The sequence below is a fragment of the Cervus canadensis genome, chromosome 2, assembly GCF_019320065.1.
Source record: "Cervus canadensis isolate Bull #8, Minnesota chromosome 2, ASM1932006v1, whole genome shotgun sequence".
In the NCBI taxonomy this organism is placed as follows: Eukaryota; Metazoa; Chordata; class Mammalia; order Artiodactyla; family Cervidae; genus Cervus; species Cervus canadensis.
The window spans coordinates 9335777-9397716 of NC_057387.1; the positions used below are offsets into that span (position 1 = coordinate 9335777).

The following is a 61940-nucleotide window of genomic DNA, read 5'->3' on the forward strand; positions in this document are numbered from 1 at the left end:
CTTCCCCACGGTGTCCACAAGTCTGTTCTTTACATCTGTGTTTCTTTTGCTGCCCTGCAAGTGGGATCATCAGCATTATCTTTCTAGATTCCATATACATGTGTTAATATATGTTTGTTAATATGTGTTAACATATACAGAGTGAAGACTTACTTCACTCTGTATAATAGGCTCTAGACTCATCTCCCTCATTAGAACTGACTCAAATGCATCCTTTCTATAGCTGAGTAATATTCCATTGTGTATATGCACTATAACTTCTTTAGCCATCCATCTGTTGGTGGACATACAGGTTGCTTCCATGTCTTAGCTATTGTAAACACTACTGCAATGAACATTGGGGTACATGTGTCTTTTTCAATTATGGAGTCTGTAGGCTATCCGTCCATTAGTGGGAGTTTTGGGTCATATGGTAGTTTTATTCCTAATGTTTTAAAGGAATCTCCATAGTGTTCTCTATAGTGGCTGTATCAATTTACATTCCCACTAACAGCACAATAGGGTTCCTTTTACTCCGCATCCTCTCCAGCATTTATTGTTTGTAGACTTTGTGATGATGGACATGCTGACCAGTGTGAGATGACACCTCATTGCAGCTTTGATTTGCATTTCACTAATAATGAGTGATGTTGAACATCTTTTCATGTTATATTAGCCATCTATCTGTCTTCTTTGGATAAATGTCTGTTTAGGTCATCTTCCCACTTTTTGACAGGGTTGTTTGTTTTTCTGGTATTGAGCTCCATGAGCTGCTTGTATATTTTGAAGGTTAATCCTTTGTCAGTTGTTTCCTTTGCTATTATTTTCTCCCATCCTCAAAATTGTCTTTTCACTTTTCTTATAGTTTCCTTCATCATGCAAGTTTTGGGGTTCAGTTAGGTCCCATTTGTTTATTTCTGTTTTCATTTCCATTACTCTAGGAGGTGGGTAATAGAAGATCTTGCTGTGACTTATGTCAAAGAGTGTTCTGTCTATGTTTTCCTCTAATAGTTTTATAGTTTCTGGCATTACATTTAAGTCTTTAATCCATTTTGAGATTATTTTTTTGTGTATAGAGGTAAGCAGTGCTCTAATTTCATTATTTTATACATAGCTGACTAGTTTTCCCAGCACCACTTATTGAAGAGACTGTCTTTTCTCCATTGTATATTTTTGCCTTCTTTGTCAAAGATAAGGTGCCCATAGGTGCATGAATTTGTCTCTGGACTTTCTATCTTGTTCCATTGATCTATATTTCTATTTTTGTGCCGCTACCACACTGTCTTGATGGCTGTAACTTTGTAGTATAGTCTGAAGCCAGGGAGGTTGATACCTCCAACTCCATTGTTCTTTCTCAAGATTGCTTTGGCTATTCAGATGACCATCAGTTTTAAGGAATTAAGATTTACTCTCTGGAGTCAATAAAGTCCCTTGGGAAAGTGAGACTTAGAAGGTTTACTTACAAGGTATCAACAGAGCAGTCTTCAAAAGAGCTTGCATGGTCAATCACTATCCTTGCTGCATTTATGTAAATAATCAGGAAAGACTGAGGACAGGAGGAGAAGCAGGGGAGAGAGGATGTGATGGTTAGATGGCATCACTGACTCAATGGACATGTGTTTGAGCAAACTCCAGGAGATAGTGACGGATAGGGAAGCCTGGTGTGCTGCAATCCAAGGGGTCTCAGAAAGTTGGACGTGGCTTAGTGGCTGAACAACAACAACAACAACAACAAAGGCCAAATTTAGTGCAAATAAATTAATTGCACTGTGGTTATCTTTGATTTTTAAAAATGTGGGTGATTATAAAATGATTATAAAATAAAAATGGAAATGATTATAGAGAAAAAAGTTATGTGTGCACATTTGTAGATATTAAGTTCTAATCCTGTTGATTATCTTTGAGATTTTGTTATATATCTACAAGTTGGACTGGGTCCTGAATTCTCCTATTTTCCTAATGAACTTGGCTATAAATCTCCAAAGAAACGTTTCCATTTTCTCCCATTCTGATTTGGAATCACTGAGAAAAAAGATTGCCCTTGAATCTCTTTGGAAGGGACTCATGATCCTTCTCCCTACCCAAATGTCAGCCAAAATCCAGGGACTTGAACTTTAGATACACATCTCATAGTCATAGAAGGCTCCATTTGACTTTTGGTCCTGCATACCAGCTGGAGACATCTCAGGCTGATCAAAAGAGAGGAACTGTTAAGAAAAAAAGAGAGAGAGAGACAACTGTTTGGAAATGGAGTCACTTGTGTTAAGCTCCATGTTAGCAAGTCAAAGTGCAATAGCTATTCTAATTGTAATTTCAGCCTCTCCCAGGAATGTGACATTTACCTTGTCAGTCTGGAATTACCTGGCCTCTCTAATGAGGTAATCTACCCAATACGACACCATTTTTTTTTCCCATAAGAAGGTGACCTTGTCATAGGTCTTTGCGAAATAGCCCACTGAAATAACCTGATCTTTGCTAAAAAGTTCTCTTCTGTCTATAAAAGTCTTTAATTTTGTACAGCTCTTTGAAATTCCTTTCTATCTGCTAGATGGGATGTTGCCCAGTTCATGAATCACTGAATAATGACAATTATATCTTTAGATTTACTCAGTTGAATTTTGATTTTTAACAAAGCTCCACTGTTGACGTTTCCCTTCTCTGTCTTTTTACCCTACAGAGAGGCACACAAAGGACTTCATGTTCCCCAAAGAGTCGGATAATTCCTACATGACCCTGACTGCACACTTAACTAAACCACTCCAGGCCTTCACGTGTGCATGAACATCTATACTGACCTGACCTTCAACCAAAGCCTCTTCTCTTACACCACAAGAAAACAGTGTAATGAGATTCTCCTCTTCAACATAATGAGGGACCGGCAGGTACAGTGTATCCTGGGTGGAGCTGACATCTCTTTCAAGTCTCCTGAGGGCTCTCCTGCACCAAAGCACTTCCGTATGATCTGGGAGTTTGCCTCCGAGATCACAGGTCTCTGGGTGGGTGGGAAGCACATGGTGAGGAGGAGTCTGGAGGAGGGAACCTCTTTGGGGGCAAAGGCCAGCATCATCCTGGGGAAGGAGCAGTATGTGTTCACTGGGGGCTTTGATAAAAACCAGTGTTTGGTGGGAGACACTGGAGATATGAACACGTAAGACTTGGTGCTGTTGCCAGAAGAGATTAGCAGTGTCTATGCTGGTGGGACCTTCGTTCATAACATCCTTAACTGGCAGGTGCTCAAGTTAAAAAAAACCAAAAAACAAAACATGGTGACATGTTAGTCAAATTCCAGCTATGGCCCTGAGGCCCTTTGGCTAATCCTGAAGATGCCTTCTGAGGATTACACCTTACATTTCCCTTGTTTCTGGCTCTGACGTTTTGCTGACCGGTACACTGGCCCCTTGTGCCCTGTGTTTCCTTCTCCTTTCGCCACTCTTTTTCTATCAACACATGGGATAGTGCTGAGAAGAGGGTCTTAAACATGGTTCCACATTAGAATTACCAAGCCATAACCCAAGCTAATTAAACCTGAATTGGGAGGCGGGTGTGGGACCCAAACATCAGTGTTTATTAAAGCTCTTCAAGTAATTCCTGCTTTCAGGGAAGGTTGAGAGCCACTGAATTTTAATCATTGTTTAAGAGCAAGTGGGCTGACTTTTCTCCTAAAAGACTGAGTGTGTTTAACTGTAGTCCTGCCAATATTTTCATTTCCTTTTTATAGGAACACCAACCCCATCTATTGTGTTTTATTAAATTATCTGAAGAATACAGGAATATAATTTTTCCAGCATTCTGCTCCCACAATCAGGATGTGGCCATTAAATATTAGAATTACCTTTAATTCTTTAATCCTTTCAATTTGAATATTCAAAAACTGAAAAAGACGTTTTTGCTGTTGTTTCTGTTTCATTTGTTCCATTTTTCTTCAGGATCACCAGTTTTTATTGTGTGAAATTTCCATTATTTTTCCTTCTTGTTTATTATCACCAGCTTATTTTTTTTTTAATTTTTTTATTAGTTGGAGGCTAATTACTTCACAACATTTCAGTGGGTTTTGTCATACATTGATATGAATCAGCCATAGATTTACACTTATTCCCCATCCCGATCCCCCCTCCCATCTCCCTCTCCACCCGATTCCTCTGGGTCTTCCCAGTGTACCAGGCCCGAGCACTTGTCTCATGCATCCCACCTGGGCTGGTGATCTGTTTCACCATAGATAGTATACATGCTGTTCTTTTGAAACATCCCACCCTCACCTTCTCCCACAGAGTTCAAAAGTCTGTTCTGTATTTCTGTGTCTCTTTTTCTGTTTTGCATATAGGGTTATCGTTACCATCTTTCTAAATTCCATATATATGTGTTAGTATGCTGTAATGTTCTTTATCTTTCTGGCTTACTTCACTCTGTATAAGGGGCTCCAGTTTCATCCATCTCATTAGGACTGGTTCAAATGAATTCTTTTTGACGGCTGAGTAAAATTCCATGGTGTATATGTACCACAGCTTCCTTATCCATTCATCTGCTGATGGGCATCTAGGTTGCTTCCATGTCCTGGCTATTATAAACAGTGCTGCGATGAACACTGGGGTGCACGTGTCTCTTTCAGATCTGGTTTCCTCAGTGTGTATGCCCAGAAGTGGTATTGCTGGGTCATATGGCAGTTCTATTTCCAGTTTTTTAAGGAATCTCCACACTGTTTTCCATAGTGGCTGTACTAGTTTGCATTCCCACCAACAGTGTAAGAGGGTTCCCTTTTCTCCACAGCCCTCTCCAGCATTTATTGCTTGTAGACTTTTGGATAGCAGCCATCCTGACTGGTGTGTAATGGTACCTCATTGTGGTTTTGATTTGCATTTCTCTAATAATGAGTGATGTTGAGCATCTTTTCATGTGTTTGTTAGCCATCTGTATGTCTTCTTTGGAGAAATGTCTGTTTAGTTCTTTGGCCCATTTTTTGATTGGGTCATTTATTTTTCTGGAATTGAGCTTCAGGAGTTGCTTGTATATTTTTGAGATTAATCCTTTGTCTGTTGCTTCATTTGCTATTATTTTCTCCCAATCTGAGGGCTGTCTTTTCACCTTACTTATAGTTTCCTTTGTAGTGCAAAAGCTTTTAAGTTTCATTAGGTCCCATTTGTTTAGTTTTGCTTTTATTTCCAATATTCTGGGAGGTGGGTCATAGAGGATCTGCTGTGATTTATGTCGGAGAGTGTTTTGCCTATGTTCTCCTCTAGGAGTTTTATAGTTTCTGGTCTTACATTTAGATCTTTAATCCATTTTGAGTTTATTTTTGTGTATGGTGTTAGAAAGTGTTCTAGTTTCATTCTTTTACAAGTGGTTGACCAGTTTTCCCAGCACCACTTGTTAAAGAGGTTGTCTTTTTTCCATTGTATATCCTTGCCTCCTTTGTCAAAGATAAGGTGTCCATAGGTTCGTGGATTTATCTCTGGGCTTTCTATTCTGTTCCATTGGTCTATATTTCTGTCTTTGTGCCAGTACCACACTGTCTTGATGACTGTGGCTTTGTAGTAGAGTCTGAAGTCAGGCAGGTTGATTCCTCCAGTTCCATTCTTCTTTCTCAAGATTACTTTGGCTATTCGAGGTTTTTTGTATTTCCATACAAATTGTGAAATTCTTTGTTCTAGTTCTGTGAAAAATACCGTTGGTAGCTTGATAGGGATTGCATTGAATCTATAGATTGCTTTGGGTAGTATAGCCATTTTGACAATATTGATTCTTCCAATCCATGAACACGGTATGTTTCGCCATCTGTTTGTGTCCTCTTTGATTTCTTTCATCAGTGTTTTATAGTTTTCTATGTATAGGTCTTTTGTTTCTTTAGGTAGATATACTCCTAAGTATTTTATTCTTTTTGTTGCAATTCACCAGCTTATTTTATGTGTGTCCTTCGTCCTTACATTTTGAGCTTTTACTTCTTCAAACCTATCCTTCATATTTGTGTTAAGGAGGAAGAATTTTCCCTTCATGCCTCTAGGCTCTTCCTGTTGGCCTAAGAATTAAATTGACATTAGACAAATTAACAGGAGAAAATAAAACAAAAATTTAATTTATACATAGGAAAAACTTGAAGAATTTAGTAACTTGCCAAAATGGCCAAAATCATCATCTTAGATTGGGACTTGAACCCATGGTCTTTTTTTTTTTTTTTAAATTATCTTTTAGATTTATTCTCTCACACATACAATATATCATGGACATCCTTAAATTGCCACTACATATAAAACTCCTTGTCCTTTATAGTGGTTTCAAAGCATAATGTAGATTGTATCAATAATTATATCAATTTATTTTACTAGTTCCTTATTGTTGGATTTTTAGGTTATCTCCAGTTTTTTTTTTTTTTTGCTAGTTTTTACAGAATATACTGAAGCATTTTTGTAATTGTGAGAATTTTATAAGTAGAATTGCTGGAATTGAAGGTTGTGCACTTTATAAATGTTGATAGAAAGTGAAAGTGAAGTCGCTCAGTGGTGTTCGACTCTTGGCGACCCCGTGGACACCAGGCTCCTCCATCCATAGGATTTTCTAGGCAAGAGTACTAGAGTGGGTTGCCATTTCCTTCTCATTTTAATCAGAATCACTCACCTGGTGTCTGGACTTACTGAAGTTCGGGTTCTTTTGTGCCTCAGAACAGAAAGAATTCAGTGAGAAACAAAGTGATAGGTAAGAAATGGATTTATTTAGAGAGAAACAAACTCCACAGAGTGTGGGCCATCTCAGGAGGCAAAAGGGCCTGAAATATGGTGTGATTTGTTTTCGTGGGCTTGGTTATCTCCTAGGCTTATGAGTGAGAGGATTATTTCAGCTATTTCAGGGAAGGGGCAGAGGTTTCTAGGAATTGAGCCCCTGCCTACTATTTGATCTTTGATGGTGAGCCTCAGAACCATCATGATGCCAGTGAATGTGTCCCTTAGCTTGTTGATGTGTTACAATGACTGTATGCTGAGGCTCAAGGTCTGCTGGGAGTTGACTCATCCACCATCTTGGACCTACTTGGTTCTAATTGGTTTATGTCATGTCCTCAACGTATGTTATTCTTTTAATTGTGCGCTGCCCCCTTCTCTTCTGTTTCAGTAGGGAGAACTTGGTAGGGCTTGGAGACCAAAGCCCTCATTGTGTCCCATTGTCTCTGTATGGCATAGCAAACATTTGTTTTTCTATTTCTATGTGAAATATCTTTTTCTCCCTTGAAGGCTCAAATTCCTACCCCATTCTCCATCTTTCAGTGGCTTATAGGCCACAATTCCCTAACTAATCCTTGTGCCTCATTTTTCTTATGGGACCTTCATTCATACACAGTTAAATCTGGTTTTCTCCTGTTAATTTGTCTATGCCAATTTAATTTTTAGACCAGCCAGAAGAACTTAAAAGGCTGGAGGGAACATTTTCCCTTCCCTAACACCAGCCACAGGGCTGATGTGATCCCTCCTGAGTCCTGTGTTTATTGCTCAATTCCTTTAGTGCACACAGGAAAGAGATGAGATTGTCCTTTCAGAGCTCTAACAGGAGCATGAAGAAAGACAGAAGCTTCTCTATTGATAGCTCTATATTTTGTGGTTCCACACCTATAATCAGATCTATAGGAGATCAAACAAGTCAGTCCTAAAGGAAATCAACCCTGAATATTCATTGGAAGGACTGATGCTGAAGCTGAAGCTCCAATACTTTGGCCACCTGATGCAGAGAGCTGACTCATTGGAAAAGACCCTGAAAAGGGAAAGATTGAGGGCAGGAGGAGAAGGGGGTTACAGAGGATGAGGTGGTTGGATGGCATCACTGACTCAATGGCATGAGTTTGAGCACACTCAGGGAGGTAGTGAAGGACAGGGAGGCCTGGAGTGATGCAGTCCATGGGATCTCAGAGAGTCGGACACGACAGGGAATGAACAATATACAAACAGTAGGAAGTGGGGCTGAGCAGACCTCAGGCTTGAGCAGAATAATGGACAACCTCTCACAAGACAGCAGAGAGGGTCTGCAAACTTTAGGGACAGGGTTGTAGTCAAATCTGGCCTCTGTAGTCCAACACTGAATTAAGTTTCAGAGACAGAGTTTTGGGTGAAGTAGAAAAGAATAGCTTTATTGCTTTTCCAGGCAAAAAGGAACATGGTGGGCTTGTGCTCATTAAAACTGTGTGTCCTAACTGGTGCAGACTTGGTGAGGAGTTTTATAGCATTAGTTCAAATGCAGAGTTGCTGATAAGGATTAGGGTGTATAAGATTTGCACTTTTAAAATCTGGCTTCAGGTGGTCTCTTGATGAACTTCTCGAAGTTTTCAAACTCTGACTTTTTCTAGAATGAATAATGCTAACATCTTCCATTTGTTGGTGGTTTTAGTTCTATAGACAGCTCAAGTGAAGTGAAGTGAAGTGAAAGTCAGTCGTGTCCCACTCTTTGCAACCCCATGGACTATACAGTCTACGGAATTCTCCAGGCCAGAATACTGGAGTGGGTAGCCTTTCCCTTCTCCAGGGTATCTTCCCAACCCAGGGATCCAACCCAGGTCTCCTGCATTGCAGGCGGATTCTTTACCAGCTGAGCCACCTGGGAAGCCCACAGAGAGCTCAAAGATACTGTTATATGTATCCCTCAAGGCAGAACTAGGACCCTGACCCAAGACAGCATGGCTGTTTCTTGGCTGCCCCTTGCTGTCTCTGCCTTCCCCTTCCCGGTTAGCAACTGTTTTAAAGGTCAGGAGCTTCATTGGGTCCTGCTCAGTTTATAATCGGATTTCAAAGACTCAGGGTCTGGATTAGAGATCCAGTAGGTTGAAGGGATTCATCATTGAATAAAAACAGAAGAAGGAAGACTCTGACTCTGTGAACAGTTTGTCAGCTTGTGGTGGAGAAAAAAAAGAGGAAATTATCACAAACTTAAGGGGAAGGGGAACCTTTGAAAGATTTGCGCCTCGATGCTTGTGGCTGTAGGGAATAGGTTTGCCCTGCAGTGGAATTGTTAGGGAAAACACACTGACTGAAACCGCCCACCCTGGCCAGTCACCATAGTAACCATTTGTGTGAGTTATTTTACCACAGGAGGTCCCAGTAAGGAATACAGAACTAACAAGCCACAACCAACTGGGAGAGTCCAGCAAAGGTCAAAAGGAGACTCCATGTGCCCTCCCACCTCCCAGCATCCTTCTTGTTGTAATCTATCCTGGCAGAGTGATGCATGAACCGCCAGGAAGAACCCTGAGTTAGAACGACCGTCCAGAAAAAACACAGAAATGAATCCCATCACCATAAACCCGAGACTGTGAGCCATATGGCAGAGCAGTCCTCCTAGGTTCCCTTACCCTGCTGCACTCTGCCCAGGTACCCCTTCCCAATAAAATCTCTTGCACTGTGAGCATGAGTGTCTTCTGGGACAATTCGTTTCTGAGTGTTAGACAAGCGCCCACTCTTGGGCCCTGGAAAGAGTCCCCCTTCCTGCAACAGAATGTGGTGACAGTGAAGGGTGAGGGGGCTTCAGAATTTCACGTGCTGTCAGAAATGTTGGATTTTTTAGGAGATCAGAAACTCAGGGAAAATGAAACCAACTTAAAGGAAAGACTTTATTTTATAGTCAAAACAAAAAAGTAAGTAGGAAAGGAAAGGGAGGTACTGTGATATGCTGTGTTGGTTCTACAGGGAGTAAAAGGAGCAGGGTTAGTGTGGGCACTTGCTTCACCTTTCACAGCTCAGCAGTCAGCTTGCTTCAAAAGATCAGAGAGAAAGGAAGTGGGATGTTAGAGGAAGCAGCATCAGATCAAACTTCTGAGGAAAAGAAGGTGGAAAGAAAGGTTTTTGTATCATTGAATAGCCCAAGTCAATTCAGGCCTGGAAACTCTAACTCTTCAGAAGGTGGTGGCTGGGGCGGAGCTGGACTGGAGGACAAGGGGGTCACAGCTGACCTTCTGTGAGAGCAAGGCTTTGCAAGCACTAACTACACCGCACAAATTCAGAGTCCTCTGACCTCTTGCTGGGAGGTCAGGCTCAAAGAGGAACCTTGCCACACAGGCTGGTGTTGAGAGAATGATCTTTTCAAATGTAAATAAGACCAAGTCCTCTCCAGAGGAAAAACCTGCAAAGGCTTCCTATTACACTTAGAATAATTTACAACCCTTTTCCTGGTGCTCAAAGCTCTGTGATTTCAGACTTCTGTTTCCTTCAGTCAGGGCCTCATTCGTCTCTTACTTGTTCCAGGTTCCCAGCCTTTCTGCCTTGTTTCCTTTTCATTTCTTCCACAAACATCTTAGGGGAAACCTCTGACTGAAACCATCCACCCTGGGCAGGCACCAGAGCAGCCATGTGCATGAGTTATTTTACAACAGGAGGTCCTGGTAAGGAACATGGAACTAACAAGCCACCATCAATGGGAAGAATCCGGGAAAGGTCAAAAGGAGACAGGAGACCACCAGCCCATTTATCCTCTCGGGTTCCTTCTGGTTGGCTGAGCCATGTGCCTACCACCAGGAAGGACCCTAAGTCAGAATGATTGGCCAGAGACAACCTGGAAACTAGTCCCATCACCATAAACCCGAGACTGTGATCCACGTGGCGGATCAGTCCTCCTGGGCTCCCCTAACCTGTGGCTCTCCGCCCAGGTGCTCCTTCCCAGTAAAGTCTCTTGCTTTCTCAGTATATGTGTCTCCCTGGAAAATTCATCTCCAAGTGTTAGATAAGAGCACACTCTAGGGCACTGGAAGGGGTTCATTTTCCTACAACAACTATACCTTCAACCCCTGTGATATGCCAAACTTAGTCTTGGGATAAGCAGTAAAATCACAGAAGTGACAACAATCACACACACAATAGATGAAATCATGGTTACCTGGAACTTACATTATAGTGAGTTTAAATATGCTTGATTTCTTTTACAAGACTTCTGCATCTGCCTTTTTTCCAGATCCTCACGTGGCTAGTTCCACATCATTTTGTCTCTGATGAGATGTCCTCTCCTTAGAAAGGACCTCCCCCAGACATTCTTATCATCTGTTGCCATTTTCTTTCTTAAAATGTTTACATTTTAATGCAATTAATTAACTAATTCTTGGCTGAGCTGGGTCTTCATTGCTGCACCCAGGCTTTCTCTAGTTCTGGTGAGTGGGGGCTTCCCTCCCCATGGTGCCCAGGCTTCTCATTGCAGTGGCTTCTCTTGTCCTGGGACACAGGCTCTAGACACACAGGCTTCAGTAGTGGTGGCCCTTGGGCTTAGTTGCCGCACAGCATGTGGAATATTCCCGGAGCAGGGATTGAACTCAGGTTCCCTGCCTTAGCAGGCAGGCTCTCAACCGCTGGACCACCAGGGAAGTCCTGTTATTGTTCTCTAAGCAGATATCATTGTCTGAAAAACAAAAAAATGGGAAGTGGGAGGAGTTGTCCCTTTAGTTTTTGCTTCACTAGTAGACTGTAAATTCCATGAGAGCAGAGACGTAATTTCCTATTGTATTCCCAGGTTCTAGAACGGTATGGCAGATAGTATTTTCTCAATAAATATTTGATGAATGAACTAATTTTGGAGGAGGCAGCAGCAATGAAGAAATGGTTTGGATGCTTCTGAGAATGAAGAAATACTTGAAAGAATGAGAAATTGTAAAACTGTATTTTTGCTCACAGAATGGTCTGTTATAAATGTGTGATAGCTTGCTTCTTAGAGAAGGGAGGGAGTGGCCGTGGAGTCTGCATTTGATTCAGCAGTATGCTTCTGAGAATAAAGCAGGAAGGAGATGGAAATTTAAAAATTACTAAGAATGAATGGAATAGACAGTAGAGTGATCAGGTAACTTTAGGAGAAATCTGTCAATTGCAGACCACCTCAAATCTCCAAAATTTTCAACTGACTTTAAAAAAATATACAACGTGAGACTTGCAAGTTACATTTTATTTGGGGCAAAATCAAGACTGCAGCCTGAGAGACAGAATCTCAGAAAGCTCTGAGAAACTGCTCCAAAGAGGTGGGAGATTAGGTGGCAATGCTAGTGATGGGGAGTGACTGTAAATACAAATTTTGGTCACTTGCCCGCTTCTCAATTCTTGCTGTGTGACCTGGTTGCTAATAGGCTATGGACCTGGTCTGTGGCCTGGGAGTTGGGGACACTTTCTTTAGAGTGTGAAAGTGAAAAGTGAAAATGTTAGTCACTTAGTTGTGTCTGGCTCTCTGAGACCTTGTGAACTGTAGCCAGGCTCCTCTGTCCATGGGATTTTCCAGGCAAGAATACCGGAGTGGCTAGCCATTCCCTTCACCAGGGGATCTTTCAGACCCAGGGGTTAAATCCAGGTCTCCTACATTGCAGGCAGATTCTTTATGATCTGAGCCACTAGGGAGCCCTTAGAGTGTAATTCACGCAAACAAGGACCTCTTGCATAATCACAATACAACCATGAAAATTAGGAAATACCAATGCATTACCATTATCTAATTTACAGATCCCATTCAAGTTTCACCAGTTTTCCCAATCATGTCCTGTATAGTTTTTACTGAAGGAAAAACACACAACATAGAGGTTATGAGTTAAGTTTTATTCAGGGACCTTACAGGGGACTACAGTCTGGGAGACAGCCTCTCAGTAGCTCTGAGAAACTGCACTGAAGCGGTAGAGAAGGAGCCAGCCTGTGTGCTTTTTTTGTTTTTAGCTAGGAAATACAGGTAGTCAAGGATACATCTTGGTAAAAGATTACTGCTAATCACAAAGAACAGACATCTCAAGTTCATATTTTTAGTACTTTTCTATTTATGGAAAGATGTAAGCATCTGTAGTCATTGAAATTTTTTTCTGAGATGTTCATCTAAATATATAAGGGCCTGTTTATCCAAAGCACAGAGTTCTTCATCTTGTTTTTTTCCATCCTAAATTCTTCTCAGGGGGTACTGTCAGTGGGCATCTGCACTAAGTTGCAATTTAACTTTTTGTATAATTGGATAATGAGTAACACTCTTTTTCTGCTGTTAACAATAGATAATTGGGTACAATCCAGGAACAGTGTTGCATGTGTTGTTTTGTCTCTTTCAATATCTGGAGCATTTCCTATTCTTTTCATAATCTTAACACTCAAAGGTTATAGGCCAGAATATTCCTTAGTTTGGATTTATGTGATCTTTTCTAATGATTAGATTCAGGTTATAAATTTTTGACAGAAATATCTCAGAACCGAGGCTGTTATACTTCTCACTGCATTCCAACAAGAGGAACACAAAATTTCCCCCCAAACTTATTTATAATTGAAGGAAAATTGTTTCACGATGTTGTATTGACCTCTGCTGTACATCAACATGAGTCAGCCATAGGTGTACATGTGTCCCCTCCCTCTTTAAACTCCCTCCCACCTCCCACCCCTTATCCATCTAGGTTGTCACTGAGCCCCAGTTTGCGTTTCCTGAGTCATTCAGCAAATGCCCATTGGTTATCTATTTTACACATTGTGTTGTGCATGCTTCCATGTTACTTTCTCCATTCACTGCACCCTCTCCTCCTCCCCTCACCCCGATTCCGGGGTCCATAAGTCTGTCCTCCATGTCCGCTTCACCTCTGTTGCCCTGTAAAAATGTTCATCAGTACCATCTTTCTAGATTCCATATATATGCATTAATATACTATATCTGTCTTTCTCTTTCTGAATTACTTCACTCTGTATAACGGGCTCTAGGTTCATCCACCTCATTAGAACTGACTCAAATACATTCTTTTTTATGGCTGAGTAGTAGTCCATTGTATGTGTGTATATATGTCTTTATCCATTCATCTGATGATGGATGTCTAGGTTGCTTCCATGTCCTAGCTACACCTGGCCTGCCTCTTGAGAAACCTGTATGCAGATCAGGAAGCAACAGTTAGAACTGGACATGGAACAACAGACTGGTTCCAAGTAGGAAAAGGAGTACGTCAAGGTTGTATATTGTCACCTTGCTTATTTAACTTATATGCAGAGTACATCATGAGAAACACTGGGCTGGAAGAAGCACAAGCTGGAATCAAGATTGCCAGGAGAAATATCAATAACCTCAGACATGCAGATGACACCACCCTTATGGCAGAGAGTGAAGAGGAACTAAAAAACCTCTTGATGAAAGCGAAAGAGGAGAGTGAAAAAGTTGACTTAAAGCTCAACATTCAGAAAACTAAGATCATGGCATCCAGTCCCATCACTTCATGGCAAATAGATGGGGAAACAATGGAAACAGTGGCTGACTTTCTTTTTCTGAGCTCCAGCGTCACTGCAGATGGTGACTGCAGCCATGAAATTAAAAGATGCTTACTCCTTGGAAGGGAAGTTATGACCAACCTAGACAGCATATTAAAAAGCAGAGACATTACTTTGCCAACAAAGCTCCATCTAGTCAAGGCTATGGTTTTTCCAGTAGTCATGTATGGATGTGAGAGCTGGACTACAAAGAAAGCTGAGCGCAAAAGAATTGATGCTTTTGAACTGCGATGTTGGAGAAGACTGTTGAGAGTCCCTTGGACTGCAAGGAGATCCAACCAGTTCATCCTAAAGGAGATCAGTCTTGGGTGTTCATTGGAAGGGCTGATGTTGAAGCTGAAACTCCAGTACTTTGGCCACCTCATGCGAAGAGCTGACTCATTTGAAAAGGCCCTGATGTTGGGAAAGATTGAAGGCAAGACGAGAAGGAGAGGACAGGAGATGAGATGGTTAGATGGCATCACTGACTCAATGGGCATGAGTTTGGGTAAACTCCAGGAGTTGGTGATGGACAGGGAGGCCTGGTGTACTGCGGTTCATGGGGTCACAAGGAGTCGGACACAACTGAGCGACTGAACTGAACTGAATGAACCCTGGGGTACATGTGTGTTTTTCAATTTTGGTTGAGGAACACATTTTCATTTGTCTCATTACTTCATCATTTAATTAAAGTGGCTTCACTTGGCTTTCTCCATTTTAAATTACTCTTTTAAAAAAGTTTATTTATTTGACTGCACATACGGGATTTAGTTCCCTGACCAGAGATTGAACCCAGACACCCTGCATTGGGAGCATGGAGTCTTACCCTCTGGGCCACCAGTGAAGTCCCTAAAGTTACTCTTTTTCTCTTTGCAATTAATAGCTATGTTGTGAGGAAATGCATCAAGCCTGTGTAAATACACCTTTCCTCATCAAACTTTCACTCATTACTTTCAGCAGCTATCAGTGTTTCTTAGCTGAATTAATTATTACTGTGATAGTTTATCAAATGGTGATTTTCTAATTCCATCATTCCTTCTAGCTTATTAATGACATTCTACTCTAAAGGAAAAACTCTCCATTCTCTTCATTAATTCATTCCTTTATTTATATCAGTATAGACTCATATATTATTTTTGGTTTCATTCTACAGTGTACACTTATACTTGAATAGAAATGATAATTGTCACCATCCATTTTCTTGTTCCTAATCTCAAGGGGAATGTTTTAAATAATTTATGATTAAGTATTATGTTTGCTCTGTGTGTATGTGTTTTTTTTTTTTAAATACCTTTACATCTTCTTATGGTGAAAGAGAAAGTTCAGCCTTGCAAACAGGCCTTTCTCAGTATAACAGTCTCAGGCCTTTTTTGCTAACATTTTTTCTGTGCAAGCTCATATTCTTTGGGAGCTATCAACTACCTTAATAGGTAACATGTACTTTAATGAAGGGATAAGATCCTCTGCCCTGCCTTGTTCTCCTATTGGTGAGGTTGAGAGTGGAAATGGGGTATGTTCCAGAGTAGAGAGCTTCTAGTATTGTAATGTGATCTCAACCATTTCCTGTTTACTTCATTCCACCCACAAGGGGACCCTGTCCTTCAGCATCCCCTATCTGTTTAATATCTCTGCCCTAAGTACTTCTGTTGTCCAGAGGCTCTCTTCCTCTATTGTGACCGATGCTTCCATAGGGTGAGATAGAGGGAAGGATGTGGAAAGGAATGCTCAGTTATTGACCAGACTCTGTGCACTTCTTGTTATCAACTCTTCACTCAGTTAGAGTCATCCTACTGTGAGTCTGCCACTTAGCACTGGAATTAGCACTGGGTTAGTGATGCTGCTTTTTCAGCAAGTTATTGTGAAGAAATGGGCAACAGTCCTCCTGAAACAGGAGGGAAGGGGCCAGGGCACAACCTTTGGAAAGAATGACATAGTCCAAGGATGTGACATAAACTTATTAGAACCAAATGGGTCCAGGATGGTAGACGAGTCAACTTCCACTAGACCTTAAGCTTCAGTATATGCTCATTGTAACACAATAGCAAGCTAAATGACACACTCACAAGCAACAAGTTCTGAGGTCAGACATCAAAGGCCAAAAAGTGGGTGGTAGCCCAATTCCTGGAAATCTATGCCCCTCCCCCCAATAGTTGGCATAATCCTCCCTCTCATTGCTATGAAATTACCCAGCCCATAAAAATTGCTGCTGCTGCTGCTAAGTCGCTTCAGTCGTGTCCGACTCTGTGCGACCCCATAGATGGCAGCCCACTAGGCTCCCCCATCCCTGGGATTCTCCAGGCAACAACACTGGAGTGGGTTGCCATTTCCTTCTCCAATGCATGAAAGTGAAAGGTGAAACTGAAGTCGCTCAGTCGTGTCTGACTCTTAGCGACCCCATGGACTGCAGCCTACCAGGCTCCTCTGTCCATGGGATTTTCCAGGCAAGAGTACTGGATTGGGGTGCCATTGCCTTCTCTGCCATAAAAACTATCCATGCCGTATTTCACAGTTGCTCTTGCCTTCTGAGATGGCCCATGCTCTGCACGTGGAGTGTGCTTCTCTCTAAAGAAACCCACTTCTTAACTATCACTTTGACTCTCGCTGATTTTTTTCTGCAATGAGACATCAAGAACCTGAGCTTCATCAAGTCCTGAAACCACACGTGCGATCTCAGTTGGAAGACCACGGGTTTTGGTCAAGTTCAAGTTCCAATATGAGTTACATGCTTTCACTCCCAGGGCAATGTGGGCAAGAGAATACAAGGCCCTTTTAGACAACTGCTTCCCATCATTCCCCAAGTCGTCGGGCATGGCTTCCTTTGGCCCAAACCTTCTTCAGTTTCATGCTTGGGCTCAGTCATGTCATCTTCCCAACCATTTCTCCCATCATATTTTTGTACCGAGATCCAGTTACCTCCCTGTCACTTTGGTGGTTTCTCCAAGGTTTGGGTCAAGGGAAAGAGCCATGAGTCCATGCTAGTTTGTCGTATTCTGTAGAACTGTCAATCTCTTTAGAAAGAACCTTGGTAGAAGTCACAAGATCTATATGAAGGAAGAGGAGTGTTATTGAAGGACAAGACATGAATAAATGGAAGGAAAAGACATGTCATGTTCCTGGATGGTGAGACTTTATATCATAAAATCTCAATCATTCCAAGAATGTCAATCATTTCTAAATTAATATATAAATTTAACTTAACTTGAGTAAATGTTCCAGCTTATTTTAATAAAAGAAAATAAACCTGAAATTGATCTTGAAGAATAAACATGCTATGAATGGCAAGAAATATTTCAAAAAGAAAAAAATGCTTAGTAAAGGGAAACTTCTTTTTTTAATAGATGCCAGAGCTTACTACCTATAAAAAGTATGATCAAATCAATATGGCATTTGAATAGGAACTGGACAATAGTCCAGTGAAACACAAATAAAAACTTGGAGATGGATCCAGGTATAAGCAGAGTTAATTGAGGAAAGGATGGCTTACACAGTAATTGTTGCTGAAACTGTTATCTATCCATCTGAACTAAAATAAAGTTAAATCTTGATTTTATATAATACAATTAAAAGTTTGGTGGGTTAAACTTTTAATTATAAACAACAAAAGACAAAAAAGTAAAAATATTTGTAAAATATCAAAGTCATAGAGACTTCTCTGAGCAATGCAATAAACCCATGGCTACATAAAAAAACTTGCTATAGCAAAAGTCAACAACAAATAGCAAATAACAAATGGGGAGAATAGTCTCTTTCCTCTCTTCCTCTGTGTGTGTGTGTGTGTGTGTGTGTGTGTGTGTGTGTGAGAGAGAGAGAGAGAGAGAGAGACATAAAGGGACAATATCTTTCTTTTTTTTTTGATAATATCTTTAATATACTAAAAGTGCTTACAAATAGATGAGAACATTAATTCACTGGGCAAAGGGTACATGTGAAAGGACAATCATAGCACATAAACTGCAAATGGCCAGTAAAAATGTGAAATGACACTCAATCTTACTTGTAATCTGAGAAAGGAAATTTAGAGATGATACCTTTAAAATGTTACTTTATAAACATTAAAAGTATATTACCTTTTAAACGTTATTAGATTGGCAAAAAAGTCATTAATATCCAGTTATAACTAGGTTATGTAAATATAAGGAGTTTCACATATTTGTGCATGGAGTGTACATTTGTAGAAGTTTATTGGAATTTAATGTGACATTATCTGTTAAAATTTTGAAATACTCATACTGTTTGAGTTAATTCTGCTTATAGAAATCTATCCTACCTCAATAAAATCAAAGCTCCCAAGGAAATATGTAAAAAAATATTCATTACAGCATTCTCCCAGCAAACATTTGGAAAAACACATGTGTTCATCAATGGGGGAATTTTTGGATTGGTTGAATAATTATGCTACAAATATCCTACAGAACATTGTGTAGCTATGAAAAAATAATAAGATATATTCACATATGAATGTGAATGAGATACATTCACATTCAGGAAAAGGGTTTAGGAGGAAAAATGTCATAGACCAGCATGTGCAGCATAATTCCATTTCACAATACAAAAATGTTCTCATGTATATGGGTATACAGATGATAAGCATATAAGCAGATAGATAGATCAAAGACAGGCAGGTATTTTGGGAAACGTTATGTTCACGTTGCAATAAACAGGCAAAGGTGGGGATTCTCTGTTATTATTTTATTATAAAAATTTTAGGGTGTTGGGATTATGTCAGTGTTCCATTTTGTAAAGAGAAACCATTCTAAATATTTTAAGTGGGGAAGGATTTAAAACAGGTAATTAAGTGTTTGCAAAATCATTGGAATACCTGAAAAAGTAGGTTCTTGGATGGTTTTTGGGAATGGAATGACTCCTAGACCAATCAAAAAGTGACACCCCAGGGTCTCCTTTGAGGCTATTGCTGGAACTCCAAGAACACAGTCCCACCTGACATTTGTTAGAATGTCTATTACCAAAGAAGTAAGAGATAACAAATGTTGGCAAGGACATGCTTAAGATTGCTTGTATGCTGTTGGTGGGAATGTAAATTGGCGAAGACATTTGGAAAACAATATGGAAGTTCCCCAGAAAACTGAAACTAGAATTACCATATGATCCAGCAATTCCACTTCTGCATATGTATCCAAAGGAAATAAGCCATAAATAAAAATATATAAATAGTGACATATTATGCAGCCACAAAAGAGGGAATCCTGCCATTTCCAACAACATACGTGTCTGCTCAGTTGCTTCAGTCATGTCCAGCTCTTTGTGACCCCACGGACAGTACCTCACCAACCCCCTCAGTCCATGGGATTCTTCTGGAGTGGGTTGCCATGCCCTCCTCCAGGGGATCTTCCCAGCCTAGGGACTGAACCCATGTCTCCTGCATGGAAGGCAGATTCCTTACCTGCTGAGCCACCTGGGAAGCCTCTGCAACAACATGGATGGACCTTTATACTAAGTGAAATAAATCAGACAGGAGAAAGGTATAATCTCACTTATATGTGAAGGCTAAAGCAAGAAAAACAAAAAAACCCCAAACTCATAGAAACAGAACAGAGTAGTGATTGAGAGACTTTGAGAGAAAGATAAAGGTAGTCAAAGGGCATAAGCTTCCGGTTATAAGATAATTGAGTCCTGGGGATGTTATGCTGTTGTTGTTCAGTTGCTAAGTCATGTCCAACTTTTCGCAACCCCATGGACTGCAACACACAAGGCTTATCTGTTCTCTACAATCTCTCAGTGTTTGCTCGAATTCATGTCCATTGAGTCAGTGATGCTATCTAATCATCTCATCCTCTGCTGCCCACTTCTTCTTTTGCCTTCAGTCTTTCCCAGCATAAGGATCTTTTCCAATGAGTCAGTTTGTAGCGTCAGGTGGCCAAAGTATTGGAGCTTCAGCTTCAACAACAGTCCTTGCAATGAATATTCAGAGTTGATTTCTTTTAGTATTGACTGGTTTGATTTTGCAGTCCAAGGGACTCTCAAGAGTCTTCTTCAGCACCACAATTTGAAGACATCAATTCTTCAGCACTCAACCTTCTTTATGGTCCATTTGTACATGACTACTGGAAAAACCATAGATTTGACTATATGGACATTTGTTGACAAAGTGATATCTCTGCTTTTTAATATACTGTCTAGCTTTGTCATAGCTTTCCTTCCAAGGAGTAAGCGTCTTTTAATTTCATGGCTGCAGTCATTGTCAGCAGTGATTATGGAGCCCAATAAAATAAAATCTGTCATTGCTTCTACCTTCCCCTCTCCTATTTGCCATGAAGTGATGGGACCAGATGCCATGATCTTAGTTTTTTTAATGTTGAGTTTCAAGCCAGCATAATGTACAGCATGGTAAATATACTTAAGAATACTGCACTATATATTTGAAAGTTGACAAGAGAGTAGAAAATAAAATTATAACTATGTGAAGTGATGGCTACTAATGAAACATTGTGAAATCATGTCTCAGTATTTACATATATCAAATCATTATGTTGAGCACCATAGACTAATATAACAGTATGTCAAATATAACTCAATAAAATTGGAAAGCCTCCCAACAAACAAAAACTAGACAAACCCCTCCAACGTTGTCAGTTACCACCCAAGAGTCAGCGAGTTAGAATCAAGGTATAGTGGCAGCTGTTTCTCCATGCCCAGATCACTGAAGAGTGGGCACTGGAATCCTGTCCCCAAGGAAATCTCGTCTCCATGATTTTGTTAGCCAGTAAAATATATCTGAAAGAAGGGAGGAAAAGGGCTTCCTTCTGGTAGAACCTTATTCACATCTAGAATTAGAGCTGCAAAGGAGCCTGAGAAATATAGTATGTACTTCGTCTTTCCAAAGAGAAATCAACCGGAGAAATGCATAGGATCCACCAAGGGAATTGTGCATAAAGCTTACTTTGGTGTGTTTTTCAATATTTTGATATAAACATACACACACATGCATTTAATTTAAAAGAATGAGTATCAATACTCATATTTTCCCATTTTTTTAAAAATAAGGAAAGCACATACATTCACACACAGGTGTGTATAGACTTAGAAAAATACAAAAAGGATTCAAACTAAAATGTTCAAATTGGTTTTCTTGGAGGGGAAGAGAATGCAGATAGTTGAAAAAAATCATTGGCATTTTCTAGAATAAATATAACCCACTTTCTAAAGATTAATAAACTATTTTTTAGAGCAGTTTTAGATTCATAGAAAAATTGAGAAGAAAGTACAAAGAGCTTCTGTTTATCCCCTGCCTGCACACCTGAGCAACTGCCTCCACTATTAATATCCTGAACTGGAGTGATACTTTTGTTATAAGTGATGAACCTACTTTGACACTCATTATCACTCAAAATCTGTAGTTTAAAGTTCACTCTTGGTGTGCATTCTTTGGCTTAGGATAAATGTATGTATCCATCATTATAGTATCATAGAGAGCAGTTTCACTGCCTTAAAAATCCTCTGTGCTCTGTTTATTCATCCCTCCCTGTCAAATTCCAGTCTCTGGCAACCATTGTGTTCATAGCTTTTTCCAGAATATCATACAGTTGGAATCATATAGTAAGTAGCCTTTTCATAATGGCATCTTTTTCTTTTTGATATGAATTTAAGCTTTATCTTGCTTTTTAAAAAGTGAAATAAACATTCAACATGAACTAAACAGAGAAGATACCAAAACTACCCCTTGTCAGAATGAATGAACTGGCATTAAACAGCAGCATCTAAATTAAAAGCTTTAGGATGTTCTTGTAAACCTATTCAAATTCAGATTTTATTATGTTTAAATGTGAATGAAAATAAAATTTTTTTTTGTATTTGATAAAATCTACACTTTCTTTTTCAAAAATTTTATTGGCATGTAGTTGCTTTAAAAATCTGCACACTCCTAACTTTTGGAGATTCCATTCTAAAACTCAGGAAGAATATTCACATGTATTTATCTCCCCAAATATAATTTTTTCCTGTAAAAATTTGAAATAGTTTGTATAGTTTTGCTTTCAAGTTATTTCACTAAAAGTAACTTATTTAATTTAGGTTTGACTATATTTTTTACACAGTCATTTGTTGTACTTGAGAAATTTTTGGAAGGGAAAATTTATCCCTCCAAATAATTAACTTAAATTTAAAAAATGTAGTTATATTTTCAGTTTTTGATAAAAGTTATGTTCTAAGGGAAATTTATTATGAACAAGTAAATAGTTTTGAAAGTACTTTTTCCCCCTGCTAGCCATACATATTTATACTATATACTAAATTCTTTGGAGAAATGTAGGTTAGAGTTTATAAATTGAAGATTGATTTATTACTCAACTGTACAGAAAAAAGATGCCCTCCAGAATGGATAAGTAGCTAGACAGTGTGAATTGATTAAATTTTTATCTTAATCATTGATAGAAGGGCTACAAATTTGACTTATCTAACAATTTGTAAGAGCCTGAATACTCTTAATAAATAACTGTAAGGCAAAACTATTAAAGTTTTTATGACATATAACCAACAAACTGAAATGAGGATGATTTTTGAGATTGATTAAAGAAAGGTGATTGTGGAGACTGAATCATTTGAAACTCCTTATTCACATGTATGTGATGAAAATGATAACTTTGGTGGTAAAATAAGGAACAACATTACTCCTTTGGGAAGTGTTTTCCCAAAATAGTAAAATAAACTGTCTGGTGGACCAGCAGGTATTTTAACTGAATAAATGACAAAAGCTACTTGATTTCTCAGTAAGAAAATATGTTGATCACAATTTCTACCAATTACAAGCTGTACATGTTGGTGGTTATTGGCAGTTTCCTGATATCTCATCTGGGTGATCACTCAGACATGATAATCAAACATTAAAACAAACAAAGAGCCTTTCTCCTCATATAACCCCCACCACCAAAAGCTGATTCTATTTGTATCTACATGAGTGATCCTAGACTCTTGAAATATTATGATAACCAGACAGGCAAGAGCAATTGCCTGGTTGCTGAATTTGATTTATCAACTGCCAGTTCAATTCAATTCAGTTCAGATATTAAAAGTGACATGCTTAGTACATCAACTTCTTACATGCAGGGCAGTAAGACAGGTGAGACACGGTTAGGTTGTTTAATGTGATTTTGAGTAATTTTAAACCCAAAATGAATATGAAAAAAGATCAATATAATAGAAATTAGAGTACAAAATATGCACTTATTTTAAGATAAAGCACAAAACTAGTATATTTCATGTTTGCAGCAGGCTTGTTTTATGATGCACTCCAGGGGCTCCTGAGGGATATGTGTTTACTCATACCTATTTAAAGGTTTGGGCACATGTGCATGTGTTGCATGTACAAGCCAAGTTCTCTGGGTTGGGTGTTCTGAAGTTGAAGCTGAGAAAACTAGTCTGAGGCAAGTCCACAGTCAAGGGGCAAGGTACACATAAGAAGTAAGATTAATGGACAAGAGAAGAAAAATAGAATAACACACTGGGAAGGAGAAGCAGCCTTCAGGAGGTGACAGTGTTAGAAAAATATCCTCCATCATCCTTTGTTGTCTAGTTGCTAAGTCATGTCCAACTCTTTTTTGACCCCATGGACTGTAGCCCACCAGTCTCCTCTGTCCATGGGATTCTCCAGGTGAGATTATTGGAGTGGGTTACCATTCCCTTCTCCAGGAGATCTTCCCAACCCAGGGATTGAACTCCTGTCTTCTGTATTGGCAGGCAGATTCTTTTCCACCGAGCCACCTGGGAAGCCCCAGTTCAGTTCAGTTGCTCAGTTGTGTCCGACTCTTTGTGACCCCATGAACCACAGCACGCCAGGCCTCCCCATCCATCACCAACTCCCAGAGTCTACCCAAACCCATGTCCATTGAGTCGGTGATGCCATCCAACCATCTCATCCTCTGTTGTCCCCTTCTCCTCCTGCCCTCAATCTTTCCCAGCATCAGGGTCTTTTCAAATGAGTCAGCTCTTTGCATCAGGTGGCCAAAGTATTGAAGTTTCAGCTTCAGCATCAGTCCTTCCAATGAACACCCAGAACTGATCTCCTTTAGGATGGACTGGTTGGATCTCCTTGTAGTCCAAGGGACTCTCAACAGTCTTCTCCAACACCACAGCTCAAAAGCATCAATTCTTCTGTGCTCAGCTTTCTTTATAGTCCAGCTCTCACATCCATACATGACTACTGGTAAAACCACAGCCTTGACTAGATGGACCTTTGTGGACAGAGTAATGTCTCTGCTTTTTAATATGCTGTCTAGGTTGGTCATAACTTTCCTTCCAAGGAGTAAGTGTCTTCTAATTTCGTGGCTTAATGTGTGCTTATTTCTTGTCTCAAGGTTGTGTTATTATTATATTGGGAGTTTGGGCTCATAGATAAGACCCAGACAAAAGTAGGATCTTGATTCTCCCACAAGATGTCTAGAGATTTCTAGTGTTGATAATTATGGGATGATCGTAATTCAAAGGAAGATGAAGGTGGAGCTTAGCAGGAAGGGGAGGGGACTTATTCTTATGTTAGGCCATCGCCCATTGGGCCTAGACTTGAGTGGAAGAAGATAGAAATATGTCAGGGTACTCCTTGGCTCTTGCCTGGGGCATCCTTTTAGTTGAGAGATCTTTTTGGGTTTCTGGACCATATTCCAGTGTGTGTGTGTGTGTGTGTGTGTGTGTGTGTGTGTGTGTGTGTGTGTTCCCCATACCAACAAGCAAAGCTCAGGACTCCAACTGGGTGTCCCACAATTCAAAACAGTTCTGCTCAAGTCTGAATTTGATGCTACCTAGAGGAAGCATCCCATCCTCCAGCTTAGGGGAGACAGTTCTGTAAGACTTCCTCTCCCTTCCTTTAGAAGGCAATCACAAACCCAGGCTGTTACCCGTGCTTCTGACCAGTTGGCTATAAATCAGAGGTTCCCATAACCTGCACCTTGAATTCAATTAATTTTCTACAGTGGTTGACAGAACTCAAAGAAACATTTTCATGACTAATTCACTGGTTTATTATGAAAGGACACAACTCAGGAACAGCCGATTGTTAGAGATGCATAGGGAAAGGTATGTGGGAGGGGCTTGGAGCTCCAGGGGTGATACTCTCCCCAACCTCTAAATGCTCACCAACCCAGTCCTTCTGCTTTTCTTCCTTTGGAGGCTTCATTACATAGGCATGATTGACTAAATCATTGGCCATTGGTGATTGAACTCAACCCCAAGCCCCTTTCCCCACCCCTAAGGTCATGGTGTGGGACTGGAAGTGCCAACCCTTCAATCATCCCCTTGGCTCCGGTGGCAATTTGCCCCTATCCTTAAGTGGGGTGCAAAAGTCACCTCATTAACATAACAAAGGCACCTGTATTACTCTCTTCAAGAAATTCTGAGGAAATGAGACAAAACCAAGCATATATTTCTTATTATAAATCACAGTATCACAGGAGAAAAGTAGACTGAGCGATCTGAAGAGCATAAACCAGAACCTGAGGGCTCTGAGAATGTTCATATCCAGGTACTAGATCTAAGAACTTTGAGTAATTTTGCATTACCTTTGAGGATTTAGTAATGTTTTTCTAAATATAACAGTATGGGCTTAGTTCTGTTATGGAAGATTGAGGGAAGGATTTATGTCCATTTTGAGGGGTTCAGTCAAAAGGTGGAAAGAGGGACCTTTGAGAACATTAGGTAGTGATGACAAGGAGCCTCTCAGGAATGTGAATTCAGGGAACCAGAGTTAGAGTTACCAAATCCAGTGTCCTTGCATATAACATTTACAAAATTTTTTGTAGTCTTTAAGTGATTTGAAGAGAGGAGAAACGTTATACACTGGTAGAACAACTTAAAGTGTCACAGCAGAAGTACAAGGAAGAAGCAACCCAAGAATGGAAAATCATTTTTTGGAGGTTTTGGGAAGTTATTCATTTCTTTCTTTTTTTTAAAAAAATATTTAATTAATTTATTATTATTTGTTTATTTATTCTTCCTTGCTGTGTGAGGACTTTCTCTACTTTCAGCAAGTGGGGGCTCTTCTTTGTTGTGGCACACAGGCTTCTCATTGTGGTGGCTTCTCTTGTTGCAGAGCACAGGCTCTAGGCAGATGGGCTTCAGTAGTTGCAGCATGTGAGCTCAGTAGTTGTGGCTCATGGGCTCAGTTGCCCTAAGGCGTGTGGAATCTTCCCTGACCAAGGATCAAACCTGTATGTACTGCATTGGCAGGCAGATTCTTATTCACTGTACCACCAAAAAAGTCCTTATTTATTTCATAATTGACCATTTCTTCCTCTTTCCTCAGGCAAAAGCTAGTCATTTAATGTCTGTTAGTGAGATAGAGGCCTGATACAGTGACTGGCACATAGTGAAACCAGATATAAATGAATAAATGAATGACTGAATAAATGAATGAATGAAGATGATGTAGCCTTTGTCCTTGTGGCTTACAGATGAGGAAAACACACATGGACAGTTATATTCTAAAGAGAAATGTAATATGTTAGTAAATAATGAACTATAGGAGATAAGAACTAATAGAGTGATTTATTTTTCTTTTGAAACGAGGGAGGGAAAAGTTGTGTATGGAATGTGGGTGAAGAAGGTATTCAAGGGTGGTGAGATTTTGAATAGAACTTGAGGACAAACACATATTTTTTCCTTGTGAGGAATATTTGAGAAAAAGTTACAATGAGCAGGACATGGCTTCTTAAAACAAATGAGTCAATATTTTGTGATCAATTTATAGTGACAGTCTTGAGGTTCTGAGATGTAATTTATTTATTTATTTTTTATTTATTTATTTTTTTTGGCAATGTGGCTTGCAGGAACTGTTCCTCAACTATGGATCAAACCCTTGCCCTCTGCTGTGGAAGCATGGCGGCTTAACCACTGGACAGCCAAGGAAATCCCACTGATATGTAATTTTTAGATCACTTCACTTTGTCCAATTTTGTATAAAGGACCTACAAGAGAAAGACTCATTCGACAGCTTTAGAATTTTCCACAGAAAAGCTAGATGATATAAAACCACACATACTCTGCAAATATCAAGTAAAGTTTTGGTAAATCTTAGGGGATTCTGGTTGTCAGAGAAGACTCTTGCTTCTGTGTCTATAGTTTAGAAATAGACAGGGATAGATGGTTGGGACTAGAGAAATAAAAACGAATGATCTACTATAAAATTAGAGCAAGTTATAGCTTTCTTGTATAGCAGAGACAGTAAAATGGCATTAGAACATGTCTAATAAAACAGAAACAGAACCAGGAGGAGTTAATTTGCCTTACAGAGAAGAGACAATATTTGCTTGGGACATTTGGGGAACAACTAGAGATGAGAGAACAACTGGATATGTATGTCTCAGATTATTTTTCTCATTGGGTCCATTGATCCATTCTTGAGCATTTTGGAGATTTGGGGGTGATAGTTAGAAACCAAATAAGCTATAGTTTTGAAGGACTCACCTTATGGGGGACAATCAAAGCAGATTTTGTTCTCTGTTGAGCTGGGGAGATATCAATTTCCCCTACTTCATGGGGAAAGATAGCAAAACTTTGCTGCCTTGAGGACTGAAGAGAGAGTGCCCAGCTTTGGCATCTGGTGAGGGCAGCTTTGGAAGCCCTGGCATCCTTGAAATAAATGTTGGTCTTCTCAAAGAGGACAGTGTTTGCAGGGAGAGCAAAACTCAAGAGAGAGAGGTTTGGTGAGCTTCAGAAAAATGAATGATCGTAGAAGTCCAAGAAGGAACTAAACTCCTACAATCACCACTAGGACCCTCAGAAATAACTGAGTGTAGCTCTGGGGTTAGGGAAAGGGTCGCAAAAGGCTTTCAGTTAATGAGATTCAATTCTCTTTCCCAGATTGATGAGGTCTGGGGAAGGCCAGATGTTTCAGATAAATTAATAGAGAACGAGCCTTCCCAGGCTTTCTTTTGAGCAGGTGCACAAGCACATACTGAGACTTGATAATCAAGTCATCAAAATAAAGTAGATCAAATTGTATGGGGTTTTGGAATATCAGGGGATTCCAGAAAGAGCATTTAGATGTGACCAGAACAGATGATAGTTGATTATCTTTCAGGGATTAAGTGTTATCTTATTCTTCAGTAAGAAGGTGAAACAAAAGAGAAAAATCATTACACGTGGTCTAACCTAAAAGGCCAAGTAGTTATAACCAATAAACATATTGTTCTCATCATAGAATGTGAATTCAGTCAGTCTCAGTGGATCCATTTGCTATTTTTCTGAAGATTTTTGAAGATCTTTTAGTAATTCTTATACTAAGAAAGTATGACAGAATGGATCCAGATTTTTAGATTAAAATAATGGTGTTCAGAGAGAATAAAACCAGGTAATAAGCACCTTTGATAGAACTTAGTCATTGTGAGGCTTATTTCTTTTTGGGTATGACACTGTTAGTTTGAATGACTACTTATTTCATCCATCATATGCAGGTAGTATAAATCAACAAGCCATTCATTTATGTTGTGAATATAAATCTTATTCAATAAACTCAGGTGAGCAAGAATGTCACATCTCTATTTGCTTTAAATCAAGTTAAGTAAGTCCCTGGGCTTATGTCCCATAGAGTTATTGAACACTCTAACTTAGTCATTATTGGTGTTCCCTTTCCAATGACCCAAGGTCAGGTAAAGGTTCTGAGAGTCTTACATTAACACTCAAATGTCAGAAAGGTCCACTGAGTACTGCAGAGATGCCCATTGTTCAAACTCTCCTTGAAGTCTGGAACTCTGCTACTTCTGCCAAATGGATCACAGGCATCTTGCTCTAGGATGGGATTCCCAAGGATCTAAATGTACACTTAGCATACATCCTCTCAGAGACTCTGCTCCCTCTGCAGAGAGCTGGCTGATAGCAGAGCCAGGGCCCTTGATGTACACTGGGCCTGCCAGTCTCTAACCTTCTCCTAGCCTGGGGTTCCCTTCATTCTCATTGGATGCCTTCTTGTGTCTGCCTCCCTCAGCTCCCAGTATAAGCAATGCAAGAGCTCAGGGTTTTGGTGAACATGTGTTCCGTAGGAGATTATCTCCAACAGTGTTGGTTGCTCACAGTTATGAAGCTTCACCTGACACAAGGAAGCTTTATACTATTTACTTAAAACAGAACACACTCAACATCAGCCATGGCAAATTACTACCTCAGGGGGTATTCCTGTATTATTTATTCAGCAGTGAACGACCCATAACTATTCAGCAGTTATCTACAGACTCTGGACTAGGCACTGAGACATATTAGCATACATGACAGAGACTCACTACCATTTTCAAGGACGTTGTCATAGTGAACAATACATACAAGTCAACAGCCAATGACAACACAGTTGATAAATTTGGGAGAGTCATCTTATTTAGAGTTGGGAGTTACAGAAATCATTCTCGGAGGATGTTTCATTTAAGTTGAAAATGGAAAAAGAGTGAGTGTTAGCTGGTCAAACGAGGATGTGAGTCAGAATCAATAATGTGGAAAATAAAAAGGATGAACAACATGTGCAAACATTGGGGTTAAGAGAGATACCAGCATGTTTTAAGGATTGAAAGATCAACCAGCCTTGGATGCTAGGGTTCAGGGTGGGATGTGGAGAGAAATGAAGTTAGAGGATTAAACAGCTCCAATAGGTGAGGAGTTTGCAATGTATGCTAAGGTCCTTAGAGTTAAGGGAGTTGGCTCACATGACACCCATCCCAAGCTTATTTTTTCTTGTCTTATTTTTCTATTATGACTGGAAAATTAAAATACAGGGAGCTAATAGTATGTTTTAATTGTGAGAGTTAATGTTTTTGTTTTAGAATGATTATTCCAGCTCCTTTGTGAAAGCTGCTTTCAAGGGGGATGAGAGTACCTTTGAGAACAATAAAAGTATTGGAAATCTAGGTGGGAAGTGATAGTAGCCGGTGTATGTCTAAGACATTCATGTTGGAGAGACCCAGGTAAATCTGAGAAGGACTTAAGGGGGAATGTTAACTGGTGGTTAGATATACAAAGCAACTGACAGATTGGTGGCTTGAATCAGTGGGCAGAATAAATATTTGGTCTAAGTGCTTATTTCTCTAAATAATACATATGTTTGAAATCTTTTTCATATTTTTGAATGATTCCCTTAAACTGGCAGATAGAATGAATTTTTCCTGAGTTTTCAAGCATGACTATAGAGATTTGAAGCTCCAGGAATACCTGAAATCTCTAACAGAAAACTTGTCATTTTCCTGACTTGGGAATGATCCTGTTCCCTTTGCCACCAAAACGAAGCCTTCAGAGGCAGTTTTGGAAAGTATTTTGCACATTAGCCAATACCTGGAGTTGAGATTATCTAAGACATTTAAGTTCTGAGAACTCAGTCACGAACATCCTCACTGTCCAGAACAACAACAGGAAGAGTGAAACTGGCAAAGTTCTCACTGTTTCCTAGTCCTCATCCATGCCCTGGGCCTCTGGCCAGTAACCTGTTTGCAACCCAGCCCATGCCTGAGCTCTGGTCCACAAGGCTGTGACTTCAATAAACTTTATGTGGGCACAGGAGAGAGTGAATGGAGTTGAGCATCCACAGAATTGTGAGGTGAAGAGGTGGAATAAATTTCTAGTTTACATTATTTTCCTTAATACATATAATAGATGACTCAATTTCTGCTTTTTTTTTTTGTAATTCAATTTTTTTGTTTTTGTTTTTTTTCTCTTTTGAAATTTTTATTCTGTATTGGAGTATAGTCAGTTAACAATGTTGTGATAGTTTCAGATCATTCAATTTCCTATTTCTTCCTTTTTTACTTCCACAGACATAGGCACAAATGGTTTTTCTGTTTTCCAGGGAAAGATAGAGCTTTCTCGGTGGTTCAGATGGTAAAGAACCTGTCTGTAATGCAAAAGACCCAGGTTCAATTCCTGGGGTCGGAAGATTCCCTAGAGAAGGAAATGGCAACCCAATCCAGTATTCTTGCCTGGAGAATCCCATGGACAGAGGAGCCTGATGGGCTACAGGTCGTGGGATCACAAAGAGTTGGACATGACTGAGAGACTTTCACTTTCTTTTTTTTTCAGAGAGGGAGAATGACAGACAGTGTGAGAGAGAAAAATCCTATGTAACCGGATAAGCACAGATAAAGAAACCAATGGTCTTCTCTCTATATAGAACTATAAAACACTAATGAAAGAAATGAAAGATGATACAAATAGATGGAGAAATATACCATGTTCATGGCTCAGAAGAATCAATATAGTGAAAATGAGTATGCTGCCCAAAGCAATCTATAGATTCAATGCAATCCCTATCAAGCTACCAACAGTATTTTTCAGAGAGCTAGAACAAATAATTTCACAATTTATATGGAAATACAAAAAACCTTGAATAGCCAAACAATCTTGAGAAAGAAGAATGGAACTGGAGGGATCAACCTGCCTGACTTCAGGCTCTACTACAAAGCTACAGTCATCAAGACAGTATGGTACTGGCACAAAGACAGAAATATAGATCAGTGGAACAGAATAGAAAGCCCAGAGATAAATCCACGGTCCTATGGACACCTTATCTTTGACAAAGGAGGCAAGAATATACAAAGGAAAAAAGACATTCTCTTTAACAAGTGGTGCTGGGAAAACTGGTCAATCACTTGTAAAAGAATGAAACTAGAACACTTTCTAACACCATACACAAAAATAAACTCAAACTGGATTAAAGATCTAAATGTAAGACCGGAAACTATAAAACTCCTAGAGGAAAACATAGGCCAAACAGTCTCTGACGTAAATCACAGCAGGATCCTCTATGACCCACCTCCCAGAGTAATGGAAATAAAAGCAAAAGTAAACAAATGGGACCTAATTAAACTCAAGAGCTTTTGCACAATGAAGGAAACTATAAGCAAGGTGAAAAGACAGCCTTCAGAATGGGAGAAAATAATAGCAAATGAAGCAACTGACAAATAATTATATACAAGCAGCTCATGCAACTCAATTCCAGAAAAATAAACAACTCAATCAAAAAATGGGCCAAAGAACTAAACAGACATTTCTCCAAAGAAGACATACAGATGGCTAACAAACACATGAAAAATGCTCACCATCACTCATTATCAGAGAAATGCAAATCAAAACCACAATGAGGTACCATCTCATGCTGGTCAGAATGGCTGCTATCAAAAAGTCTACAAACAATAAACGCTGGTGAGAGTTGGAGAAAAGGGAACCCTCTTATACTGTTAGTGGGAATGCAAACTAGTACAGCCACTATGGAGAACAGTGTGGAGATTCCTTAAAAAACTGGAAATAGAACTGCCATATGACCCAGAAAACTCACTGCTGGGCATACACACTGAGGAAACTAGTATTGAAAGAGACACTTGTACCCCAATATTCATCCCAGCACTGTTTACAATAGCCAGGACATGGAAGCAACCTAGATGCCCATCAGCAGATGAATGGATAAGAAAGCTGTGGTATATATACACAATGGAATATTACTCAGCTACTAAAAAGAATATTTTAGAATCAGTTCTAATGAGGTGGATGAAACTGGAGTCTATTATACAGAGTGAAGTAAGTCAGAAAGAAAAACACCAATACAGTATATTAATGCATATATATGAAATTTAGAAAGATGGTAATGATGACCCTATATGCGAGACAGCAAAAGAGACACAGATATAAAGAACAGACTTTTGGACTCTGTGGAAGAAGGAGATGGTGGGATGTTTTGAGAGAATAGCATTGAAACATGTATATTATCATATGTGAAATAGATCACCAGTTCAGGTTGGATGCATGAGACAGGGTGCTCAGGGATGGTGTACTGGGATGACCCTGAGGGATGAGGTGGGGAGGGAGGTGGGAGGGGGGTTCAGGATGGGGAACACATGTACACCCATGGCTGATTCATGTCAATGTATGGCAAAAACCACTACAATATTGTAAAGTAATTAGCCTCCAATTAAATGAAAAAAAAAAAAAAAAAAAAAAGAAAGAAAGAAACCAGTGGTCTTCATCACTCAGTCCAGGTCTACACTGCCTGCCTGGGGGTGCAGCTTCTTTGTGACACCTGGGCCCAGGCTAAAAAGACTCCCTCATAAGGGAAAAGACTGATGCTATAGACATAGCACTCACTGAGTGGGGTGGCAGCCCTCTTCCAAGTCTCTAGGCCATTCTTGCTTTGTTGCACACCTAGAAGTTGAGGGTCCCTTTGAGAATTACAGAGCTCTAGGTGGATGGGAAGCCCATGGTGAGGAAGAGTGTGGAGAAGGGACAATTTGTGGAGATAGAGGCGAACATCATTCTGTAGCAGAAGCAGATCACTTTTTTGGGGGAGGGGCGATCTTTGATAAGAACTAGACCTAAAGGAAATCAAGCTTGAATATTCATTGGGAGGACTGATGCTGAAGCTGAAGCTCCAGTACTTTGGTCACCTGATGTGAAGAGCTGACTTGTTGGAAAAGACCCCGATGCTGGGAAAGATTGAAGGCAGGAGGAGAAGGGGACAACAGAGGATTAGATGGTTGGATGACATCATCGACACAATGGACATGAGTTTGAGCAAACTCCAGGGGACAGTGGACAGGGAAGCCTGGCGTACTGCAGTCCATAGGGTCACAAAGAGTCAGACATGACTTAGTGACTGAACAATAACAATAGTCTTTGGTAGGAGACACTGGAGATGTGAACATGTGGGACTTTGTGTTGTCATCAGAAGAAATGTCTATCATCATGGAACTTCAGTCTTGATGTCTTGGGCTGGGCGCTGCCAGTATATGGGGTTCATAGTGGAATGTTCTTCAACCCCAGCTGCAGTCCTGGGGCTGTGACCCCGTCTGACAGCAGCAGTCCTGAGTGTACCTACTGGAGGTGACACCTCAGCAGCGTCCTGTCTCAGACTGAGGAATTTTTGCTTTATACCTGGTCACTGTGAGCACTGGACTTCCTTTCTCTGCTCTTCATTAACATCACAAATGCACATTTCTTCTTAAGTGAAAGGTAGTCTATATGTTGTATTTTTTTTTTCCCAGAAGGAATCAAAATTATGGAATTTATTTTTTACATTGGGAAGGACTTTAGACATAATCCAGCATCCTTATTGTATTGGTTTTCTATTACTGGTGTAACAAATTATTACAAATCTAGTGGCTTAACATAGTACCAACACAAATTTATTATTTTTTTTTAAAAATTATTTATTTACTTTTTTTTGTCTGTGCTGTGTCTTTGTTGCTGCAAGGGCTTTTCTCTAGTTATAGTGAGCAGAGGATACTCTGTTGCAGTGCTCAGACTTATTACATTGGCTTCTCTTGTTTTGGAGCATGGGCTCTAGAGCATGTGGGCTTCAGTAGCTGCAGCTCCCAAGTTCTAGAGCACAGGCTCAATAGTTGTGGTGCAAGGGCTTAGTTGCTCTGCAGCATGCAGGATCTTCCTGGGTCCGAGATCAAGCTGGTCTCCTGCATTGGCAAGTGGATTCTTTTACCAGGGAAGAGCCATCAGGAAAGCCCACAAATTTATTATCTTACAGTTCTGGAGGTCAGAAGTTGAAAATGGGTAGGCCCACAGGGCTGTACTCTTTCTAGAGGTTCTAGGGGTGAATCTGTTTCTTTGCTTTCTCTAGCAGCTAGAGAGTACCTACATTCCTTGGCTTGTGGCTCCTTCTTCCATCTCCAGAGGCAATGAAATAGCATTTTCCCTTCTCTCCAACCTCATTGCTCCTGAGTGTCATTATATTGAGCCTCCTGGATACCAGCATAATCTCTCCATCTCAACATCCTTAGCTTATCTGCAAAGTTAATATATTCACAGGTTTCATAGAACATAGGCAGGCTATTCAGCCTATCACATTCATTTTACAGAAGATATAACAGACTCTAAAGGAGAGGAATTAAAACAAATAATTCACAGGGCTTGTCTGGGCTGCAGCTAGTCCCTATATTTTTGTGGAATGGGGGGTTAATGCTGTGCTGGGTGCATGGCACAGTGAGTGGAATGTGGGGAGGTGACAGCCCACACTCGGGCCCTCAGCTGGACAGCCGTGTGCAGTGGAGAGCACACGGGTGTCTAGAGTACAGTTCCCTGCAGTGTACAATGTACTGTGGTCCTGCAGTATTCAGTTCATGCTGCCTTCAGCCCTGTGTCGGAGTGAGACAGGATGAGACCAGGGACCTGAGACCTTTTTTGCAGTGTCAAACCTGGACAAACATCTCTTTGAGAACAAAGTACTGAATACAAAACTATACGGACTGAAGATAACTGTGCAGGTGTCACTGGGGCAAATTATAAACAATCAGATACAAAAAGACCAAGAACCCAACTGCCACTTTTGAGGAGCTGGGAGCAAAAGCAGGATACTCCCACTTTGGGGAGTGAACAAGGGAACCTATTACTTATTTTTGCTGCAGTATGAGTTCTAATGAAGCCTTGCCTTAATTCCCTGTCTGGTCTCATCAATTTCTTTTGATTAAGGAGGCCAAGAACTCTGGTCCGGAGCACAAATACCTTCCATTCCACTCGTATATGCCAGACTTATTTATCAAAACTTCAATGACTGTTTTCCTGTTCCATCTCATAGTCTCCATAAGAGTCTACATCCAAGTTAGTGCTCCGTTTATATGTGGACTGCTTGCATCTTGTTTTATAGCACCAAAAACTGTAACCTCGTCTAAAAGGGCAAGGCATTTTGGCTTCAAATTTTTCGAATCCTCTGTGGCAATGTTACCTTTCTATACCATTATTACAAAGGGGCTTTAGTCAGGCTTGACTTAAATGAAAATTCCTTTAAACCAGCACTGTCCAGTAGAAATTTCTGCAGTTATGGTGGTGGTTTAGTCACTAAGTGGTATCCAACTCTGCAAACCCATGGACTGTAGCCCGCCAGTCTCCTCTGTCTGTGGGACTTTCCAGGCAAGAACACTGGAATAAGTTGCCATTTCCTTCTCCAGGGGATCTTCCCCACCCATGGATCAAACCTGGGTCTCCAGCACTGCAGACAGATTCTTTACCAATTGAGCTACCGGGGAAGTCCTGAAATGATGGAAAAGCTTTAATCTACACTGTCCAGCATGGCAGCCACTCGACATGTGGTTACTGAGCCCCTGAAATGTGGCTTAGTGTGACTGAGGAATTGCATTTTACATTTTATTTAATTTTAATTAATTTAAATAGTCATATGTGGCTATTGTATTGGATAGCACTGATCTATATTCTTTCCCTGAGATAAAGGGAAATAAGTGTAGAGTGTAGGATAGGGTATAATCACAAAAGTTTATAAGTAGGAGAAAAAAGGAAGTAGAGGTCTAAATAAATGAATAAAATGAAGAAAACTTGGGAAGGTTTAAAGATTGCCTTCCATCCAGCTAGGGACTTAATTTTCTCTTCTTTCTGCCAGAGGGTAAATAGGCTGTTATCAAATATTTTAATATATTCTGGGTGCAAATCTTTAGAAGTGTGTGCTTTTTGCTTTTACTCCTTCTTTTGTGTTCAGTATTTTTCTTAGAACTTATTTTCTCCTTTACCTTTTTCTCTTTCTCTTTCATAGAGGTGAGTTTATTCATGCTTGCTATTTAGAACATCTTCTGATTCTGTTCCCATGTAGCAGAGGTAAGGCTTCAGTAGTACTCTTTCTCTTGAGATGTTAAGTGGCCTAAAGGCACCCCAGGAGCACTAGCTTACAGTGGCATTTTATGTATTGTTAGCTCAAAATTGTATGTTCAAAATTGTGCCCAGGATGGTATAGAGGCCTTTTGCTTGAAAAAAGAGAAAATACAGCACTGGAAGAATGTTTGGGATTAGGATTCAGGTCTAGGGTGTTCATCAACAACAAGCCTACAGTTTTTCTGACAGAAAGTTAAATGTGGCTTTTCTTGAGAGGTAAAGAGTGTGTTCTGTGACCTCTCTTGAGAGAATGGGAGAGGTCAATGTCTGGGGGAGGTTCCAGGACTGAAGAAGGGAACTCAGGATGAGTCTGCAAAAGAGGGGCTCTATAGCATAGAAAAACACTGGGAACAGGCATTCTCCTAGTTTTTGCAGGAGGGAATATAGAATTATGCACACTTGGTGTTGAGGGCAGGATGACCTTCTGTCAGTAGACCCAGAGAGAGCTGAGCTAGGGTCAAGCTGTAGAAAGCAACAGAAGAGTGAAAGAAAGGAAAATGACAAAAAGGAATAAGAAAGGCAAAATGATGGGGATAAATATTAGTGTGGAAGATGCCTCATTCCATTTCAGCTCCATCCACTGTGAAAAACACAGGGGCACTCAAAGGATGGTGAGAAAAATGAAGCAGTTTCTAGAGGCATCACGGACAAGACGTGAGGGGATACTGACAAGGGGTTGCTTTCTCTGACATCTGTAGTACAGAGGAGATAAGCAGCTGCCTACAGGAGATTACTGTGGTAGGAATCCCCACTGAAAATGTGGCCACACACCCAATACAAAGAAGACATTGTAAGTTACAGATGAGTAAAAGGATATGATGTGCCTATGAGGAAATGCTAAGAATGACAGCAATGAAAACTGGAATGCATTTAGAATTTTTCAGGAAATCCTTTACTCTTTTATCCACTTACCCATGGTATATCACCTCCTTTGAGATCCACTAATCTAGGCGACCTTCTCACTTTGCAGAGGAGCTTACCAAGCTCAGGAAGGAGGATGGCTTTTCTAAAAGTCATATGGTCAGATTCAGATGTGGGGCCTAAATCCTGGTCTCATATCTTATTCATTTTTTTATTTTCCCCCCATCTTAACCCGCTAACATTTTGGGAATTGAAAGAACAGTTTTATTTGGGAGTTGCTAGGAAATTCAATACAGTTTTCAAATGATCCATTCTTCTTACTGCGGTCCTTGAAGAAAATGATTGTTTGAAAGATTATTAATTCAGTTTAAATGATCTTATAACATATTTATTAGTCCTGTTCACATTTTTCATATCTACCTGAAACCCTAATGCCCCAAACCTCACAAATATGTGAAGTAACACTTCCTTTAAAATTTAATGGATATATTTACATTTTATCCAACTAATATATGCTTGTAATTAAAAGATAAAAGTGTGTAGAAGAGTTTTAAAGAAAAGTAATGGTCTCTTGCCTCATCATTCTATATCCAGTCTCACTCCACAAAGGCAATCATTTTGAACTTTTCAGGCTATTTAAGTTTTTATGGAGGCAGCCTCTATTTCTCTATAAAAATCTTACATTTCTACTTCTTATTTTATCAGTTTTAAACATTATCTATAGACTCCCTTTTATGATAGAGTCAAGACTGCACATATTCACCACTTTCCCCAAATGAAGGTGCATCACCATTTTAGTTAGGCTATTAGCCAACAGTAATATTTACTTAGAAATTCTAGTCAGCAGAGATACTATATATTGTTATTTCTTTACTCCTCACTTTATATTTTACATGCTGAAAAAATTAATATCCTTATATTCCTTTTACTTCTTCCCTCTTTTCAATTTCATCTTCTGTACTTTTAGGTCACTAAATTTTAATAATACTTATAGTATATTGATATAATAAAGATTATGAGCTTTGTCTATAGATTCTTAAAGCTGAAACTCAAGAGTACCTATATGATTATGATTTTGTGACTATTGTTCACTTCAGAGCCAAATTATATGGTATGAGTATATTTCCCTTCTAGATTTATTTATTTTTTTTGAATTTCTAATCGACTTTTTTCTTATATTGTGACTGTCTCTGTAGCATAATGATACTGTTGAACCAAAGATATCTTTTCTATCCTTACAACCCTGATCTACTGATACCTCTGTTTTGGAGCCAACTATCTTTTTTTCCCCCTCTAATCTGAGCTGATTACTTTTTGGGTTGGTTGAAAAGATGTCACTTGGAGTCTTCCTCTCTTGTTACCCACCTAGGTTGGAGTCCCAGTTTTTTTTATTGCATATATATATATTTTTTGGTTTACCTTTTAAATTGTTGGAGTATGTTTTAAGGTAGTTTCCCAAGAAAGGGTGTGATATGAGGGAGATAAATGTTTTGGGTCTTTACATGTCTGGAAAAAAACAGTCCTTATTATTTTCTCATATTGAATTGATAGATTGTCAGATTCTAAATTGAAAATACTTTTTGCTTTATTACTTTGGAGGGTTCATCTTTTAAAATACACATTGATTTGCCAAGTCGGATGTCAATTTGCTTCTCATTATTGAGTGAACTGTTTTTTCCCTTCAGGAAATTTTAGGCTAGTCTCTTGACACACAGTGGAGAAGACAATGACACCCCACTCCAGTGCTCGTGCCTGGAAAATCCCATGGACGGAGGAGCCTGGTAGGCTGCAGTCCATGGGGTCGCGAAGAGTCGGACACGACTGAGCGACTTCACTTTCACTTTTCACTTTCCTGCGTTGGAGAGGGAAATGGCAACCCACTCCAGTGTTCTTGCCTGGAGAAACCCAGGGACGGGGGAACCTGGTGGGCTGCCGTCTATGGGATCGCACAGAGTCGGACACGACTGAAGCGACTTAGCAGCAGCAGGAGCTTGACAAACGGGGTTCTGACGTTTCAAGATGTGGGACTGGATGTGGCTATTTTTCTCTTCATTTATTGTATTACACATTTAGTGTGCCATCTTACTCCGGAAAGTTGTTTACCTAATTCTGGGAATTTCTTACATTAGTTCTTTAATAATTACCCTTTCTGTGTTTTCTCTTGCAAGAATTAGCAATGGTTTGATTATGGAACTTCTGGGTTGATGTTTTCATGAATTTATTTTCGGTCTCCTTGTGTTTAGATTCTATTTTCAGAGAGAGTTTATTTTATGCTGTAATTTTTTGTTAATACTTTTCAATTGGGCAATTATATATATTTATTTCTAAGTGCTTTGTTTTGCGTTCTCTGTGCCTTTTCCATAACACTCATGTTGGGGGAGGTCATCGAGAGGACGTGACCACCAGTTGATCCAGGAGCTGGCCTCAGGAAGTCAGAGGCTCCTCATCCCTCCCTTGTCCTTGGAAGGCACCATCAGCCTACCATCCCCATACTAGGAGCTGTTTTCAAGGATGTTGCCTGGAAAGAACAATGTGTTGCTGAGACCATGTGGACTAAAAATGCAACTGACTCCCATTAAGACATCTATAGAAATTTTCAAGATTCTGGTGGGCAGGCCTGGAGATCTACTCATCTTGTGGATGCCCAAAACAGACCTCTGCATAAGTTTCCTTGCTTATTAAATCTTCCATCTACCAATCTGGAGTGGTCTGCATCTTTTTTCAAACTCTCTTTGCCTTCTGTATTCAGGGGTCAGTTTTAGATTTCATCTAGGGAACTTCAGGGCTGGGGACCAATGATTCTCTTTTCATTCTATGAGATTATAATGTCTGAGAATATTAGTTTCCTTTTTAAATTCTCTTTTCTGCCCCCTAAATAATCTGTATTGCTTTCAGAGTTACTTTTTGTTATGGCACTCTTGTTTCATACTTCATTCTTTCCCAAATACAAAATGATACTTTGTTATGCATCATATTTAAAATTAAGACTAGGGAAAAAGGTGTGTGTGTGTGTGTGTGTGTGTGTGTGTGTGTGCGCATTCATTGGTGGACTTTCTTTTTTGGGTGGCTGGGGAGCCAGTCATTAGGCTGAGAGATTCTCAAGCAACACAATCTAAAGGGCTTTTAGACCTTTGGGACCTCAGGACTGTGACTAGCTCCTTTTATTCTATTTTGATGAGGTTTTTTTAGAAAACTGCCCATTGTTTATGTATTGATTTTTGGCCTGGATGTAAAATACTTATCTGCCAACTATTCTGGTCAAACCATTATGCAAGAGATTGTTGCGGATGATAGTATTAACAGTTTTTAAGCTCTAGTTTCCACTGCATGTGGTTTCCAGAGTCCTGAAGGCAGGCTGGCATCTTTCTAAATTCTCCTGGGTAGACTTTTGCCTCTTCTAATCTCCTTAGCTCCCTTCTCCTCCCTCATATATTCCAGGTTATGCCTTCCTTTGCCCAGATTCAGAATCTTTCATTGCTTTTTCCTTTTCCAGAAATGTTTAGAAATATTTTGCTTGCTAATAGCTTCCCTCCCGTTCTCTTCATTGTTGTGAATTTAGCATTTTTCTAATGGGCCTTGGGATACAGAGAGAGTAGATAAATATTTTTGCATATTTGGCAATTTTGAACCAGAAAATTCTCTGTATTCCACTCCTCATTTGATATTTTAATGATTTTTTTGCATTACTTTTTTTTTTTTTTAGTATTGGTAATACATGTACATATTACAAAATTCAAGAGGTGCAAAAGGGTATATAGCAAATTTATGTCTCTCTCCCACCCCTCTTCCTTAGGTATCCAGCTTCTTGTGTGTCCTTCTAGAACTATTCTACACAAACATATATGCTTTTTAATTTAAAAAATGCAAACAGATGCACAAAGACATTATTTTATACTTTTCGTTTTGCACATTATCTTGGAGATCATTCCATATTGGTACAGCAAAGAACTTTTTAAAAATTATTTTAAATCCTCCCTCATGCTAGAAACCATCCAGATTCCAGTTAGCCTAAGACTGGGATTCATATCAAGGGTCTACAAGTGATATCAAGGCAAACATTTGACAATACATTTCTTGCTTGAAATATGAACTCGTTATCTCTAGTGAACTACTGAAAACACATTTTTAAAAAGAAAGTACTGACTATATCCCAAACAAGAGGTTATTAACTGGAAATCTCCCTAGAATACTTACATCTCACCTTGGAAAGAAGGTTTTTTGTACTGGTGTTACTTTTATAACAACACAATCCTTGATCTGTTAGGTATCCTGAGTTGATGTGCAGGTGAGTGACAGAAGGAAGGAAGGGAAAAAATGTGTCTTTGGCTGCCAACATTTATTTTAAATCTTTATCACTGCATGGCATTTACATAAATTCCAGATATGAGTGGTTGTTAAGGAAGGCATCAACAAAGAACCTCTTCTTTGCTAACCAGAACAACTGAAAGAAAAATCACTATTGAGTATATATCATATCAGTTTCAGAGTCAATTATGTTGATACTGTCACACTGGAACAAAGAAATAAACTAGATATATGTGTAAAAAGTTAAAAAACTTCTGCAAAATGTTTCACTAATGAATACATTATAATTTATTTAACATTCCTTTATTGATCCACTTTTCTCTTTAATCTTTTGCTTTTATAAACAAAGCTACAATGAACTTCCTTTCATACACAGTATTTCATACACAAATGAATAAATCTGATAAATTCCTAGACATGAAATTAATGGTAAATTGCCAGTTTTCTTGTGTGTGTGGTTGTGTGCTTCAGTTAATGCCAATAATGTATGAGACTGCCTATGTCCCCACACCTTTAGCCATGGTACCAGTTAAGATTCAATCATGAAGTGAAAGTATTAGTTGCCTGATTGTGTCAGACTTTGTGATCCTATGGACTGTAGCCCACCAGGCTCCTCTGTCCATGGGATTCTTCAGGCAAGAATACTGGAGTGGGTTGCCATTTCCATGTTTAGAGGACCTTCCTGACCCAGGGGTTGAACGCACATCTCCTGCATTGGCCAGAGGATTCTTTACCTCTGGGCCATCAGGGAAGCTCAGTCATATGCCATACCAATTATTTAAACAGAGTTTTATGTGAAGAATTGTTAACTTGGTACAAAGTTGTGAAGAAGAGATTTAAGACAAGGAGAGAATACTAAATTATCACAGAAGTAGCAATTGCAGAAAGCAGCTGCCATCTCTAAGGCTGAAGGAGCATGTGAAGAGGTTGAAATAACTAAAACTTAGAAGCTTAGAGGAGGGAACCTCACAGTATTGAATACAGACCTCTTTGGAGGAGGATTTTATTCAGCTGATGCTGTGAGCTTGGAGGAAGGAGCCTGGGGACCCGACCAAACTGCAACTGAGGGAGCACTAATTGGTTAGAGATGGTTCACTGAGAGAGAAAAGGTGAGGTTAACTTTTTTTAAAAAAATTTATTTTATTTTTAATTGGAGGATAATTGCTTTACAATGTTGTATTTGTTTCTGCCATACAACAACAGAAATCAGCCATAAGTGTACATGTGTCTCCTCCCTCTTGGACCTCCCTTCTACCCTCCACCCCATCCTCCCTCTCTGCCTGTGTGCTAAGTCACTTCAAGTTGTGTCTGACTCTTTGGACTGTAGCCCACCAGTCTCCTCTGTCCAAGGGATTCTCCAGGGAAGAATACTGGAATGGGTTTCTGTACCCTCCTCCAGGGGATCTTCCCGATCCCAGAGATTGAACCTCGATCTCTTACGTCTTTCCTGAACTAGCAGAGCAGTTCTTTACCACGAGTGCCACCTGGGAAGCCCCCATCCCACACCTCTATCTTGTCACAGAGTACCGGGTTCAGCTCCCTGTGTTATATAGCATCTTCCCATTCGCTATATTTAAAGTGATGGAAAAACTACAAATTGGATTCAACTACTGCAATGGCTAAGCACTAATGCTGCAATGAAAAAAAGCTGCTGGGCCAACTGGCAGGAGCAGGAAGTCGAGAGGGAGGACAGTCTCTTCTGCTTTCAGCCTCCTCATCCTACTTCTCCCCAGTATCTTATACTGGCAGAGCCCACCAAGACACCAGATAGCAAAGCAGTGACGTGGTGAGCAACCCTAGCTCCAATATCCCAGAGTTTGGAAGGATGGAACTGAAGTCAGAAGACAACTCAAAGATCACCAGTGCACCCCGGTTTTCACCCATTGTTAAATGTGACAAGTGAAAACTTAGAGCTTATAGTTTTGATTAGCATTTTCTTTATTGAGGCTGAGGTCAAATTCCCCTTCATTTTTAAGAGCTGCTTGATTTTTCCTTTCTGTGAACAATTATCTTTTGATATCCTTTGTTCATGCTTGGTTTCTTTGGACATCGTTTCTGTTTCTTAAACAAGAAAGAAATTAGGCTTTTGAATACAATGTGAGTTGGAAATAACTTCTCCAGGTTTGTCAGTTAACTTTTGATAGATGGTGGCTTTTCTATGTATGCATATTTATGTTTGCAGAGTTCAGTTTTATCATTATTTTCTTTTGTGACTACACCTGTAGGAAGACCTTTCCAATTTTGAGATGATAAAAATGTTCTTCCATTTTTTTTACAGTCCTTTTATGGTTTTGGTTTTAAAATTTAAATATTTGTTAAATTTGGATTTTTTTTCCTGTTATATAGTATGAAGTATTAAGCCAAATGTTTCTTTTCTGCTTACTATCCAGATGTCCCAACACCATTTATTGAATAATCCATATTTTCTCCAATTTGAAACCTAAATTTTATTGTAATCTCTGTATGGCTTAAAAATTTGTTTTTTTTTTTTCTTTTTTTTTTCCTGGACTTTCTAATCAGTTTCATTGATTTGTCTCTTCATGTATTAGCACCACACTATTTTAATTACTCTAGCTTTATAATGTGGTTAAATATCTCCTAGAGCATTTCTTTCTCATTGTTTTCCCTTTATAGAATCTTGACTATTCTTGATTCTGTTGTCTCCTGTAGGAACATTATGATCAGCTTGTCTAATTTTAAGGTCTATTCATAGTTTCATTAAGATTGTACAAAAATATAGATTATGAAAGTGCTGAAATTGTCATGTTGAGTTTTCCTATTTAAAAATACAGTGTACCTTTTAGAGTTTTTCTTCTTTTGCCTTTTAAAGTATATTCCAAGATGCTTTCTCTACTGTTTTTCTCATTTGCAGCCACATGCATCTTGCTTTGGTATCTTCCTATACCCCAGGTTTATCGTCACTGCATATGGCAGCCACACTTCTTATATTGTGTTCAGAGTTACAGATATCTTGAGGTTTAATCAAAGGTAGAGTTTGCCATTTTGTTTTTCTTCTTGCTTTTGGGTAATTGAGAGAATAAGGAGAACAGCTTTTTCTTGCTATTAAAAAATCAGATGTTGTTTCAAATACATGCTGAAATACTCTGGGATCCTGTCACAGTGACTGAAAGAAACCCAGTTTTTATCACCAAATATTTCTGGGAATCTCTGAAACGATAAATAGTTCTGCAAATATACTCAATATCATTGCCACCTCAGGTAGGCATCCATGCCTCAACCATTCTGTAGTTAGCATTTACCTATCTCAAGACCAGGGTGTTACTGTTTTCACCTGTTCCACCTATTTTCATCCTAGGATAAATACTTCCCTGGTGGTGCATTACGGCCTCCCAAGGAGTAACAGGTACAAGATTCTGGATTCTCAATTTCTGTATGCTTTCATAAAACCAATCTGCCTGAGAATATGCCAGCGGTCTGTAGTCTCTCTTTTCTGACACCTCTTCCACTCTTCTACTTTTACAGTTTGTTAAGGAAAGGCATCAGTCTCATCCATTCTAGGTCTTACTATGAGCATTGGCCTGGGATGGAAAAGCTTCTAGGGAGAAACCAAGGGGGCGCTTGAGAATTCTGGTGCTGGTATTGAGAAAGTGAATGCCTGCAGTGATTGGTAGCAAAGCATTTTGCAACTCAAGTAGTTTCAATTCTTCTTCCCTTGAAGCTGAAGGAAGCTTTAGAGGGGTTGTCAGTGGATAGGTGATTTAATTTTTGCTGATTATTGTTTTTGCATGTATCTTGTAAAGAATGAAAGAAAATGAAGGGCATTGTTATAATAAAACTCCTTGCATTTGCACCTACTTATATATACATATATATATAAAATTGATAACTTGTCTCTATTAATGAAAAATGTTCATCTATGTATATATGAACTAACTTTAAAAAGTCACATCTATCTCATTAAGAAATGCACTCCCTGCCAAAACATACATTTGAAATTTGAAATTACTTATCAAAATCACCTACAAATAAAACTTAGAATAATAACCTAATTAGAAGAAACTCTAGCGTTTAGATCCTTACAGCCACTGGAAATGAAATGAATTTTTATTAATATACTTTTTTTTGCAGAGAATTATGATCGGGTAGTCAATAAAATACTTTCAAGCATAAAATTTATGTTATAAATTTCTATGGGTAAGTGGGTTGAAAATATAAGTTCTAGGAGGAAAAGAAATGATATAAAGTTTTGACTGTTAAAATAGAGCTTGTTAATGTTTTAATGGATGAAGTATATGAAATCTTAATATTCTGTGGAATGTATTTAACAAATGACGCAACAATTGGATTAAAAAATGGCAATATTTGTAATATGCCAGAAGTTATGTTAGCAATTATGAGAAGGTACACAGACTTTTCTAAATTGTGCTAGAGGATTTTCAAGCTAAAAATCCAAACAAACCCCAAGCCCCAGAAAAACAAAATCTCTTGGCTATTGCCTTAAACCTTCCATGCAAGGAAATATTCAGTTTTAACCTGAAACTTTGAGAATAAGAAAACAGATTAATGAACATACAGGGATGGTAAATAGACCCAAGGTGAATCTAGTTTGGGAGTCTAGGGGCATGGATTACTCTATAAGGGTGCCCTACTGGACCAGTCTTTGCCTGGCTGTGGGTTCTACTATATAGATGCCCCTGAGCCCATATTAAAGGGGTACCCTCCCTCTCCACCTCAATGAGTGTACTTCTGAACCTAAACCTTTTAAATCTAGGAGCCAGCTTCCCGAAGCACAGGACATGGAATAGTTTCCTACTCTCTTCAGGCGTAAATCTCTTTACATTTAGAGTAGGAAATGTCAACCCACTCCAGTATTCTTACCTGGAGAATCCCATGGACAAAGGAGCCCAGAGGGCTACAGTCTATAGGGTCACAAAGAGTTGGACACGACTGAGTGACTTGACTTGACTCTTTTTTTTTTTTCCAAGAGGGTATTAAATCTTTTATTGATTACACATGATAATGGATGATACACAAGCTTCATTCCCATCTATAACTTTTATCTGGTACCATAATTCAATTTAGATATATTGCATAGGATGTGCCAACAATCATTAATAACCAAAACAAAAAACAACAAAAAAACTCCATGACTTTGCATGGATGACCCTTTTAATGGTGAACTCCAGGTCACAACACAGTAACTGTCAGTTCAACTACACCAAGGTTCTGAAGACAACAGCTTCTCCACCAAGCAGGTTGTAAATAAATTTCAAATGGAACCTGGCATCACCCTGAAGGAATTCTACCTTCACACTGTTGGGGTGGTTTACCAAAATGGCTTCAGAGTAGACTAACTTTACATAGCACATTAAAAAAAAAAAAAGACATTTATTCAGCGTCATGATCAGACTATTACATTTAGCAATCAACAGCATTGGTGCAAAAAAAAAAAAAATCTACATTAAAACACTTTGTTGGAATGCTTTACACTTTCCACAGAACAGAAACTAAAATAACCTGTTATACAATTAGTCACAAGTACAGTCCTCAAGTTTTTTGCCCATACACATGAGTATTGTTTAAAACATGTCTTCTTTGTAGCAGCTAGGCTCTGCCACCACTGTGCTTGGCTGAGTTCACAAATCTGTTGTAACCTGTAGCTTCCCTGTCACTTCTCTGGCTCTCCTCTCCTGCTAAGCTTTTTTTCCTGGCAGTAATTAAAACCTTCTGCCACTGCCATAGCTACTGCTGCTGCTGGAACCACCATAGCCACCTTGGTTTCGTGGTTTGGCAAAGTATTGGCCTCCACCACCACAGGGGCCAGAACTTCTGCCTCCGAAGTTTCCTCCTTTCATGCGTCCAAAATTTGAAGACTGATTGTTGTAATTGCCAAAATCATTGTAGCTTCCACTACCTCCAAAATTGCTTCTGTCATTACCAAATCCGTTATATCCATCCCCACTGCCACCATATCCGCCACCACCACGGCTGCCACCAAACCCACCTTGACCACTGAAGTTTCCTCCACGACCAAAGTTGTCATTCCCACCAAAACCACCTGCACGACTGCCACCAAAGTTTCCAGAACCACTTCGACCTCTCTGGCTGGATGAAGCACTAGCCATCTCTTGCTTAGACAGGGCTTTTCTCACTTCACAGTTGTGGCCATTCACAGTGTGGTATTTCTGAACGACAATCCTGTCTACAGAGTCATGGTCATCAAAGGTTACAAAAGCAAAGCCTCTCTTTTGGTCACTGCCTCGGTCAGTCATGATTTCAATTACTTCAATTTTTCCATATTGTTCAAAATAATCTCTCAGGTGATGTTCTTCAGTGTCTTCTTTAATGCCAACAAAATATTTTTCACAGTTAAGTGGGCACCAGGTCTTTGAGAATCTTCTCTTGACACGGCCCTCTTTGGTTCCACAACTCTTCCGTCCATGTTGTGTGGCCTTGCATTCATGGCCGCATCCACCTCATCCACCGTGGCGTATGTGACAAACCCGAAGCCTCTGGAGCGCTTGGTGTTTGGATCCCTCATTACCACACAGTCTGGGAGCGTTCCCCATTGCTCAGAATGGCTCCTCAGACTCTCATCGGTTGTTTCAAAGCTCAGTCCTCCGATGAAGAGCTTCCGCAGCTGTTCGGGCTCTTTGGGAGACTCTGATTTAGACATGTAGGCAGTGGAGGCGGGGAAGTCTTCAACGATGCTTTCTCTCCGCGGCGTCTACGGGCAGAAAGCGACTTGACTCTTAAGGTGAAGCCCCAATTTACCTGTGAAAACTTGCCTACCTGCCAGAATAAGTATTGCTGCTTATTTCCTTTGGGAAGCTGAAATACACACAGGTTCTGATGTGTGGCCTTATCCTTAGGCTTCCCGTGGTAGACAGACGTAAGTTCCTTTGACACTATCTGGATTATTTTGTCTTAAATAACATCACTTAAGGGGCATAATTAAGGGACATTGTTAAGGGCAACAATCTGGCCTATTTTTTTTCCCTCACTGTTCTCCAATGATGAAACAGTAAATGTGAATATCTTTTCTAGTCACCTCTATTGGTGAGAAAGGACTTGAAAAATAGCATACAGACCTCCCAAGAATCAGTAAGAAACTCACACACAGGGAAGATAAATTTACCTATTAGAATACAATCTGCAAAGATAAAGATATGTTAAATGGCACATGCAATTTACATCCCTTAACAGAGCACAGCCTGCTCAGCTGAAACATTTTACATTTGATAATTTCAACATCTTTTCCAAGTTCAATGGGAGGGCTTAAAAATACATCAGAAAGTTAAAGGAACCTTCAAGTGATTTTTTTCCCCTCCAGAACCAAAGGTGGCCTTGCCCAAAAAGCTTCTTTCTGAAACTCTTAAGGGACTACATTGTAGACTAACCAAGGATGATCTCATTGCATAGTTTAAAATTTTCTGGCTGATCCCACTTTCATATCCTGCCAATTTGCCAAACCAGAGAACACGAAGAGTAGCCCATTAGTTTCTCCCAGGGTCACTGCAGATTTTTATCATACAAATATAGATTATCATAAGAACTCACAAGAAAAAGAGAGGCACATATGCAGTCTCTTAGCTATGTTGTTTACTTGCTTTGCAACTGGGCCATATGGGGCTGGGTATATATCTTCTTTATAAACATTTTCTTAATAAGATTGTACAACATGATTGTTGTTTAGTTGCTAATGAATGCATTTTCATTATCAACAATTCAGAGTTTATAGGTGAAGTTAAAACCAAACAAGAACAAAAATCACTAATGACCTCTACTAATCCCATTTACCCCTTTTAGAGTCACTTTCATCTTATTACTTTTGTATTTATCCTCTCAGATCCTCTCTCCTCTTAAACACATATAAAAGTGTAGTTATTTTTCAGCAACTTTTATTTTTTTCATAAACTCAACAATATATTTTGGAGATTTTCCCCTGAGAATGAGAATTTGGCTACCTTACTTTAAAAAATTGCCTTATAGTATTAGTGTTCTGTAATATGTGACTATTTTGAAATTCTCCTTCTTATAGACAGTTGGTCCCAATCCCTCATAATTTTACAACTATCCATGTACATGGCTCTTTGTACATACTTATGAAATATTTCCCTATAAAGCACTTATAAAGTACTTATAAAGGTTTTCCCCATTTTTTTTCTTGGTTCATTTGCCATTTTATTCCTCTTTTAGATTTTTAGGTGCAAATTGTAAGTTATAGGCTTTGCAAATGTTTTCTACTCCTCTGTATCTTGTCATTTAAGGTTTTAATGATGTCTTCAGAAGTTAAATCTTTGTAGCTAAATATAGCAATTTTTAACTTTAGTTTTGTTTTTACACCTTTTAAGAAAACCAAATCATAAACTAGTTTCATATATATTTTTATAATTTAAATGTTTCTATGCTTATATGGATAATTTATTTTTGAGAATGTTGTGAACTTGGACACTATTTTGTGTCTAAATTGTAGCTGATTGTGTCAATACTGTCTATGGCCAAAGTGTCTTTTTGTCTACAAATCTGAATGCAACCTTTATCAAACATTAAATTATATTTATTTATTTTTGGATGTCTTGTGTTCAAGTTCTGTCTGTTATAGCCCTTGTTATATGCTATGCTAGATAATAGACTTTATGTTTTGATACCTGGTAAAGTGTGTCCCTACAGTTTTATTTTAATTTTTATACTACATAATTATTTTTGTAGTTTGCTCTTTGTTATTAAAGATCTTCTTACTATCTTAATGTTGCTTTTGAACTGGAATACTTTTTTTGGTGGGGGTGGAACTTGTCATGTATTTGGTCACTCTCTTCTAATTGTTAGTTGGTTGTTTTGAATTTTCTGGATAAGTAATTCTATCCTTTGCAAACAATTTTAGTTTTGTATATTCCTTCCCAATATTTATAGTTTGTTTTTATTATTGTCTATTGCTAAGATAACTAAATAATTTGAATAGTAGGTATGAGAGAAGGCATCTCTTTTATTCCTGACTTGTAATGCTTGTTTCCATGTTAAGAATATTTGCAAGTTTATTGTTAAATATGCTTCTCAAATGAAGTTCTTGTCTATTGGTAACTTGTTAATTTAACTGAGGATTTAAGTTTTATTAAATTCTCAGTATGATTACTTAATACGGTCTTTTGCTCATTTAATTAGGTAGAGTATTTTAATGTTTTTTTCCTGTTAAAACATTCTTGCATTCTTGGGATAAATGCTGTCTGGTTGTAAGGAATGTACGTACTTTCCATTCAATGTAATGATGAAGATGATTTGTTAATATTTATATAAATTTTTATATTTGCGTTCTTACATGAAATCAGTGTACAGTTTTCTTACTCTCTTCTTGTCTCGAATTTGTATCATTATATTAGCATTATAAAATGAGTTATTTAACTTTTGTCTCTTTCTATAGTCTGATACAGTTGGCATATTTTGGGAAGGATTTATTTTTTAGCTGTAACCTAGCACTTATCCATAAACCATCTGGGACCAGTGCATTTTAAGGGGAATGGATCTTTGTAGACTTTTCAATTTCTTCTATAATATTGATCTTTTAACATTTATTTCTATTCTTTCTCCAGTTTTGAAAGTTCAAATTTTCCTAGAAATTGTCCAATTCATTTAGATTTCATTTTGTCAGTATAGTATAAACTTATATAGTAGTAGTCTCGCTGTAGTTTTATCTCTTTTCTCATTCCTATTATGGTTTATTCATATCTTCTTTGTCTCTGATCAAACATATGGTCTACTTTACTGATTTTTTTCCAGTAATCTGCCTTTGCTTTTAATACCTGAATTTCTAATCTGTTTTATTTGTGTTTCAATAATATTTGCTTTTATTGTCACTGCTACTTTCATGTCATTTTCTGTGAGAGCTTTTTTTTTGGCACTTCCCTTGCTATTAAAAAATTTTTATTTTTTTTTGTGTGGGGGGTCAAGCTTCTATACATTTTATTTTCCCAACTCTGCTAAAGACAAGAACTGAATTAATATATTACTAATAGCTCTTATCTTATTGGGCTACTTTTATTTGTGAATAATAGATTTTTTTCACATGAATAAGATTTCAAATCTGGGCAAGATCTCCTCAATATGAGTAAAAGTGTGTCCAGCATGTGATTTTCTCTTTTTAAAACAAATTAGTTATTTTTAATTGGAGGAAAATAGCTTTGCAATATTGTGCTGATTTCTGCCATACATCAACATGAATCAAGCATAAGTATACATTTATCCTTGTGTGTACAGGAACTTCCCATTCAGTTCAGTCACTCAGTCATGTCCGACTCTTTGAGACCCCATGGACTACAGCATGCCAGGCCTCCCTGTCCATCACCAGTTCCCAGAGCTTACTCAAACTCATGTCCATCGAGTTGGTAATGCCACCCAACCATCTCATTCTCTGTTGTCCCCTTCTCCTCCTTCCTTCAATCTTTCCCACCATCAGGGTCTTTTCCAATGAGTCAGTACTTCAAATCAGGTGGCCAAAATATTGGCGTTTCAGCTTCAGCATCAGTCCTTTCAATGAATACTCAGGACTGATTTCCTTTAAGATGGACTGGTTGGATCTCCTTGCCATCCAAGGGACTCTCAAGAGTCTTCTCCAACACCACAGTTCAAAAGCATCAATTCTTCAGCGCTCAGCTTTCTTTATAGTCCAAATCTCACATCCATACATGACCACTGGAAAAACCATAGTCTTGACTAGACAGACCTTTGTTGAGAAAGTAATGTCTCTGCTTTTTAATATGCTGTCTTGCTTGGTCATAGCATATTAAAAAGCAGAGACATTACTTTGCCAACAAAGGTCCATCTGGTCAAGGTTATGGTTTTTCCAGTGGTCATGTATGGAAGTGAGAGCTGGACAGTGAAGAAAGCTGAGTGCCGAAGAATTGATGCTTTTGAACTGTGGTGTTGGAGAAGACTCTTGAGAGTCCCATTGGATGGCAAGGAGATCCAACCAGTCCATCCTAAAGGAGATCAGTCCTGGGTGTTCATTGGAAGGATTGATGCTGAGGCTGAAACTCCAATACTTTGGCCACCTCATGCGAAGAGTTGACTCACTGGAAAAGACCCTGATGCTGGGAGGGATTGGGGGCAGGAGGAGAAGGGGATGACAGAGGATGAGATGGCTGCATGGCATCACCGACTCGATGGGCATGAGTTTGAGTGAACTCTGGGAGTTGGTGATGGACAGGGAGGCCCGGCGTGCTGCAGTCCATGGGGTCGCAAAGAGTTGGACATGACTGAGCCACTGAACAGAACTGAGGTTGGTCACAGCTTTTCTTCCAAGGAGCAAGACTCTTTTAATTTTATGGCTGCAGTGATTTTGGATCCCTCCAAAATAAAGTCTGTCACTATTTCCATTGTTCCCTCATCCATCTGCCCTGAAGTGGTGGGACTGGATGCCATGACCTAGGTTTTCTGAATGTTGAGCTTTAAGCCAACTTTTTCACTCTTCTCTTTCACTTTCTTTTTTTTTTCCCATTTATTTTTATGAGTTGGAGGCTAATTACTGTACAATATTGTAGTGGTTTTTGCCATACATTGACATGAATCAGCCATGGATTTACATGGGCTCCCCATCCTGAACCCCCCTCCCACCTCCCTCCCCATCCCATCCCTCTGGGTCATCCCATTGCACCAGCCTGAGCACTTGTCTCATGCATCCAACCTGGACTGGTGATCTGTTTCACACTTGATAATATACATGTTTCGATGCTGTTCTCTAAGATCATCCCACCCTCGCCTTCTCCCATGGAGTCCAAAAGTCTGTTCTATACATCTGTGTCTCTTTTTCTGTCTTGCATATAGGGTTATCATTACCATCTTTCTAAATTCCATATATATGCGTTAGTATACTGTATTGGTGTTTATCTTTCTGGGTTACTTCACTCTGTATAATGGGCTCCAGTTTCATTCATGTCATTAGAACTGATTCAAATGAATTCTTTTTAACGGCTGAGTTTATTCCATGGTGTATGTGTACCATAGCTTCCTTATCCATTCGTCTGCTGATGGGCATCTAGGTTGTTTCCATGTCCTGGCTATTATAAACAGTGCTGTGATGAACATTGGGGTGCACGTGTCTCTTCCAGATCTAGTTTCCTCAGTGTGTATGCCCAGGAGTGGGATTGCTGGGTCATATGGTAGTTCTATTTCCAGTTTTTTAAGGAATCTCCACACTGTTCTCCATAGCGGCTGTACTAGTTTGCATTCCCACCAACAGTGTAAGAGGGTTCCCTTTTCTCCACACCCTCTCCAGCATTTATTGCTTGTAGACTTTTGGATAGCAGCCATCCTGACTGGTGTGTAATGGTACCTCATTGTGGTTTTGATTTGCATTTCTCTGATAATGAGTGATGTTGAGCATCTTTTCATGTGTTTGTTAGCCATCTGTATGTCTTCTTTGGAGAAATGTCTGTTTAGATCTTTGGCCCATTTTTTGATTGGATCATTTATTTTTCTGGAATTGAGCTTCAGGAGTTGCTTGTATATTTTTGAGATTAATCCTTTGTCTGTTGCTTCATTTGCTATTATTTTCTCCCAATCTGAGGGCTGTCTTTTCACCTTGCTTATAGTTTCCTTTGTTGTGCAAAAGCTTTTAAGTTTAATTAGGTCCCATTTGTTTATTTTTGCTTTTATTTCCAATATTCTGGGAGGTGGGTCATAGAGGATCTTGCTGTGATTTATGTCAGAGAGTGTTTTGCCTATGTTCTCCTCTAGGAGTTTTATAGTTTCTGGTCTTACATTTAGATCTTTAATCCATTTTGAGTTTATTTTTGTGTATGGTGTTAGAAAGTGTTCTAGTTTCATTCTTTTGCAAGTGGTTGACCAGTTTTCCCAGCACCACTTGTTAAAGAGGTTGTCTTTTTCCATTGTATATCCTTGCCTCCTTTGTCTAAGATAAGGTGTCCATAGGTACGTGGATTTACCTCTGGGCTTTCTATTCTGTTCCATTGATCTATATTTCTGTCTTTGTGCCAGTACCATACTGTCTTGATGACTGTGGCTCTGTAGTAGAGTCTGAAGTCAGGCAGGGTGTTTCCTGCAGTTCCAGTTTTCTTTTTCAAGATTGCTTGGCTACTCAAGGTTTTTTGTATTTCCGTACAAATTGTGAAATTATTTGTTCTAGTTCTGTGAAGAATACCGTTGGTATCTTGATAGGGAGTGCATTGAATCTATAGATTGCTTTTGGTAGTATACTCATTTTCACAATATTGATTCTTCTAATCCATGAACATTGTATATTTCTCCATCTATCTGTGTCCTCTTTGATTTCTTTCATCAGTGTTTTATAGTTTTCTATGTATATGTCTTTTGTTTCTTTAGGTAGATATACTCCTAAGTATTTTATTCTTTTTGTTGCAATGGTGAATGGTATTGTTTCCTTAATTTCTCTTTCTGTTTTCTCATTGTTAGTGTATAGGAAAGCAAGGGATTTCTGTGTGTTCATTTTATATCCTGCAACTTTACTGTATTTGTTGATTAGCTCTAGTAATTTTCTGGTAGAGTCTTTAGGGTTTTCTATGTAGAGGATCATGTCATCTGCAAACAGTGAGAGTTTCACTTCTTCTTTTCCTATCTGGATTCCTTTTACTTCTTTTTCTGTTCTGATTGCTGTGGCCAAAACTTCCAACACTATGTTGAATAGTAGTGGTGAGAGTGGGCACCCTTGTCTTGTTCCTGATTTCAGGGGAAATGCTTTCAGTTTTTCACCATTGAGGGTGATGCTTGCTGTGGGTTTGTCATATATAGCTTTTATTATGTTGAGGTATGTTCCTTCTATTCCTGCTTTCTGGAGAGGTTGTTTTTTTTTTTTTTCAAACATAAATGGATGTTGAATTTTGTCAAAGGCTTTCTCTGCATCTATTGAGATAATCATATGGTTTTTATCTTTCAATTTGTTAATGTGGCATATTACATTGATCGATTTGTGGATATTAAAGAATCCTTGCATCCCTGGGATAAAGCCCACTTGGTCATGATGTATGATCTTTTTAATATGTTGTTGGATTCTGTTTGCTAAAATTTTGTTAAGGATTTCTGCATCTATGTTCATCAGTGATATTGGCCTGTAGTTTTCTTTTTTTGTGGCATCTTTGTCTGGTTTTGGAATTAGGGTGATGGTGGCCTCATAGAATGAGTTTGGAAGCTTACCTTCATCTGCAATTTTCTGGAAGAGTTTGAGTAAGATAGGTGTTAGCTCTTCTCTAAATTTTTGGTAGAATTCAGCTGTGAAGCCATCTAGTCCTGGGCTTTTGTTTGCTGGAAGATTTCTGATTACAGTTTCGATTTCTGTGCTTATGATGGGTCTGTTAAGATCTTCTGTTTCTTCCTGGTTCAGTTTTGGAAAGTTATACTTTTCTAAGAATTTGTCCATTTCTTCCAAGTTGTCCATTTTATTGGCATAGAGCTGCTGGTAGTAATCTCTTATGATATTTTATATTTCAGTGTTGTCTGTTGTGATCTCTCCATTTTCATTTCTAATTTTGTTGATTTGGTTCTTCTCCTTTTGTTTCTTAATGAGTCTTGCTAACGGTTTGTCAGTTTTTTTTATCTTTTCAAAAAACCAGTTTTTAGCTTTGTTGATTTTTGCTATCGTCTGTTTTGTTTCTTTTGCATTTATTTCTGCCCTAATTTTTAAGATTTCTTTCCTTCTGCTAACCCTGGGGTTCTTCATTCCTTCCTTCTCTAGTTGCTTTAGGTGTAGAGTTAGGTTATTTATTTGACTTTTTTCTTGTTTCTTGAGGTAAGCCTGTAATGCTATGAACCTTCCCCTTAGCACTGCTTTTACAGTGTCCCATAGGTTTTGGGTTGTTGTGTTTTCATTTTCATTCATTTCTATACATATTTTGATTTATTTTTTGATTTCTTCTATGATTTGTTGGTTATTCAGAAGCGTGTTATTTAGCCGCCATATGTTGGGATTTTTAATAGATTTTTCCCTGTAATTGAGATCTAATCTTACTGCATTGTGGTCAGAAAAGATGCCTGGAATGATTTCAATTTTTTTGAATTTACCAAGGCTAGATTTATGGCCCAGGATGTGATCTATTCTTGAGAAGGTTCCGTGTGCACTTGAGAAAAAGGTGAAGTTGATTGTTTTGGGGTGAAATGTCCTAGAGATATCAATTAGGTCTAGCTGGTCCATTGTGTCATTTAAAGTTTGTGTTTCCTTGTTAATTTTCTGTTTAGTTGATCTATCCGTAGGTGTGAGTGGGGTATTAAAGTCTCCTACTATTATTGTGTTATTGTTAATTTCCCTTTTCATACTTATTAGCATATGCTGTACATGTTGCGGTACTACTATGTTGGGTGCATATATATTTATAATTGTTATATCTTCTTCTTGGATTGATCCTTTGATCATTAGGTAGTGTCCTTCTTTGTCTCTTTTCACACCCTTTATTTGAAAGTCTATTTTATCTGATATGAGTATTGCGACTCCTGCTTTCTTTTGGTCTCCATTTGTGTGAAATATTTTTACCAGCCCTTCAGTTTCAGTCTGTATGTGTCCCTTGTTTTGAGATAGGTCTCTTGTAGACAGCATATATAGGCGTCTTGTTTTTATATCCATTCAACCAGTCTTTGTCTTTTGGTTGGGGCATCCAACCCATTTACATTTAAGGTAATTATTGATAAGTATGGTCCCGTTGCCAGTTACTTTGTTGTTTTGGGTTCGCGTTTATACAACCTTTCTGTGTTTCCTGTCTAGAGCAGATCCTTAAGCATTTGTTGAAGAGCTGGTTTGGTGGTGCTGAATTCTCTCAGCTTTTGCTTGTCTGTAAAGCTTTTGAATTCTCCTTCATATCTGAATGAGATCCTTGCTGGGTACAGTAATCTAGGTTGTAGATTATTCTCTTTCATTACTTTAAGTATGTCCTGCCATTCCCTTCTGGCCTGGAGGGTTTCTATTGATAGATCAGCTGTTTTCCTTATGGGAATCCCTTTGTGTGTTATCTGTTGTTTCTCCCTTGCTGCTTTTAACATTTTTTCTTTGTGTTTGATCTTTGTTAATTTGATTAATATGTGTCTTGGGGTGTTTCACCTTGGGTTTATCCTGTGTGGGACTCTCTGGGTTTCTTGGACCTGTGTAACTATTTCCTTCCCTATTTTAGGGAAGTTTTCAGCTATTATCTCCTCAAGTATTTTCTCATGGCCTTTCTTTTTGTCTTCTTCTTCTGGGACTCCTATGATTCGAATGTTGGGGCGTTTCACATTGTCCCAGAGGTCCCTGAGGTTGTCCTCATTTCTTTTGATTCTTTTTTCTTTTTTCCTCTCTGCTTCATTTATTTCCACCATTTTATCTTCTACCTCACTTATCCTATCTTCTGCCTCCGTTATTCTACTCTTGGTTCCCTCCAAAGTGTTTTTGATCTCAATTATTGCATTATTCATTTTTAATTGACTCTTTTTTATTTCTTCTAGGTCCTTGTTAAACATTTCTTGCATCTTCTCAATCTTTGTCTCCAGGCTATTTATCTGTAACTCCATTTTGTTTTCAAGATTTTGGATCATTTTTATTATCATTATTCTAAATTCTTTTTCAGGAGGGAGGAGCCAAGATGGTGGAGGAGTAGGACGGGGAGACCACTTTCTCTCCTACAAATTCATCAAAAGAATAACTGAATGCAGAGCAAACTTCACAAAACAACTTCTGATCGCTAGCTGAGGTCATCAGGCGCCCAGAAAAGCAGCCCATTGTCTTCGAAAGGAGGTAGGACAAAATATAAAAACAAAAAGTGAGACAAAAGAGCTAAGGATGGAGATCCGTCCCGGGAAGGGAGTCTTAGGCGGCCTTGCTTGGGGTAGGGTCTGGGCCTGAGTGCCCTGAGGACAATCGGAGGGAGCTTCTGTGAGTTGCCAACTTGAGCTGTGGGAGACCAAAAGAGAGAGGGAAAATTAACCGGCCCGAACACACTGCCAGCCGTTCGCAGAACAAATGGACCGAGAAAATCCAGAGAAGAGCTCGCAGGCTGCGGACCGGCCCAGCCCCGCAGGAGGCAGGAGGCAGGGGGAGGGGAAGGTCGCGGCGAGACACAGGGCGCAGGCACCCAACCCGCGCGGGCGGGGACTGGGGCTGGGGACGCGGAGGGCAGAAGGCGCAGGCACCCGACTGGCGCCAGCGGAAACTGAGACTGGGTCCACGGAAGGGAGTGGGCGCGCCACACATGGGGAGAGTGCGCCCATCAAGCCCCTCGCTGCCTGGACCGCTCTGACGGGGAAGGCACAGAGAGCAGGCTCAGCTTTTCGTTCCGCACTTTTGTGGAACACCGGAGGGCTGGAACCTCGCGCAGCGCGGGGCGCGCTCCATATAGAACAGCCGGGAGCCTGAGCAGCGCAGACGGAGAAAGCAGCGTCAGCCCCTCCCGGCAGCACCAGCCCGTCCCCACAGCGCCAGCCCCTCCCCACAGCACCAGCCCCTCCCCGCAGAGCGACGGAACTAGCTACCTGAATAAGAGTCCACCTCCGCCCGCCTGTGTCAGGGCGGAAATGAGGCTCTGAAGAGACCAGCAAACAGAAGCCAAATAAACAAAGGGAACCACTTCAGAAGGGACTGGTGCAACAGATTAAAATCCCTGTAGAAAACACCGACTACACCGGAAGGGGCCTGTAGATATCGAGAAGTGTAAGCTGGAACGAGGAGTTATCTGAAACCGAGCCGAACCCACACTGACCGCAACAGCTCCAGAGAAATTCCTAGATATATTTTTACTTTTTTTTTTTTTAAGTAAGAAAAAAAAAATTTTTTTTCTTTTTTTCTTTTTTCTCTTTTATTTTCCTTTAAAATTACCTATTACTACCCCATTACTCCTTAACTTTCATTTTCATAGATTTTTACGATTTTTTTAATTAGGGAAAAAAATTTTTTTTTTTCTTTCTCTCTTTTTCTTTTTCTTTTCTTCTTTCCTTTTTCTCTTTTATTTTCTATTTTTCTTTTTCTCTTATTTCTTTTAAAGTCCTCTAGTACTCCTCTATTACTCCTTAATTTTCATTTTCAATACACTATAACCTTACAAAAAAAAAAGAAGAGAATCCCTATTTTTAAACTGAAGATTATTCTCTCCCAATCTTGACTCTCTGTTTTCTACCTCAGAGCACCTCTATTTCCTCCTTTCCCCTTCTCTTCCAAATCCAATTCTGTGAATCTTTGTAGGTGTATAGGATGCGGAGAACACTCTGGGAACAGACAGCTGCGTAGATCTGTCTCTCTCCTCTTGAGTCCCCCTTTTTCTCCTCCTGCTCATCTCTATCTCCCTCCTCCCTCTCCTCCTCTTCATGTAACTCTGTGAACCTCTCTGGGTGTCCCTAATGGGAGAGAATCTCTTCGCCATTAACCTAGAAGTTTTCTTATCAGTGCTGTATAGTTGGAGAAGTCCTGAGACTACAGGAAGAATAAAACTGAAATCCAGAGGCAGGAGACTTAAGCCCAAAACCTGAGAACACCAGAAAACTCCTGACTACATGGAACTTTAAGTAATAAGTGACTGTCTAAAAGCCTCCATACCAACACTGAAGCCAACCACCACCCAAGAGCCAATAAGTTCCAGAGCAAGACATACCATGCAAATTCTCCAGCAATGCAGGAACATAGCCCTGAACATCAACATACAGGTTGCCCAAGGTCACACCTAACACATAGACCCATCTCAAAACTCATTACTGGGCACTCCATTGCTCTCCAAAGAGAAGAAATCCAGTTCCACGCACCAGAACACTGACGCAAGCTTCCCTAACCAGGAAACCTTGAAAAGCCAATCGTCTAACCCCACCCACTGGGTAAATCCTCCACAATAAAAAGGAACCACAGACCTCCAGAACACAGAAAGGCCACTCCAGACACAGCAATCTAAACAAGATGAAAAGGCAAAGAAATACCCAACAGGTAAAGGAACATGAAAAATGCCCACCAAGTCAAACAAAAGAGGAGGAGATAGGGAATCTACCTGAAAAAGAATTTAGAATAATGATAATAAAAATGATCCAAAATCTTGAAAACAAAATGGAGTTACAGATAAATAGCCTGGAGACAAAGATTGAAAAGATACAAGAAATGTTTAATAAAGACGTAGAAGAAATAAAAAAGAGTCAATTAAAAATGAACAATGCAATGAATGAGATCAAAAACACTTTGGAGGGAACCAAGAGTAGAATAACGGAGGCAGAAGATAGGATAAGTGAGGTAGAAGATAAGATGGTGGAAATAAATGAAGCAGAGAGGAAAAAAGAAAAAAGGATCAAAAGAAATGAGGACAACCTCAGGGGAACCTCTGGACAATGGTTGAAACGCTCCCCACATTCGAATCATAGGTGGAGTCCCAGAAGAAGAAGACAAAAAGAAAGGCCATGAAAAAATACTCGAGGAGATAATAGCTGAAAACTTCCCTAAAATGGGGATGGAAATAGCCACCCAAGTCCAAGAAACCCAGAGAGTCCCAAACAGGATAAACCCAAGGTGAAACACCACAAGACACATATGAATCAAATTAACAAAGATCAAACACAAAGAACAAATATTAAAAGCAGTAAGGGAGAAACAACAAATAACACACAAAGGGATTCCCATAAGGATACACGCTGTCTTATCAAAATAGAAATCCTCAGGCCAGAAGGGAATGGCAGGACTACTTAAAAAGTAATGAAAGAGAATCACCTACAACCTAGATTACTGTATCCAGCAAGGATCTCATTCAGATATGAAGGAGAACTCAAAAGCTTTACAGACAAGCAAAAGCTGAGAGAATTCAGCACCACCAAACCAGCTCTTCAACAAATGCTAAAGGATCTCTCTAGACAGGAAATGCAGAAAGGTTGTATAAACGTGAACCCAAAACAACAAAGTAAATGGCAACGGGACCACACCTATCAATAATTACCTTAAATGTAAATGGGTTGAATGCCCCAACCAAAAGACAAAGATTGGCTGAATGGATACAAAAACAAGACCCCTATATATGCCGTCTACAAGAGACCCACCTCAAAGCAAGAGACACATACAGACTAAAAGTGAAGGGCTGGAAAAAATATTTCACGCAAACGGAGACCAAAAGAAAGCAGGAGTCGCAATACTCA

General features: G+C 39.3%; 2 pseudogenes; one reads left to right on the forward strand and one right to left on the reverse strand.

Moving 5' to 3' along the window:
• The window catches only part of LOC122431188, a 6354-nt pseudogene extending 3074 nt beyond the window's left edge, over positions 1–3280 (forward strand).
• A 43562-nt stretch (positions 3281–46842) lies between these two features.
• Positions 46843–48537, reverse strand: LOC122431153 (annotated as a pseudogene).
• Positions 48538–61940: the final 13403 nt, after the last annotated feature.